We start from the raw sequence: 72,089 nt of genomic DNA, 5'->3' as shown, positions 1-72,089 counted from the left end.
TCTCAATAATCTAGGTATTGATGAAATGTATCTCAAAATAATAAAAACTATTTGTGACAAACCAACAGCCAATATCATACTGAATGGGCAAAAACTGAAAGCATTCCCTTTGAAATATGGCACGAGACAAGAATTCCCTCTCTCACCACTCCTATTCAATTAGTACTGGAAGTTCTAGCCAGAGCAATCAGGCAAGAAAAAGAACAAAATAAGAGAGGACACAAACAGTTGGAGAAACATTCCGTGTTCATGGTTAGAAAAAATCAATATCGTGAAAACGGCCATACTGCCCAAAGTATTTTCAGATTCAATGCTATCCCCATCAAGCTACCAATGACCTTCTTCATAGAACTGGAAAAAACCACCTTAAACTTCATATGGAACCAAAAAAGAGCCCACATAGCCAAGTCAATTCTAAGCAAAAAGAACAAAGCGGGAGGCGTCACACTACCAGACTTCAAACTGTACTACAAGGCTACAGTAATCAAAACAGCATGGTACTGGTACCAAAACAGAGATATAGACTAATGGAACAGAACAGAGGCTTCGGATGCAACACAACATATCTACAACCATCTGATCGTTGACAAACCTGACAAAAACAAGCAATGGGAAAAAGAGTCCCTGTTTAAAAAATGGTGTTGGGAAAACTGGCTAGCCATGTGCAGAAAGCAGAAACTGGACCCCTTCCTGACACCTTACACTAAAATTAACTCCAGATGGATTAAACACTTAAACATAAGACCTGGCACCATAAAAACCCTAGAAGAAAATCTAGGCAAAACCATTCAGGACGTAGGTGTAGGCAAAAACTTCATGACCAAAACACCAAAAGCATTGGCAACAAAAGCCAAACTAGACAAATTGGACCTAATCAAACTCCACAGCTTCTGCACAGCAAAAGAAACAATTACTAGAGTGAATTGGCAACTAACAGAATGGGAAAACATTTTTTCAGTCTACCTATCTGACAAAGGGCTGATATCCAGAATTTACAAGTTAACTCAAACAGATTTACAGGAAAAAAACAAACAAGCCCATTCAAAAGCGGGCTAAGGATATGAACAGACACTTCACAAAAGAAGACATATGTGAGGCCAACAAACATATGAAAAAGGGCTCATCATCCCTGGTCATTAGAGAAATACAAATCAAAACTACATTGAAATACCATCACATGCCAGTCAGAATGGCGACCATTATAAAATCTGTAGACAACCGATGCTGGAGAGGATGTGGAGAAATAGGAACACTTTTACACTGCTGGTGGGAGTGTAAATTAGTTCAACCGTTGTGGAAGACAGTATGGCGATTCCTCAAGGACCTAGAAATAGAAATTCCATTTGACCCAGCAATCCCATTACTGGGTATATATGTAAAGGATAATAAATCGTTCTACTAGGAGGGTATTACAGATGGCGCTGTGAGAACAACCCAGGATTGGAGCTCTCATTGAGTCCGCGGAGAGGTGAGTCGGAGCTGCATTTCCAGACTGATCTTTGTTGCCCACGGAACGGGGAAATTCCCAAGTGAAAAGGAGACGCGGGACGCCAGGCAGTAGCTCTGCCTGGCGAAGCCATCAGCCGTGGTGGTGGCGGCCAGCCATGCCCAGTGCTCCCCACAGGGTGCCCTGTTGAACCGGCAACCTGAGACTTCAGAGGGCTGGACTTGAGACTGAGCGAGACTTGGACAGTGGGCCAGCCCAGGGGATTGCAGGGACAGAGCGTTTGGGGTGGCCCAGTGGGATGAACAAAACCACGATTTCAAAGGATCCCTGTGCAGAAGCGCCAAGACGCTCTGTGAGGGAGGGGCGTCCACCATTACCAAGGCAACCCGCCCCAACTGAGATACACGCCCATTGCTGACGCAGCCAGCCGTTGCTGAGGCAACCCATCCCTACTGAGATACATGCCCACTGCTGACACAGCCTGCCATTGCCAAGGCAACCAGCTACAACAGAGAGACTCCGCCACAGGGCATGGCGGAGAACAGAGCAGAACAGCAGAGCCTGAAGCAACAAGGTGAACCACACAACAGCAGGGCGAAGCCTCGGCAGGCAAACAGTGGCTAGTCTGCCTCCTAGCTGGGCAGGACCTCAACGGACATCCAAAAATAAAGCCCAAACCCCCCAACACAGAGCATTTGAGAAAAAAAGAGTTTTCTTAATGAGCTCTGTTGCAGCAGAATCAAACATAGCAGCCTAACAGCCCTGAATGAACAACAAAGCTCACAGCAATTGAGCTCCTATAAAGTGCAGACTGTCTCCTCAAGCAGCTCCCTGACCCCTCTACATCCAAAAGACTGACATTTGGCAGGCATCATCCTGGGACACAGATAGCAGAAAAAGAAACTGGTAGCAACCCTTGCTGTGCCACAGCTGCTGGAGGTGTAACCCAGACAAGCAGGGTCTGGAGCGGACCTCAGCAGTCGTACAGCGAAGGGGTTAGACTGCTAGAAGGAAAACCAAGTAACAGAAATACTTCATCATCAACAATCTGGGTGTCCACTCAGAGACCCAATCGAAAAATCAGCAACTATGCAGACGACAAGAGGATAAATCCACAAAGATGGGAAGAAACCAGCGCAAAAAGAAGGAAAACACCCAAAACCAAAACACCTCGCCTCCTAGAAAGGACCAAAACTCCTCACCAGCAAGGGAACAAAGCTGGACGGAGAATGACTGTGATGAAATGACAAAATTAGACTTCAGAAGGTGGATAATGAGAAACTTTTGTGAGCTAAAGGAACATGTATTAAACCAATGCAAAGAAACTAAGAAACTGGAAAAAAGATATGAGGAAATGATAACAAAAATGGATAACTTAGAGAGGAATATGAATGAATTCAAGGAGCTGAAAAGCACAATACGAGAACTTTGCGAAGCATACACAAGTTTCAATAGCCGAATTGATCAAGCAGAAGAAAGAATATCTGAAGTCGAAGACCAACTCAATGAAATAAAACGAGAAACCAAGATTAGAGAAAAAAGCGCAAAAAGGAATAAACAAAGTCTCCAAGAAATGTGGGACTATGTGAAGAGACCTAACCTACATTTGATAGGGGTACCAGAAGAGGACGAAAAGAATGAATCCAAGCTGGAAAATACTCTTCAGGACATCATCCAGGAAAATTTCTCCCACCTAGCAAGACAAGCCAACACTCAATTGCAGGAAATACAGAGAACACCACAAAGATATTCCGCAAGAAGAGCAACCCCAAGGCATATAATCGTCAGATTCAACAAGGATGAAATAAAGGAGAAAAAACTAAGGGCAGCCAGAGAGAAAGGTCAGGTCACCCACAAACGAAAGCCCATCAGGCTCACAGCAGATCTCTCGGCAGAAACACTACAAGCCAGAAGAGAGTGGGGGCCAATATTCAACATTCTTAAAGAAAAGAACTTTCAACCCAGAATTTCATATCCAGCCAAACTGAGCTTCAGAAGTGAAGGAAAAATAAAATCATTTGCGAACAAGCAAGTACTCAGAGATTTTGTCACCACCAGGTCTTCTTTACAAGAGCTCCTAAAAGAGGCACTACACATAGAAAGGATCAACCAGTACCAGCCATTACAAATTCACACTAAATGCTAAAGAGCATCAACATAATGAAGAATCTACAACAACTAACGGGCAAAACAGCCACTTAGCATCAAAATGGCAGTATCAAATTCACACATAACAATATTAACCCTGGGGAGGAGGACTCAAGATGGCGCTGTGAGAACAACCCAGGATTGCAGTTTTTGTTGTGTCTGCGGAGAGGTGAGTCTGAGCTGCATTTCCAGACTGATCTTTGTTGCTCACGGAACGGGGAAATTCCCAAGTGAAGAGGAGACACGGGACGCCAGGCAGATATTACGCCTGGCGAAGCCGGCAGCCGGGGTGGCGGCGGCCGGCCCTACCCAGCGCTCCCCACAGGGCGCACTTGTCCGGGTGCCCCGTTGAACAGGCAACTGGAGACGTGAGAGGGCTGGACTTGAGACTGAGCTAGACTTGAACAGTGGGCCAGCCCAGGGGATTGCAGGAACAGAGCGTTAGGATTGGCCCAGTGGGACGAACAAAACCGCGATTTCAAACAAGCCCCGTGCAGACGGCCCGAGACGCTCTGAGGGGGAGGGGTGGCCACCATTACCGAGGTAACCCGCCCCAACTGAGATACACGCCCATTGCTGACGCAGTCAGCCATTGCCGAGGCAACCCGTCCCTACTGAGATACACGCCCACTGCTGACGCAGCCTGCCGTCACCGAGGCAACCCGCTACAACAGAGAGACTCCGCCGCAGGGCGTGGCGGAGAACAGCAGAACAGTGGAGCCAGGGCGAGGCTCACAAAAGCAGGGTGGAGCCTCGGCAGGCAAACAGTGGCTAGTCTGCATCCTAGCTGGGCAGGACCTCAACGGACATCCAAAAATAAAGCCCAAACCCCTCAACACAGCATTTGAGAAAAAAAAGGGTTTTTTTAATGAGCTCTGTTGCAGCAGAATCAAACATAGCAGCCTAACAGCCCTGAATGAACAACACAGCTCACAGCTCAGCAATTAAACCCCTATAAAGTACAAACTGTCTCCTCAAGCAGCTCCCTGACCCCTCTATATCCAAAAGACTGACATTAGGCAGGCACCATCCTGGGACAAAGATAGCAGAAAAAGAAACTGGTAGCATCCCTCGCTGTGCCACAGCTGCTAGAGGTGCACCCCAGACAAGCAGGGTCTGGAGCGGACCTCAGCACTCGTAGAGCAAAGGGGCTAGACTGGTAGAAGGAAAACCAAGCAACAGAAATACTTCATCATCAACATTCAGGGTGTCCACTCAGAGACCCAATCGAAAAGTCAGCAACTACGCAGACGACCAGCGGACAAATCCGCAAAGATGGGAAGAAACCAGCGCAAAAAGGAGGAAAACACCCCCTGAAACCAGAACACCTCGCCTCCTAGAAAGGACCAAAACTCCTCACCAGCAAGGGAACAAAGCTGGACGGAGAATGACTGTGACGAAATGACGGAATTAGACTTCAGAAGATGGATAATGAGAAACTTTGGTGAGCTAAAAGATCATGTATTAAATCAATGCAAAGAAACTAAGAACCTTGAGAAAAGATTTGAGAAAAGATTTGAAAAAAATTTGAGGAAATGATAAAAAGAATGGATAACATAGAGAGGAATATGAATGAATTAAAGGAGCTGAAAAACACAATACGAGAACTTCGCGAAGCATGCACGAGTTTCAATAGCCGAATTGACCAAGCAGAAGAAAGAATATCTGAAGTCGAAGACCAACTCAATGAAATAAAACGAGAAACCAAGATTAGAGAAAAAAACGCAAAAAAGAATGAACAAAGGCTCCAAGAAATGTGGGACTATGTGAAAAGACCTAACCTACGTTTGATAGGTGTACCAGAAGGGGACGAAGAGAATGAATCCAAGCTGGAAAATACTCTTTAGGACATCATCCAGGAAAATTTCCCCCACCTAGCAAGACAGGCCGACACTCAATTGCAGGAAATTCAGAGAACACCACAAAGATATTCCGCAAGAAGAGCAACCCCAAGGCACATAATCGTCAGATTCAATAGGGTTGAAATAAAGGAGAGAATACTAAGGGCAGCCAGAGAGAAAGGTCGGGTCACCCACAAAGAAAAGCCCATCAGACTCACAGCAGATCTCTCGGCAGAAACACTACAAGCCAGAAGAGAGTGGGGGCCAATATTCAACATCATTAAAGAAAAGAACTTTCAACCCAGAATTTCATATCTAGCCAAACTGAGCTTCAGAAGTGAAGGAAAAATAAAATCCTTTGCGAACAAGCAATTACTCAGAGATTTTGTCACCACCAGGCCTGCTTTACAAGAGCTCCTAAAAGAGGCACTACACATAGAAAGGATCAACCAGTACCAGCCATTCCAAAATCACACTGAATGCTAAAGAGCATCAACATAATGAAGAATCTACAAAAACTAACAGGCAAAACAGCCACTTAGCATCAAAATGGCAGTATCAAATTCACACATAACAATATTAACCCTAAAGGTAAATGGACTAAATGCACCAATCAAAAGACACAGACTGGCAAATTCGGTAAAAATCCAAAACCCATCAGTGTGCTGTATACAGGAAACCCATCTCACATGCAAGGATACACAAAGGCTCAAAATAAAGGGATGGAGGAAGATTTACCAAGCTAATGGAAAGCAAAAAAAAGCAGGACTTGCAATTCTCATCTCCGATAAAATAGACTTTAAAGCAACAAAGATAAAAAGAGACAAAGAAGGCCATTACATAATGGTAAAAGGATCGATACAACAAGAAGAGCTAACGATCCTAAACATATATGGACCCAATGCAGGAGCACCCAGATACATAAGGCAAGTTCTTAAGGACTTACAAAAGGACTTGGACTCTCACACAATAATAGTGGGAGACTTTAACACTCCACTGTCAATACTAGACAGATCTACCAGACAAAAAATCAACAAGGATATCCAGGGCTTGAACTCAGACCTGGAGCAAGCAAACCTGATGGACATTTACAGAACTCTCCACCCCAAATCCACAGAATACACATTCTTCTCAGCACCACATCATACCTACTCTAAAATTGACCACATAATTGGAAGTAAAGCACTGCTCAACAAATGCAAAACAACTGAAATCATAACAAACAGCCTCTCAGACCATAGTGCAATCAAGTTAGAACTCAGAATTCAGAAACCGACCCAGAACCGCACAGCTTCATGGAAACTGAACAACTGGCTCTTGAATGTTGACTGGGTAAACAACGAAATGAAGGCAGAAATAAAGAAGTTCTTCGAAACCAGTGAGAACGAAGACACAACATGCCAGAACCTCTGGGACACATTTAAAGCAGTCTCTAGAGGAAAGTATATAGCAATAAGTGCCCATATGAGGAGAATGGAGAGATCCAAAATTGACACACTATCCTCAAAATTGAAAGAGCTAGAGGACCAAGACCAAAAAATCTCAAAACCCAGCAGAAGTCAAGAAATAACTAAGATCAGAGCTGAGCTGAAGGAGATTGAGACACGAAAAACCCTTCAAAAAATCAATAAATCCAAGAGCTGCTTTTTTGAAAAGATCAACAAAATAGACAGACCACTAGCCAGATTGATTAAAAATAAAAGAGAGAGGGGACTCAAGATGGCGCTGTGAGAACAACCCAGGATTGGAGCCCGCGTTGAATTCGCAAACGGTGAGTCAGTGCTGCATTTCCAGCCTGATCTTTATTGCCCACAGAACGGGGAAACTCCCAAGTATAAAAAGACACGGGACGCCAGGCAGTAGGTCTGCCTGGCGAAGCTGGCAGCTGGGGCGGCGGCGGCCGGCCCTACCCAGCAATCCCCACAGGGCGCGCTTGTCCGGGTGCCTTGTTGAACCGGCAACCTGAGACTTGAGAGGGCTGGACTTGAGACTGAACGAGACTTGCACAGTAGCCCAGCCCTGGGGATTGCAGGGACAGATCGTTTGGGATACCCAGTGGGACGAACAAAACCGCGATTTCAAACTATCCCGGGCAGACGGTCCGAGACGCTCTGTGGGGGAGGGGCGTCCACCACTGCGGAGGCAACCTGCCCCAACTGATATACACGCCCACTGCTGAGGCAGCCAGCCATTGCCGAGGCAACCCACCCCAACTGAGATACACGCCCACTGCTGAAGCAGCCAGCTGTTGCCGAGGCAACCCGTCCCTACTGAGATACATGCCCACTGCTGACGCAGCCTGCCGTTGCTGAGGCAACACGCTACAACGAAGAGACTCCGCCGCAGGGCGTGGCGGAGACCACAGCAGAGCCGGCAGGAACAGCGCAAATCACACAACAGCAGGGCGGAGCCTCGGCAGCCAAACAGTGGCTAGTCTGCCTTCGAACTGGGCAGGACACCTGATCGGACATCCAAAAATAAAGCCCAAACCCCTCAATACAGAGCATTTGAGAAAATAAAGGGTTGTTTAATGAGCTGTGTTGCAGCAGAATCAAACATAGCAGCCTAACAGCCCTGAATGAACAACAGAGTGCACAGCTCAGCAATTAAACCCCTATAAAGTACAAACTCTCTCCTCAAGCAGCTCCCTGACTCCTCTATATCCAAAAGACTGTCATTAGGCAGGCATCATCCTGGGACAAAGAGAGCAGAAAAAGAAACTGGTAGCATCCCTCGCTGTGCCACGGCTACTAGAGGTGCACCCCAGACAAGCAGGGTCTGGAGTGGACCTCAACAGTCGTACAGCGAAGGGGCTAGACTGGTAGAAGGAAAACCAACCAACAGAAATACTTCATCATCAACATTCTGGGTGTCCACTCAGAGACCCAAACGAAAAGTCAGCAACTACGCAGACGACCAGCAGACAAATCCAAAAAGATGGGAAGAAACCAGCGCAAAAAGGAGGAAAACACCCGAAACCAGAACACATCGCCTCCTAGAAAGGACCAAAACTCCTCAACAGCAAGGGAACAAAGCTGGACGGAGAATGACTGTGACGAAATGACGGAATTAGACTTCAGAAGATGGATAATGAGAAACTTTGGTGAGCTAAAAGATCATGTATTAAATCAATGCAAAGAAACTAAGAACCTTGAAAAAAGATTTGAAAAAAGATTTGAGGAAATGATAACAAGAATGGATACCTTAGAGAGGAATATGAATGAATTAAAGGAGCTGAAAAACACAATACAAGAACTTCGCAAAGCAAACGCAAGTTTCAATAGCCAAATTGACCAAGCAGAAGAAAGAATATCTGAAGTCGAAGACCAACTCAATGAAATAAAACGAGAAACCAAGATCAGAGAACAAAGCGCAAAAAGGAATGAACAAAGTCTCCAAGAAATGTGGGACTATGTGAAAAGACCTAACCTACGTTTGATAGGTGTACCAGAAGGGGACGAAGACAATGAATCCCAGCTGGAAAATACTCTTCAGGACATCATCCAGGAAAATTTCCCCCACCTAGCAAGACAAGCCAACACTCAATTGCAGGAAATACAGAGAACACCACAAAGATATTCCGCAAGAAGAGCAACCCCAAGGCACATAATCGTCAGATTCAACAGGGTTGAAATAAAGGAGAGAATACTAAGGGCAGCCAGAGAGAAAGGTCGGGTCACCCATAAAGGGAAGCCCATCAGACTCACAGCAGATCTCTCGGCAGAAACACTACAAGCCAGAAGAGAGTGGGGGCCAATATTCAACATTCTTAAAGAAAAGAACTTTCAACCCAGAATTTCATATCCAGCCAAACTGAGCTTCAGAAGTGAAGGAAGAATGAAATCCTTTGCGAACAAGCAAGTACTCAGAGATTTTGTCACCACCAGGCCTGCTTTACAAGAGCTCCTAAAAGAGGCACTACACATAGAAAGGATCAATCAGTACCAGCCATTCCAAAATCACACTGAATGCTAAAGAGCTTCAAGATAATGAAGAATCTACAAAAACTAACAGGCAAAACAGCCACTTAGCATCAAAATGGCAGTATCAAATTCACACATAACAATATTAACCCTAAATGTAAATGGACTAAATGCACCAATCAAAAGACACAGACTGGCAAATTGGATAGAAATCCAAAACCCATCAGTGTGCTGTATCCAGGAAACCCATCTCACATGCAAGGATACACAAAGGCTCAAAATAAAGGGATGGAGGAAGATTTACCAAGCTAATGGAAAGCAAAAAAAAGCAGGAGTTGCAATTCTCATCTCTGATAAAATAGACTTTAAAGCAACAAAGATCAAAAGAGACAAAGAAGGCCATTACATAATGGTAAAAGGATCGATACAACAAGAAGAGCTAACGATCCTAAACATATATGGACCCAACACAGGAGCACCCAGATACATAAGGCAAGTTCTTAATGACTTACAGAAGGACTTAGACTCCCACACAATAATAGTGGGAGACTTTAACACTCCACTGTCAATACTAGACAGATCAACCAGACAGAAAATCAACAAGGATACCCAGGGCTTGAACTCAGACCTGGAGCAAGCAAACCTGGTGGACATTTACAGAACTCTCCACCCCAAATCCACAGAATACACATTCTTCTCAGCACCACATCACACCTACTCTAAAATTGACCACATAATTGGAAGTAAAGCACTGCTCAACAAATGCAAAACAACTGAAATCATAACAAACAGCCTCTCAGACCATAGTGCAATCAAGTTAGAACTCAGAATTCAGAAACCGACCCAGAACCGCACAGCTTCATGGAAACTGAACAACTGGCTCTTGAATGTTGACTGGGTAAACAACGAAATGAAGGCAGAAATAAAGAAGTTCTTCGAAACCAATGAGAACGAAGACACAACATGCCAGAACCTCTGGGACACATTTAAAGCAGTCTCTAGAGGAAAGTATATAGCAATAAGTGCCCATATGAGGAGAATGGAGAGATCCAAAATTGACACCCTATCGTCAAAATTGAAAGAGCTAGAGGAGCAAGATCAAAAAAACTCAAAACCCAGCAGAAGACAAGAAATTACTAAGATCAGAGCTGAGCTGAAGGAGATTGAGACATGAAAAACCCTTCAAAAAATCAATAAATCCAAGAGCTGGTTTTTTGAAAAGATCAACAAAATAGACAGACCACTAGCCAGATTGATTAAAAAGAAAAGAGAGAACAACCAAATAGATGCAATAAAAAATGATAAAGGGGAAATCACCACAGATTCCACAGAAATTCAAACCATCATCAGAGAATATTACAAACAACTCTATGCACATAAACTAGTAAACCTGGAAGAAATGGATAAATTCCTGGACTCCTGTGTCCTCCCAAGCCTAAACCAGGAGGAAGCTGAAACTATGAATAGACCAATAACAAGGTCTGAAGTTGAGGCAGCAATTAAGAGCCTACCTCACAAAAAAAGCCCAGGTCCAGATGGGTTCACAGCCGAATTCTACCAGACACACAAGGAGGAGCTGGTACCATTCCTTCTAAAACTATTTCAAACAATCCAAAAAGAGGGAATCCTTCCCAAATCATTTTATGAGACCAACATCATCCTGATACCAAAACCCGGCAGAGACCCAACGAGAAAAGAAAACTTCAGGCCAATATCCATGATGAACATAGATCCAAAAATCTTCAATAAAATATTGGCAAGCCGATTGCAACAGCAAATCAAAAAACTTATTCATCATGATCAAGTAGGATTCATCCCAGGGATGCAAGGCTGGTTCAACATATGCAAGTCTATCAACGTAATTCACCACATAAACAGAACCAAAAACAAAAACCACATGATTATCTCAATTGACGCAGAGAAGGCATTTGACAAAATTCAACAGCCCTTTATGCTAAAAACCCTCAATAAACTCGGTATCGATGGAACGTATCTCAAAGTAATAAAAGCTATTTATGACAAACCAACAGCCAATATCATACTGAATGGGCAAAAACTGGAAGCATTCCCTTTGAAATCTGGTACTAGACAAGGATGCCCTCTCTCACCACTCCTATTCAATATAGTACTGGAAGTTCTAGCCAGAGCAATCAGGCAAGAAAAAGAAATAAAGGGTATTCAAATAGGAAAGGTGGAAGCCAAATTGTCTCTATTTGCAGACGACATGATAGTATACCTAGAAGACCCCATCGCCTCAGCCCAAAACTCCTGAAACTGATAAACAACTTCAGCAAAGTCTCATGATATAAAATCAATGTGAAAAAATCACAAGCATTCATCTACACCAATAACAGACTTAAAGAAAGCCAAATCAAGAGCGAACTGCCATTCGCAATTGCTACAAAAAGAATAAAATACCTTGGAATACAACTCACAAGGAACGTAAGGGACCTCTTCAAGGAGAACTACAAACCACTGCTCAACGAAATCAGAGAGGACACAAACAGATGGAGAAACATTCCATGTTCATGGTTAGGAAGAATTAATATCGTGAAAATGGCTATACTGCCCAAAGTAATTTACAGAATCAACGCTATCCCCATCAAGCTACCATTGACTTTCTTCACAGAACTGGAAAAAACCACCATGAACTTCATATGGAACCAAAAGTGAGCCCGCATAGCCAAGTCAATTCTAAGCAAAAAGAACACAACGGGGGGCATCACACTACTGGATTTCAAACTATACTACAAGGCTACAGTAATCAAAACAGCATGGTACTGGCACCAAAACAGAGATATAGACCAATGGAACAAAACAGAGGCACCGGAGGCAACACAACATATATACAACCATACAATCTTTGATAAATCTGACAAAAACAAGAAATGGGGAAAGGATTCCTTGTTTAACAAATGGTGTTGGGAAAACTGGCTAGCCATGTGCATAAAGCAGAAACTGGACCCCTTCCTGACACCTTACACTAAAATTAACTCCAGATGGATTAAAGACTTAAACATAAGACCTGGCACCATAAAAACCCTAGAAGGAAATCTAGGCAAAACTATCCAGGACATAGGAGTAGGCAAGGACTTCATGAACAAAACACCAAAAGCATTGGCAACAAAAGCCAAAATAGACCGATGGGACCTAATCAAACTCCACAGCTTCTGCACGGCAAAAGAAACAGTCACTAGAGTGGATCGGCAACCAACAGAAGGGAAAAAAATTTTGTAGTTTACCCATCTGACAAAGGGCTGGTATCCAGAATTTACAAAGAACTCAAACAGATTTACAGGAAGAAAACAAACAAGTCCATTCAATAGTGGGAAAAGGATATGAACAGATACTTTACGAAAGAAGACATATATGAGGCCAACAATCATATGAAAAAATGCTCATCTTCACTGGTCATCAGAGAGATGCAAATCAAAACCACATTGAGATACCATCTCACGCCAGTTAGAATGGCGATCATTAAAAAATCTGGAGACAACAGATGCTGGAGAGGATGTGGAGAAAAAGGAACACTTTTACACTCTTGGTGGGACTGTAAATTAGTTCAACCATTGTGGAAGACGGTGTGGCGATTCCTCAAGGCCTTAGAAATAGAAATTCCATTTGACGCAGCAATCCCATTACTGGGTATATATCCAAAAGACTATAAATCCTTCTACTATAAGGACACATGTACACGAATGTTCATTGCAGCACTGTTTACAATAGCAAAGACCTGGAATCAACCCAAATGCCCATTGATAATAGACTGGATTGGAAAAATGTGGCACATATACACCATGGAATATTATGCAGCAATCAGAAATGATGAGTTCGTGTCGTTTGTAGGGACATGGATGAATCTGGAGAACATCATCCTCAGCAAACTGACACAAGAACAGAAAATGAAACACCGCATATTCTCACTCATAGGTGGGTGATGAAAAATGAGAACACATGGACACAGAAAGGGGAGTACTAAACACTGGGGTCTATTGGGGGGAAAAGGGGAGGGCCAGTGGGAGGGGGAGGTGGGGAGGGATAGCCTGGGGAGAAAAGCCAAATGTGGGTGAAGGGGAGAAGAAAAGAAAGCACACTGCCATGTGTGTACCTACGCAACTGTCTTGCATGCTCTGCTCATGTACCCCAAAACCTATAATCCAATAAAAAATTAAAAAAAAAAAAAAAAAAGGAAATGGAAATTCCATTTGACCCAGCAATCCCATTACTGGGTATATATCCAAAAGACTATAAATCGTCCTACTATACGGACACATGTACACGAATGTTCATTGCAGCACTCTTTACAATAGCAAAGACCTGGAATCAACCCAAATGCCCACTGATAATAGACTGGATTGGAAAAATGTGGCACATATACACCATGGAATATTATGCAGCAATCAGATATGATGAGTTTCTGTCGTTTGTAGGGACATGGATGAATCTGGAGAACATCATCCTCAGCAAACTGACACAAGAACAGAAAATGAAACACCGCATATTCTCACTCATAGGCGGGTGACGAAAAATGAGAACACATGGACACAGAAAGGGGAGTACTAAACACTTGGGTCTATTGGGGGGAAAAGGGGAGGGCCAGTGGGAGGGGGAGGTGGGGAGGGATAGCCTGGGGAGAAATGCCAAATGTGGGTGAAGCGGAGAAGAAAAGCAAAGCACACTGTTATGTGTGTACCTACGCAACTGTCTTGTATGCTCTGCTCATGTACCCCAAAACCTAAAATCCAATAAAAAATTTAAGTAAATAAATAAATCGTTTTACTATAAGGACACATGCACATGATTGTTCATTGCAGCACAGTTTACCATAGCAAAGACCTGGAATCAACCCACATGCCCATCGATGATGCACTGGACTGGGAAAATGTGGCACATATACACCATCGAATATTATGCAGTCATCAGAAATGATGAGTTTTTGTGCTTTGTAGGGACATGGATGAACCTGGAGAACATCATTCTCAGCACACTGACACAAGAACAGAAAATCAAACACTACATGTTCTCACTCATAGGCTAGTGTTCAACAATGAGAACACATGGACACAGGGAGGGGAACATCAGACACTGGGGTCTGTAGGGGGGAAATAGGGAGAGACAGTGGGGGTTGGGAGTTGGGGAGAGATAGCATGGGGAGGAATGCCAGATATAGGTGATGGGGTGGAAGGCAGCAAATCACACTGCCATGTGTGTACCTATGCAACAATCTTGCATGTTCACATGTACTCCAAAACCTAAAATGCAATAAAAAATGAAATTAAAAAAAGGAATATAGTTGTAGTAAATCCCAAGCTCATGAAGGAGAGAGGATCTTCTAAAACATAGAATATGATCATTAAACAATCTGTATTTGAGGATCAACTCTATCTCCTTGAAGATTCAGTTGCTCTCAGGAATATTGCTTGCTTGAATTTGTGTCATGCCTCAGTTTATCCAGCCTCTTAACTGGGAAGACAGAACTCAAGTTTGGGGTGCATAACCTTGTTTGATTCGGTACCATGCTGCATCTTAGTACCATGTGGCATGGTCCTCTCTTCATTTTCCCACCCTTTCACTTTTTCTACTTTATTAAGCCTTGTCTGCAAAGTAGCTCTGCATAGTGGTTCCCTCCAAGAACACTAAATGAGAATCCCAAGAAAGATTCCACCTTACTTCCCTTATCTAAGAAAGCTCTACCATAGCAAGGAAAGGGAAAAATTTGAACAGAAGTATGACATTTCACTCCTGTGATTTCTTTTTTTTTATTTTTTCACAATTGTCTGTGAGTGATTTTTTTTACATTCTCCCTTCAAGCAGCCTCTATCTACAACAAAGCACAAATATCCAGGCTATGATGTTATAGATGAGAGGATGCCTTTCAATAGTAGGAAAAATGCTATGAACTGAGACCTTTTTGACACACTAAATAAAGGAAAATTATTATAGAAAATATTTATCAAAACAACTCGATGATCTTTCACATTTTGTTACTTCAAAACCCTTTGCATGCATTTCAAAAATATTTCCAATCCTCGCCCTTATATAAGCAAGAGCACAATCTCTTTTTTTATATATAAACTAATTTGGCAATGTCATAATCTTCAGCCTCCTCCTGTCTTCTTAATCTGAGAAAGAAAAAACAAACACAGACATCTAGGGCCCACCAGAAAGAATTTCATTATAAGAAAGGCTAGCAAGAAAACTATCTTAAAATTTTTTAAAACACCTTCTCTTACAGAGAACTTACTCCTTAATCATTATGCATACTATTGACAAAGAATATGCTTATAATTTTGCATTAAAAAGCTGAAATAATATGTAATTTGAGAAAAATTTAAGAAAACTAAATATCATTTTTACATGCTGCATTTTTTTGCTGTCTCTTAGGAAAATAAATATTAAGAGAAAAACTCAATTTAGATTAACTTGTAACATCTTTCCATTAGATAATCTAATTTCTCAAAATAATATTTAATGTTCCATAACCATTTTAGCAAAAACAGTGTACTAACAATCCAATGATAGAAACAATTTCAGAGAACCTGCTAATGGGGTAGGTTATGAACATGAATCCTAAAACTACTAGGAAATAGTCAATCTGTTGTAACAAAGGTAATGTTAATCTCTGCACAAATCATAATATGTACTGATTAATCACTGAGCTGCTTGCAAATATGTAAATTATTGGGAATGCAAAGGTTTATGCTAATGGCATAATATCGAGGTAAATAAAACAGAATTATGCTCAGTGAGGGCAGTGACTTTTTCTTGTTCACTATCATTATATTTAGCCCAAAGCTTAAGGAGTCTTAACCAAACACTGAATAAATGCTCTTTTTCCCCTAAAGAGAGAATATAATTTATAGTTTGATAACATTCTCCACCATTGCTACAAGTTACCACAATGTTATTTATTATCTCACAGTTCTGTAAGTTGGAATTCTGATAAAGGTCTCAAAAGGCTAAAATTAAACCATCAGTAGGATTGTGTTTCTTTCCATGCTCTGAAGATAAATCTGCTTCCAAGATTATGTTTTAATAATGGAATGGAGCTAAAAATCTAGAAAATCAGTTGTGTGTATTTAAAATAGCGGTGGCAGTTTAGTGAAATATAGACTGCATAAGGGGGCATAATGCTGACAGACTAGAAAACAATAAGGGAATAATTTAGGTATTTTATGAATAGAACATCCCATGGTAAACTTCGTATGCTAATGTCGTTCAACTCGTTTTTATCTGTGAATGTCACAAATATAAATATAGGTTAAAGCAGAATTCAATTGATTCTTTGGACAGAGATTTTACTTTGGAATCAAAGTGGCTTCTTTATCTTCATGCTGCTTTTTCATTTTCCTTGCTCATGTTGGTTGGGCATATTTACTGCTTTCATATTTTAATTTTTATTCTATGCATTTACTTATGTTAACAGTATCAGATTTTGGAAGATAATTCAATTATGCACAGATATTTTCCCTTATTATTTCAGTATCAAACATTTATTCAAGTATTAAATGACACTGATTCAGTTCATTATTACTGATGAAAGTGAAAAAATTGTCATCAGGTGAATTTGTGTTTATAATTCATGGTCATGGGAAGAAAAAATAATACAGTTCAGGAAAATAGATGCTAGTAAAAAAAGCATACTTTAAATATCTGTATGTTCACAGTTAAAATAGTACTCCAAGGATATTACTTTATATGGATATATGACAATAACCATCTTGCCATAAATTTATTTGGTAATTGCATCATAGTATTGCAAACTCATCACTGCTGACCTCAGACAGCTTTCACAAATGTGCACCACCAAACACATACTGGCCTTGTTCCATATGCTATTGATACAACTGTGTACCACCTCAATAAGAATAAGCAAGGGAATAATTGATTTTTATGAAATATTGAATTTTTAAATACCTACATGACCTTAAATAGATAGTTTCGAGTTATTGTATTTTACATAAATAAAAAAGCCTTTCTCTTTTTCTAGTGTATTTTATGGTACATGAACTATTTTACTGATTTTACTGCATCGTAATAACAGAAACAACAAAAACTAGAGAAAATATACAATAGATTGTTGGGCTTAAGATATATTTTTAAAAATCAATGAAACATCATACGTTTAATGTTTGCTAAAAAACTTTAGTGTGTCAATTTTATTGTTACATATGCATTTCATATTGGTTGGGGCAAGCAATAAAGCAAATAAGAAAAAAGTATAGTAAAACATAGGATGATATATATACATGGAGAGGATGAGTAATGAAGCAAAAAATGGAATATGGATGATCAAAAACATGGGATATGGAGTGTGTGTGTGTGTGTCTGTGTGTTTTTGTGTGTATGTGTGTGTGTGTGTTTGACGGGGTTGGATGCAGATAAACTGTAAAACATTACAATTATAAATGGTGAAAGCTTTCTTGAGTTCCTGACATATGAGTAAGACCTAAACTTTGTATGAGGATGAGCCTTGTAGATTTCTGGGAATGAGCATTCCTAGCAAAGAGAAAGCAAATGCAAAATCCTAATTTTAGAAGACAGTAGTGTGATGGTAAAGAGACTCTAAAAAATTAAAAAGCCATGCTTCTTGGTGATTGATAATTTCTATTGTGTAAATATTCACACCACAAATAATTTTCAAGCTACTGACATAATACTTCAGAATTCGGAGTTGGAATGAGATATATACAGTTGGAATGAGAGCTTGTTCCAGTGGCTTGAACATGCCATTGGAAGAGAGTAATAGGATTTAAATTTGAGGATGTAAGGGCCAGATGGGGATGAGATAGTATAGAGGCTTCTAGTTCATTAAAGGTTCTGAGTTTTTCTCTGGAAATTAGAAAATTATTGGATGGATTAAAGTCTGCTTAACTCACAAATTATATAATATAAAACTATAGGAATAATTAATTCCCCAATTAGAATTTATGAAGTATTCCTTCCTCACTAAATCAAAAGAACTTGTGAAAGTTAAATAAATTTCAAATTTATAGTTTTAAACATCACATGGAGAGCCAGATTAAATGGTGAGTAAATTATAGAAAAATCTACAGAGGGCCCACAAGATGCCATTTACATTGGTTTTTAATTTTGATGAAATATACAAAAACTACTCATTTTCACCTTCCTGGTCATCAGTAAATTTACATTGAATTAATAATTAATGCTATAGAATCAGAGAAGCAACAACTGTTTAGCTTGTTTACCATGGTCGGAAAATGTGTTGTGCTAAACATCATCTACATATTGTTGATAGCTTCTTCTGCTTTTCCAATTGTGTCCATCTGAAAACGTAATATTTCATCAAGCCCACTATTCTTATTACACTCTGCCCAACATTCCTATTTGGCAGTGATAGCAAAGATTACCATGCAATATGACAATATGAATAACATCACATTCATTATCTCCTCAGATTAAAAAAAGGAGCCTATATGAATTAATCAGTCTCACATAACCCCTTCGTATCTCAAGGGAAGGTGGTCACTTTCTCCAAGGCCAAGTCTCCTACTTCTGCTCTACTTTCCTCTCCTTACCATTTGTCCCAATACTGTCTTCCATCACCTAGTTTATCAGTCCACCCATCAACAGGAGCTAATATAAACATGAACAAATCACTGCAATATTGAGAGAGATTCTTATCTATGTTCCACAGAGCTAAAGCTCTTTCCCTTCATGACAAAGCTCCCAGTGTGAACATAGAGGTCGATATGGTTTAGATCTGTGTCCTCACCCAACTCTCATGTCAAATTGTAACCACCAATATCAAAAGTGGAGCCTGGTGGCAGGTGATTGAATCATAGAGGCGATTCCGCTTCAGTTCTGCTCTCCTAATAGTGAGTGAGTGCTCATCAGATCTGGTTGCTTAAAAGCATGTAGCACCTGGCCTCTCTCTCTTTTCCTCCTGCTCTGGCCATGTGAAGATATGCCTGCTTTTACTTTATCTTCCACTATGATTGTAAATTTCCTGAGGCCTTCCTAGGCGTTCTTTCTGTAGTACCTGTGAAGCCATGAGCCAGTTAAACCACTTTTTCTTATAAATGATCCATTCTCAGGTATTTCTGTATAACAGTGCCAAAACAGACTAATCCAGAGGTTTTAATTTTGCTATTACCATTCATAGATTATCATTCCACTGCCATCTGTCTTCCAACGCACTAGCTCCTCAATACACTAACTGGAGTCATCAAGCATTTCCTTTTTGTTTTTTGTTTTTTTTGTTTTTTTGAGACAGAGTTTCGCTCTTGTTACCCAGGCTGGAGTGCAATGGCGCAATCTCAGCCCACCACAACATCCGCCTCCTGGGTTCAAGCAATTCTCTTGCCTCAGCCTCCCAGGTATCTGGGACTACAGGCATGTGCCACCATGCCCGCTAATTTTTGTATTTTTAGTAGAGATGGGGTTTCACCATGTTGACCAGGATGGTCTTGATCTCGACCTCGTGATACACCCACCTTGGCCTCCCAAAGTGCTGGGATTATAGGCGTGAGCCACTTCGCCCAGCCAACATATTTTTAAAAAGGACCATATGACTGGGTGCGGTGGCTCACTCCTGTAATCCCAGAACTTTGGGACGTGAGACAGATGCATCACCTGAGGTCAGGAATTCGAGATGAGCCTGGCCAACATGGCAAAAGCCCGTCTCTACTAAAAATACGGCCGGGCATGGTGGTGTGCACCTGTAATCTCAGCTGCTTGGGAGGCTGAGGCAGTGGAATCACTGGGAGTGACAGCTGGAGAGGGTGCCAGAGTGGGTCCACGAAGGCCGCTGGTATCTGGGCAGGGGCTGGAATGGGAGGCAGCAGAGGTCTGGACATCCTCACAGGGCAAACCTTGGGAAGAGCTCTGGGTGGGCTCAGTAAAAATGGTGGGGTTGCAGGGAGCCGTTGCGTCCGTGGTGGTTGGTGGGGTATGGGCGACTCCACTGACAGGCTTGACCGCAGGATGCTCCGCGGGCGCAGCCAAGGCGAACACATCCTTCAGCCTTCAGTCCCAGCACTGCGAGACGCTCCAGCGGACCAAGCCATCAGGCGCGTTTAACTCCCACGCGCCTCCCGCCCCTTAGCAATCCTCCGGCATGTTGGGCCCTGCAGTAGCCAATGAGACAGGAGCTGCGAGCACAAGGACCAATGGGCGGCAGCGACAGTGCGGAATGAGGTTGCCAGGAGGCGGACGCGGCGGCTTGCCAGCCTTGCCACTCTAATGACGGCAGCGAAGAGTGTGTAGGTCGTGGTGGGCGCTTCTTCGAGGCAGGCATGGAGTCTTCCAGCGACAACAGGTCAGATAGGGCCATGGCAGGTCTCCTCCTGAGTGAGGCAGAGGGGTGAAGCCTGAAGGTGGAGGGGCGAAGCCATAAGGCTGAGGTCCTCTCCGGGAGTCCTGCGGGGAGAGGGCGGGACTCAGGACTTGGCGACCCAGGGAGGGACTGGGTTCAACTGACTCCTCGCCCCACTCGCGTGTGGGGACCCCTTTCTCAAGTGGAGCTGACTCTTCTCTACACCCCGCGCCATGGGCAGACACCTTGGTTCAGGTCCCCACTCAGGAACTTCTGTAGTTTTCGTGTCGGGCTCCCTCGGCCTCTCTGGGCCTTGGGTTTCTCGCCGGGGAGACACGCTGGCCCCACTGTGCTTATACGCCCAATGGTGTCACAGTCGAGAGGGGGACCCAGCCGTTCCCGGGAGGCGGAGCAGGAGATTGGGGGTGACGTTTGGTAATTTGTTCTGACGCCGCTGCTTTGGACCGGTAATGCTGAATTTTATTTTTGGTAGAGACCAGGTTTCACCATGTTGACCAGGATGGTTTTGATCTCTTGACCTAGTGATCCACCCACCTCAGCCTCCCAAAGTGCTGGGATTATAGGCGTGAGCCACCGCGCCCTGCCCCAACCCCCCATTTCCAAAAAAAATAAAAATAAAAAATTGGCTGTGCGCAGTGCTGTAATCCCAGCACTTTGGGAGGCTAAGATGGGCTGATTGCCTGAGCTCAGGAGCTCGAGACCAGCCTGGGCAACACGGTGAAACCCTGTCTCTACTAAAGTACAAAAGAAATTAGCTGGGCATGGTGGTGCATGCCTGTTGTCCCAGCTACTCGGGAGGCTGAGGCAGGAAAATTGCTTGAAACCGGAAAACGGAAGTTTCAGTGAGCTGGGATCGTGCCCTCCAGCCTGGTGATAGAGTGAGACTCTATCTCAAAAAAAAAGAAGTTCCTGTGAGGTGTAGAAACTAAAGCTGTAACAAGAAAACAAGAAATATTTATTATTTATTTTCATAGAGACTGGGTTTCTTCATGTTGGTCAGATTGGGCTCCAACTCCTGATTTCAGGTGATCCGCCTGCCTCAGCCTCCCAAGGGCTAGGAATTACAGGTGTGAACCACAACACCTGGCCTGAAATATTTTTGAAATCTGCTTTTGGAAAACTAAAGTTATTACTATTTAGCTTTGCAGGAAGAAACTTCAATAAATCTACAAGGTAGGTATTATAATCTCATTTTACAGAGAGATATGAAACTCATGTGAAAGGAGTTCACCTCCTTTCTCCCCAAATTCATTTAGAGCATCTGTGAGTTTCATATCTCTCTGTAAAATGAGACTATAGTGCCTACTTTGTAAAGGTTATTGTGAGAATTAAATAGTAGATACTTAACGTAATTCCTGGCATGCAGTAATATGTATTCACTAAGTGGAACTGTACTTAAGTGCAACTAGCAGAGGAACAACATATTTTAACAGTGTTTCAGTAACAATACAACTTTTGAATTCCAAAGATTTTTTTGTTTTTTGAAACGGAGTCTTGCTCTGTTGCCAGGCTGGAGTGCAGTGGCACATTTTCACCTCAAGGCAACCTCCACTTCCTGGGTTCAAGCAATTCTCCCTGCCTCAGCCTCCCGAGTAGCTGGGATTACAGGTGCCTGCCACCATGCCTGGCTAATTTTTGTATCTTTAGTAGAGAGGGGTTTTTGCCATGTTGGCCAGAGTGGTCTCAAACTCCTGATCTAAGGTGATGCACCTGCCTTGGCCTCCCGAAGTGCTGGGGTTACAGGCATGAGCCACCACACCCAGCCTAAAGATTTTTTTAATACAGGGGGAGTTCTTAGAAATGTCTGGGTTTCCACCATTCGAAAGATTATGCAGAAGTTTTTGAAAGGTGATAAAGTATTATGATGAAATCATTAGTCTTCTCACTGAAGTAAAGCTTAAGGTAATACATTCATTTGTAGTATTAAAAAGTATTGAAGGCCAGGCATAGTGGCTCACGCCTGTAATCCCAGCACTTTGGGAGGCTGAGGTGGGCAGATCATGAGGTCAAGAGATCGAGACCATCCTGGCCAACATGGTAAAACCCATCTCTACTAAAAATACAAAACTTAGCTGGGTTTGGTGGCATGTGCCTGTAGTCTCAGATACTTGGGAGGCTGAGGCAGGAGAATAGCTTGAACCCAGGAGGCAGAGATTGCAGTGAGCTGAGATTGTGCCACTATACTCCAGCCTGGCAACAGAGCGAGACTCTGCCTCAAAAACAAAAATAATCTTTCCAAGCTTGGTGATTTATGCCTGTAATCCTAGCACTTAGGGAGGCTGAGGCAGGAGGAAGAAGATGGCTTGAGGCCAGTAGCTCAAGACCAGTCTGGGAAACATAGTGAGACCTGGTGTCTGTCTGTTGGTCCATCGTGATCGTTTGTGTTTTCTCTCTCTCAAGAAATAGGATCTTGCTATAATGCCCAGGCTAGTCTTGAACTCGGGCCTCAAAGGATTCTCCCACCTCAGCCTCCCAAAATGCTGGACAGGCATGAGCCACTGCCTGGCCCGAGACCCTGTCGCTTAAAAAAAAAAAGTCTAGGCTGCCATGGTGGCTCATGCCTATAATCCCAACACTTTGGAAGACCAAGGCTGGTAGATCACCTGAGGTTAGGGGTTCAAGACCAACTTGGCCAACATGGTAAAACCCCATCTCTACGAAAAATACAAAATTAGCTGGGTACAGTGGCACATGCCTGTGATCCCAGCTGTTTGGGAGGCAGAGGCACTAGAATAGCTTGAATCTGGAGGCGAAGGTTGTAGTGAGCCAAGATGGCACCATTGCACTCCAGTCTGGGCAACAAGGGTGGAAACTCCATCTCAAAAAAAAAAAAATGATAGCAGTTGTAGTTTGAATGCTTACCATGAGCCAAGTTTCATTTAATATTCACAATTACCTTGTGAGTTAAGTGTCAGTGTCCTCACTTTGTAAATTAGGAAACTTGAGGCTTTACTAGGTTAAGTTGCACTGGGAACTGTGCTGTAACCACACAGCACACATCTCTAAATGGGGACTTATGCCAGGCGTGGTAGCTCATGCCTGTAATCCCAGCACTTTAGGAGGCCAAAGTGGGTGTATCACGAGGTCAAAAGATCAAGACCATCCTGGCCAACATGGTGAAACCCCATCTCTACTAAAAATCCAAAAATTAGCCAGGCTTGGCGGCATGCACCTGTAGTCCCAGCTACTCGGGAGGCTGAGGCAGAAGAATTGCTTGAACGCAGGAGGCAGAGGTTACAGTGAGCCGAGATTGCACCACTGCACTTCAGCCTGACTAACTCATCTCAAAAAAGAAAAAAAAAAAGCGGGGGGGACTTACAATTAGTTTGAACTAATATAGGCCAAGCCAGGGGTCAGCTAACCTATTCTTTTTAATTTTTTTTCAGACAGGGGTCTTGCTTTGTTGCCCAAGCTGGTCTTGAATTCCTAGACTTAAGCCATCTTCTCACCTCAGCCTCCCTAGCAGCAGGGACTATAGTTATGCACCATGCACCACCACCCCTGGCCAATATTCCTTTTCTGTAAAGATCTGGACCAAATATTTTTGGTTTTGTGGGCCATACCGTCTCTGTCCCAGTTACTCATTACTCAGTTTGGCTGTTGAAACACAAAAGCAGCCATAGATAATAGGTAAGTGAATGAATGTGTCTGTTTCAATAAGAATTTATAGACACTGGAATTTGAAGATTTTTTTCTTTTTTTATTCATTACTTCCTACACAGTGATAAATTTTTTTTGAGACAGAGTTTCACTGTGTTGCCCAAGCTGAGTGCAGTAGTGCAATCATAGCCCACAACAACCTCGAACTCCTCGGTTGAAGCAATCCTCCTGCCTCAGCCTCCTGAGTAGCTGGGACTACAGGTGTGCACCACTACACCCAGCTAATTCTTAAACTTTTTGTAGAGACAGGGTCTCACTATGTTGCTCAGGCTGGACTCAAACTCCTGGCCTCAAGCATTCAGCCCACTTAGGCCTCCCAAAGTGCTAGGATGACAGACATGAATCACTGCACCTGGTTAGAATTTGAATTTAATGTAATTTTTACATGTCTCAAAATATTTTTCTTCAGATATTTTTATTCTTTTAAAAATGTGAAATTCATAGGCTGGTCTTGATAGCTTATACCTGCAATCCCAGCCCTTTGGGAGGTTGAGGTGGGGCAGATCACCTGAGGTCAGGAGTTCGAGACAAGCCTGACCAACATGACAAAACCCAGTCTCTACTAAAAACACAAAATTAGCTGGTGTGGTGGTGCATGCCTGTAATTCCAGCTACTCAGGAGGCTGAGGCAGGAGGATTGCTTTAACCTGGGTGACAGAGGTTTTGGTGATTCGAGATCACGCCATTGCACTCCAGCTTGGGCGACAAGAGCAAAACTCCATCTCAAAACATAACAAAAAAATGTGGAATTAATTCTTAGCTCACAGACAGTATAAAAACTGACAGCAGGCCAGATTTGGCCCACAGGCTATAGTTTGCCACCCCTGTGCTAAATCATAAAAGTATTTTTTTCCTGGAAGGTCATAGTTACTCAAACTATGAATATTACTTAAGAGAGCAGTGAGGGTTATTTTTATATTAAAATGGAACCCATTCCATTATGGAATAAAACCCAGAATTTAATTTTCAAGATAAAATTAGATGGGCACAGTGGCTCACACCTATAATTGCAGCATGATTGGAAGGTTGAGGCAGGCGAATCACCTGAGGTCAGGAGTTTGAGACTAGCGTGACAAACATGGTGAAACCCTGTCTCTACTAAAAATACCAAAAAAAAATAGGAGGGCATGGTGGCGCATGCCTGTGGTCCAGCTACTGGGGAGGCTAAGGCAGGAGAATTGCTTGAACCTGGGAGGAGCAGGTTGTAGTGAGCCAAGATGGTGCCATTGCATTCCATCCTGGGTAACTGAGCGAGACTCCACCTCAAAAAAAAAAAAAAAAACTTGGACTCTAAAGATATATTGTTCTGTAGATGGTCTCCGGACTATACTTTCCTCCTTTCTCCCCAATTTTATTTAGAGCATAAAAGCACTTTCTTAGGCTGTTAGAAGCACTTGGATTGGAAATGTTTCCTGTATAATGGTAACCTGTATAAACATCAATATGTCAATAACAGATTATTAGTGCGAAATTTAAATGTCCATAAACTGAAAGGGAATAATGATTGGTGACTGGCTCTATGAAATTACAAAAGTAAAGCCTAAAGGGAGTGGTTAGCTTTCCTCCTCTGCTACCCTTGTCAGCTGATGTCCTGATATAATTAATAAAATACTCTTTTTTTAATTAAAAAACATCTGTTTTGAATAATACTTTTGTTTTTTAACACCCTACCTTTGAGGTAACTATTGTGGATAGTTTGTACATATCCTTCTGGAATTCTTCTATTCCTGTAGACATCACAGATAACTTTTTTTTTCCACTTACAGTTATTTTATTTTTATTTATTTCTTTTTCAAGAGTGTCTTACTCTCTAACCCAGGCTGGAGTTTGGTGGTATGTTGATAGCTCAACCTCTTGGGCTCAAACAATCCTCCCAACTCAGCCTTCCAAGTAGCTGGAACTAAAGGTATGCGCCACCAAGTCCAGATAATTTTTATTTTATTTTGTTTTTTCTAGAGACGGTTTCACCATGTTGCCCAGGCTGGTGGTGAGCTCCTGGGCTCAAGTGATCCTCCCACCTCCTAAAGTGCTTGAATTACAGGTGTGAATCACTGTGCCTGGCCATATTGTGGTTTCAATATACATTTACCTAAAGACTAATCATATTGATTATTTTTTAATATGCTTATTGCCCATTCATAAAAGTTATTTTGTGATTCTTTTGCCTTGCCCTTCCACTTTTTTTTGAGACAGGATCTCACTCTGTTCCCCAGGCTGGAGTGCAGTGGCACAATCATGACTTACAGGAGCCTTGACCTTCCTAGCTCAGACAATCCTTCTGCCTCATTTTCCCAAGTAGCTGGGATTACAGGAGCATTCTACCACACACCTGGCTTTTTTTTTTTTTTTTTTGGTAGAGACAATGCCTCCCTATGTGGCCTAGGCTTTTGCCCAATTTTTATTTTATTTTATTTTATTTTTTGAGACAGTCTCACTCTGTTGCCCAGGCTGGAAGTACAGTCATGTAATCTCAGCTCACTGCAGCCTCCTGAGTTCAATTGATTCTCCTGCCTCAGCCTCCAGAGTAGCTGGGAAAACAGGCATGCCCAACCATGCCCAGCTAATTTTTTGTATTTTCAGTAGAGATGGGATTTCACCATGTTGGCCAGGCTGATCTCCAAATCCAGGCCTCCCAAAGTGCTGAGATTACAGGTGTGAGCTACCATGCCTAGCTCTAAGTTTTAGTTAGGTTGTTTGTCTTAATTAATCTGTAAGACTCCTTTAGATTATAAAATTTTTGTTGGAGATATGTTTTGCAAATATTTTCCCTAGTTTGTGGCTTGCCTTCTAATTTTCATAACAGTGTCTTTGCAGAACAAAAGTTTTTCATTTTGATGAAGTCCACCTTGCTGATTTTTAAGTATGAGAATTTAATTAAAAGTTATAATTATACCTACAATTTTGCTCCTAAAGGATATTAGCCAATCTTCAATTAAGCATGCATAACTAGATTTAAGAACAAAAAATTGTTTTTGTAGCTGTTTTCTTGAGGTAAACTTTTTATTTCCTTCATCTTTCCTGTGTAATATCTTTGCAATAATTCCTAGTCACACATACTACATTTATTTCTGATAGGTTAAGTTGAACTAAATTTTTGTAAATTATATTTATTTTAACTTCATGCAGCAGCTAATTACTAAATATTTACAATTATGAATTTCTCTAAAATAAATTGCAAAGTTGTCTTCCTTATTAATGTGCACTGGCACTTACTGCATTAATCTAATGAAAGAAGATAAGTATATCTAATTTCTAAGTCTAAAGGAAGCCTTCACTCAAGTTACTATCAGGAAAAGCAACTGGTTGCTCAAGCCTTTATATTTGCAAATCGTATCCTGCTGCTTTTCTGGCAAGGATGGTGTTTACTTTCTCCAGCACCACAGAAAGAGTCTGTTTAGCCTCCTGCATCACTGGTCAAATTGCAGTTGAGTGCTGATTACAGCATCCTTATCTAGCACAATGTAGGAAGCAGCAAGAAACACTGATTGTTTAGTGGTGATGGATTTTGTGTTACTGACCGCTCAAAAATTTACTCTTAACAGGCTGAGAGAAGTTGACAGGAATATTGAGAGCATTGCATAATCATAGATTCTCATGGGTCATTAATAACATTATTCAGTGCTTCAAAGTACTTGGCAGCATGGTCTGTTGAGTATAGCACTAGACTAGCAGTGGAATGAGTAATGTTTTAAAGTAGGCTCCAAGTTTCTCTGTTACTTACCTTGAGCAAATTTATTCATTATTCATACTGTCTTCATTCCCTAGAAATACTGTGTGAGCATAATTTAGGTGTTAGGTTAAAGGGCAATGAGATTTTTTTTTTTTGTTTTTTTGAGATGGAGTCTTGCTTTGTCACCCAGGCTGGAGTATAATGGTGTGATCTTAGCTCTCTACAATCTTCGCCTCTTGGGTTCAAGCGATTCTCCTGCCTCAGCCTCTCGAGTAGCTGGGACTACAGGTGTGGGCCACCATGCCTGGCTAATTTTTGTATTTTTAGTAGAGATGGGGTTTCATCATGTTGGTCAGGCTGGTCTTGAATTCCTGACCTCAAGTGATCTGCCCATACAGCCTCCCAGAGTGCTGAAATTACAGGTGTGAGGCACTGCACTCAGTGGCAGTGGTATTTTTAAGGATAGTCAGTCCACAACTATGAAAACAATTTACCGAAATGCATATATTCTTTTTCTTTTTTTATTTTCAAAAAAATTAAATTTGCTGAAAAGTTGCAAGAAAGCACAGTTGCTAAACCTATGCCCTTCACCTAGATTTATCACTAATGTTTTTTATAGCTGACTTTAAAAAATCTATTTAGACTTACAGAAAAGTTGTGAAAATATTACAGAATCCCTCTATGCCTTTGACCAAGTTTCCCCTAATGTTAACATCTTATATAGTCCTAGTTCCATGATCAAAATCAGGAAATTAATATAGAATCAGTATTGTTAACTAATTCATGTGCCTTATTCGAATTTTGTCAGTTTTCCACTAATGTCTCTTTTCTAGTCTAGGATTTTTTGGTGTTCATAGAGGTGGGTAAGATGGGACACATTCTCAGAAAATTATCTTTGTGTATACTGTGCATTGGTAAGGCCTTGTAGATATCATCAGTTAATTTTTATGTATTTATCTTATGTATATCTATTTGAGATGGAGTCTCACTCTGTCACTCAGGCTGCCCTGCAGGGGTGCAATCACAGCTCACTGCACCCTCAAACTCTTGGGCTCAAGCCCTCCTCCTACCTCAAACTTTTGAGTAGCTGGGACCACAGGCTCATGGTACCACGCCCAGCAGGTATCTTCAGTTTAGCCTTTACTGGTTGGCAACTGGAGAATAGTTCAAGAGAGTGGTGTTCTGTGGGCTTTCTCTGCCATGCTTGAGTGTTTCTGTGTTTCTTCAAGATGGATGTTTAGGGTTTCCCATTTATCCCAAGCAAATAGGAAATTTTCATTGAGAAAATAAGAGGAAAAATTGTTATTCCACTTTTCTTTTCCAAAACAGGAATTCTTTCTGTTTTGTGTTGATTTATTAACCAGGCTTGGTTAGAGTTAGGCTTGCTATTCAATAACTAAGTTAAAATGAAGGAAAAGAGAACATTAACTGAGGCTGGGCTGGTGGCTCATACCTGTAATCCCAGCACTCTGGGAGGCGGAGGTGGCCGGATAGCCCGAGGTCAAGAGTTTGAGACCAACCTGGCCACCATGGCAAAACCCCATCTCCACAGCTGGTGCCTGTAATCTCAGCTACTCGGGAGGCTGACGCAGGAGAATTGCTTGAACCCGAGAGGCGGAGGTTGCAATGAGCTAAGATCATGCCTCTGCACTCCAGCCTGGGTGACAAAGACTGTCTCAAAAATAAAAAAGAATATTAACTCAGAAAAATGTAATTTTAGTAAGATGACATTCCATGTTAGACTAGAAGTTTTAATTGACTATACGTCTATAATATATATATATATTTTTTTTTTTGGAGATGGAGTCTCACTCTGTCACCAGGCTGGAGTTCAGTGGCATGATCTCAGCTCACTGCAATCCCCACCTCCTAGGTTCAAGAGATTCTCCTGCCTCAGCCTCCCGAGTAGCTGGGACTATAGGCACGTGCCACCACACCCAACTAATTTTTGTATTTTTAACAGAGATGGGGTTTCACCATGTTGGCCAGGATGATCTCAATCTCTTGACCTCGTGATCCACCCACCTCAGCTTCCCAAAGTGCTGGGATTGCAGGCATGGGCCACCACTCCCAGCCTTATAAAATATCCTTATAGGTTATAATTTAACAAAAGGTATAGCTTTTTAAGTTATAATTTATTTAAACTTAGAACTCAGGGAAAATGTGACTTTTGATATATAGGAGACATGTCAATGTTGCAGTTATTGTCTGCTCAGCATGCCCAGGCTTGATGAAAGGAATCAAGTGGTGTCTAGCTGTACTGTCCAAGACACACCTGTTTTTTTTCTCTAGTTGAGGCCTTAACAGAAACGTTTGAAAAATTTTGTTGTATGTCACAACTTAGCATTTTTCAAGAGATTTTAGCATGGATGAGTGGGGAATAATTTGTTTGCCCCCAAGCCAGAGGTCATCACACCTTTGGCTTAGTGTTGAGAACAGAGTACACATTCATAGCAGCAGCTGTTTGAAAATACTAGTTCATGATGGAGAAAAAAAAATATTTTTTTAAGACAAAGTCTGGCTCTGTCACCTGGGCTGGAGTGCAAGTGGCATGATCTCAGCTCACTGCAACCTCTGCTCCTGAGTTCACTTGATTCTCCTGCCTCAGCCTCTCGAGTAGCTGGGATTACAGGCACACACCACCACATCCAGCTAATTTTGTGTATTTTTAGTAGAGATGGGGTTTCACCCTGTTGGCCAGGCTGGTCTCGAACTCCTGAGCTCAGGCAATCCACCTGCCTCAGCCTCCCAAAGTACTGGGATTACAGGTGTGAGCCACCATACCCAGCCAAAAAAATTTTTTAATAAAAAAAAATACTAGTCTATAACAATGTACTTTTTTTCAAGTTCTCCTTTTGCTGTATAATATTCATAGATGTTTGTCTTGGTCATTTTATGCAGAACTTTAAAAAATTTATACTGATACATGGCCAGGCCTGGTGGCTCATGCTGTAATCCCAGCACTTTGGGAGGTTGAGATGGGTGAATCACTTGAGGTCAGGAGTTCGAGATGAGCCTGGCCAACATGGCAAAACCCCATCTCTACTAAAAATACAAACATTAGCTTGGCATGATGGTGAGAACCTGTAGTTCTAGATACTTGGGAGTCTGAGGCATAAGAATGGCTTGAATCTGGGAGGTAGAAGTTGCAGTGAGCTGAGTTCATGGCACTGCACTCTACCTGGGTGGCAGGGCAAGACTCTTGTCTCAAAAAAACCAAAAATTTATATTTATAGACACTGAATACCTGTAATAGTCTAGTACTCTATTTTTGTTTTATCTTGTTTTCTTTTGGTACTATATTAACGATGGATTTTTTAATTGGGCATTTAAAAGTACATGACTGTAGATAAAAAAAAAATTAAAGGAAATAGGAATATCTAGGTGAAACATGGAGGCTACAAAGTCAAGGCCAGAGGCTGTTGTATCTAACATTTTTGTTTATTTGTTCCTCTTTGGATGGAACCAGGAGAAAAGAGATTATTTACTGCCTACCCAGTGTTTTGTTTGTTTGTTTTTGAGATGGAGTCTCACTCTGTCACCAGGCTGAAGTTCGTGATCTCGGCTCACTGCAACTTCTGCCTCCTGGGTTCAAGCGATTCTCCTGCCTTAGCCTCCTGAGCAGCTGGGACTACAGGCACATGCCACCACGCCCAACTACTTTTTATATTTTTAGTAGAGATGGGGTTTCACCATGTTGGCCAGGATGGTCTCAATCTCTTGACCTTGTGATCTGTGCACCTTGGCCTCTCCAAGTACTGGGATTACAGGTGTGAGCCACCACACCCAGCCATTTGTTTGTTTTGTAAACGTAAAGGTCATGAGTAATTAGTAGAGGGGCATGTCAGAAAATCAGAAAGCACCTCCACGTCTGTGTCTGAGGGTTGTTAAATCTGCCTCACAAGTGATGAAGAAGAATCTTTGAGACAGCATGCAAATTCCAAGTTGTTATGCATTAGTAAGATGCATAGAACCTTCTAAAATGTAGGACTATAGTGGCACACCATTAAGCCATGGAAAAATGCTTTGGTATAAATGGCACCTTGTAATTCCAGTTTTTCTGGCACTAAGTTCCCAGTAAACATTTATCATGCAAATAATTGAGAACCATTTCTGCTTTATTTCATACTTTACACTTTCTAAGAATGATGAATCACAAAATAAAGTCTTAAATTAGGAAATTCTCAAAAATAGAAAAGCCTTCAGAGAGAATTTTTTTTGAGATGGAGTCTCTCCCTGTTGCCCAGGCTGGAGTGCAATGGCACAAGCTCAGCTCACTGCAACCTCTGCCTCCCAGGTTCAAGTGATTCTCCTGCTTCAGCCTCCTGAATAACTGGGATTACGGGTGTGCACTAGCACACCCAGGTAATTTTTGGTATTTTCAGTAGAGACAAGATTTTTCCATCTTGGCCAGGCTGTTCTTGAACTCCTGGCTTTGTCATGATCCTCCCACCTTGGCCTCCAAAATTGCTGGAATTATAGGAGTAAGCCACCATGCCCAGCCCAAAGATAGTTTTTAAATGTTCAGAAGGGTTTGGTTTATCAGCTGAAGACTGGTTTTATTCCATTTTTATTGTTTTTTTTTTCTTTCTTCAAGCAGATCTGTCTCTCAGTGGCAATAGATGTCATCTGTTCATCCACAATTAAAGTCCTCTTCTTTGGTGACTGGCATAATAAGTGTTATTAATGACAGACTTGAGTGAGTTAAATGAAATGCCTAGATCGTAAGGTTCTAGTAAGATGCTATACACAGTGTAATTTTCTTAGTCTTAGAACTAACTCTAAAAAAAGAAATAAGTATATTTGATTTTTCAGATGTAATTTACATGTCAGAAAGAGACCAGAATTGGGGTCTGTTTCTGCTGTTAACCTTACACATGGCTCTTCATGTCTGTTTCTTCATCTTCAAAGTGTGAAAAATAATGATAAATGGTTCATAGGGCTGTTTTAATGAATAAACAAAATACCACGAAAAATGCTTACCACTGTGTTCAGAGCATTAATGCTTAAGACAGTGTTTAAAACAAAACAAAAAAAATCCCTGCATTTATTGGGTCTGTGTTTTCATCTTTCTCTTATCCTTGGGATATTGCAGCCTCCTCATGTCCTCTGGAATAAGTGTGGTGTTAAGGGTGGCAAGTCCTCCTGCATTCAGTGTGGGCAGCCTCTAGAAGCTGATGCCTTCTATAAGGCAGAATTGATTGGTTCCAAATAGCCTAAAAGAGTACATACAGGCTGAGCATGACCTGTAATCCCAGTACTTTGGGAGGCTAAGGTGGGTGGATCACCTGAGCTCAGGAGTTCCAGACTAGCCTGGCCAACATGTTGAATCCCTGTCTCTACTACAAATACAAAAACATAGGCAAGGTGCTGGGGGCCTGTAATACCAGCTACTCGGGAGGTTGAAGCAAAAGACTCACTTGAACCTGGGAGGCAGAGGTTGCATTGAGCAGAGATCACACCACTGCACTCTAATCTGAGCAGTGAGACTCGGTCTCAAAAAAAAAAAAGAGTATGTATGTAAGATGAAATTGACAATGATTTTCCTCTTTATATACTGCTTTATTTTTTTTATTTTTTATTGCATTTTAGGTTTGGGGGTACATGTGCAGAACATGCAAGACAGTTGCATAGGTACACACATGGCAATGTGTTTTGCTTCCTTCTCCCCTTCACCCACATATGGCATTTCTCCCCAGGCTATCCCTCCCACCCTCCCTCTCCCGCTGGCCCTCCCCTTTTCCCCCAATATACCCCAGTGTTTAGTACTCCCCTCCCTGTGTCCATGTGTTCTCATTTTTCATCACCCGCCTATGAGTGAGAATATGTGGTGTTTCATTTTCTGTTCTTGTGTCAGTTTGCTGAGAATGATGTTCTCCAGATTCATCCATGTCCCTACAAATGACACAAACTCATCATTTCTGATTGCTGCATAATATTCCATAGTGTATATCTGCCACATTTTCCCAATCCAGTCTATCATCAATGGGCATTTGGGTTGATTCCAGGTCTTTCCTATTGTAAACAGTGCTGCAATGAACATTCGTGTGCATGTGTCCTTATACTAGAACGATTTATAGTCCTTTGGATACATACCCAATAATGGGATTACTGGGTCAAATGGAATTTCTATTGCTAAGGCCTTGAGGAATCGCCACACTGTCTTCCACAATGGTTGAACTAATTTACACTCCCACCAACAGTGTAAAAGTGTTCCTTTTTGTCCACATCCTCTCCAGCATCGGTTGTCTCCAGATTTTTTAATGATCGCCATTCTAACTGGCATGAGATGGTATCTCAACGTGGTTTTGATTTGCATCTCTCTGATGACCAGTGACGATGAGCATTTTTTCATGATTGTTGGCCTCATATATGTCTTCTTTTGTAAAGTGTCTGTTGATATATCCTTTAACCAATTTTGAATGTGCTTGTTTGTTTTTTTCCTGTAAAAGTGTTTGAGTTCTTTGTAAATTCTGGATATCAGCCCTTTATCAGATGGGTAAACTGCAAAAACTTTTTCCCATTCTGTTGGTTGCCGATTCACTCTAGTGACTGTTTCTTTTGCCGTGCAGAAGCTGTGGAGTTTGATTAGGTCCCATTTGTCTATTTTGGCCTTTGTTGCCAATGCTTTTGGTGTTTTGTTCATGAAGTCCTTGCCTACTCCTATGTCTTGGATAGTTTTGCCTACATTTTCCTCTAGGGTTTTTATGGTGCCAGGTCCTATGTTTAAGTCTTTAATTCAGATGGAGTTAATTTTAGTGTAAGGTGTAAGGAAGGGGTCCAGTTTCTGCTTTCTGCACATGGCTAGCCAGTTTTCCCAACACCATTTGTTACATAGGGAATCCTTTCCCCATTTCTTGTTTTTGTCAGGTTTATCAAAGATTGTATAGTTGTAGATATGTTGTGTTGCCTCCGGTGCCTCTGTTTTGTTCCATTGGTCTATATGTCTGTTTTGGTACCAGTACCATGCTGTTTTGATTACTGTAGCCTTGTAGTATCATTTGAAATCCGGTAGTGTGATGCCCCCTGCTGTGTTCTTTTTGCTTAGAATTGATTTGGCTATGCGGGCACTCTTTTGGTTCCATATGAAGTTCATGGTGGTTTTATCCAGTTCTGTGAAGAAAGTCAATGGTAGCTTGATGGGGATAGCATTGATTCTGTAAATTACTATGGGCAGTATAGCCATTTTCACGATATTAATTCTTCCTAACCATGAACATGGAATGTTTCTCCATCTGTTTGTGTCCTCTCTGATTTCGTTGAGCAGTGGCTTGTAGTTCTCCTTGAAGAGGTCCCTTACGTTCCTTGTGAGTTGTATTCCAAGGTATTTTATTCTTTTTGTAGCAATTGTGCATGGCAGTTCGTTCTTGATTTGGCTTTCTTTAAGTCTGTTATTGGTGTAGACGAATGCTTGTGATTTTTGCACATTGATTTTATATCCTGAGACTTTGCTGAAGTTGCTTATCAGTTTCAGGAGTTTTTGGGCTGAGGCGATGGGGTCTTCTAGGTATACTATCATGTCGTCTGCACATAGAGACAATTTGGCTTCCACCTTTCCTATTTGAATACCCTTTATTTCTTTTTCTTGCCTGATTGCTCTGGCTAGAACTTCCAGTACTATATTGAATAGGAGTGGTGAGAGAGGGCATCCTTGTCTATTGCCAGATTTCAAAGGGAATGCTTCCAGTTTTTGCCCATTCAGTATGATATTGGCTGTTGGTTTGTCATAAATATCTTTTATTACTTTGAGATACGTTCCATCGATACCGAGTTTATTGAGGGTTTTTAGCATAAAGGGCTGCTGTATTTCGTCAAATGCCTTCTCTGCGTCAATTGAGATAATCATGTGGTTTTTGTTTTTGTTTCTGTTTATGTGGTGAATTACGTTGATAGACTTGCGTATGTTGAACCAGCCTTGCATCCCTGGGATGAATCCTACTTGATCATGATGAATAAGTTTTTTGATTTGCTGTTGCAATCGGTTTGCCAATATTTTATTGAAGATTTTTGCATCTATGTTCATCATGGATATTGGCCTGAAGTTTTCTTTTCTTGTTGGGTTTCTGCCGGGTTTTGGTATCAGAATGATGTTGGTCTCGTAAAATGATTTGGGAAGGCTTCCCTCTTTTTGGATTGTTTGAAATAGTTTTAGAAGGAATGGTACCAGCTCCTCTTTATGTGTCTGGTAGAATTCGGCTGTGAACCCTTCTGGACCTGGGCTTTTTTTGAGTGGTAGGCTCTTAATTGCTGCCTTGACTTCTGACCTTGTTATTGGTCTATTCATAGTTTCAGCTTCCTCCTGGCTTAGGCTTGGGAGGACACAGGAGTCCAGGAATTTATCCATTTCTTCAGGTTTACTAGTTTATGAGCATAGAGTTGTTTGTAATATTCTCTGATGATGGTTTGAATTTCTATGGAATCTGTGGTGATTTCCCCATTATCATTTTTTATTGCATCTATTTGGTTGTTCTCTCTTTTCTTTTTAATCAATCTGGCTAGTGGTCTGTCTATTTTGTTGATCTTTTCAAAAAACCAGCTCTTGGATTTATTGATTTTTTTTTTTTTTTGAGACGGAGTTTCGCTCTTGTTACCCAGGCTGGAGTGCAATGGCGTGATCTCGGCTCACTGCAACCTCCGCCTCCTGGGTTCAGGGAATTCTCCTGCCTCAGCCTCCTGAGTAGCTGGGACTACAGGCACGCGCCACCATGCCCAGCTAGATTTTTGTACTTTTAGTGGAGACGGGGTTTCACCATGCCGACCAGGATGGTCTCGATCTCCTGACCTCGTGATCGACCCGCCTCGGCCTCCCAAAGTGCTGGGATTACAGGCTTGAGCCACAGCGCCCAGCCGGATTTATTGATTTTTTGAAGGGTTTTTCGTGTCTCAATCTCCTTCAGCTCAGCTCTGATCTTAGTTATTTCTTGTCTTCTGCTGGGTTTTGAGTTTTGTTGATCTTGCTCCTCTAGCTCGTTCAATTTTGACGATAGGGTGTCAATTTTGGATCTCTCCATTCTCCTCATATGGGCACTTATTGCTATATACTTTCCTCTAGAGACTGCTTTAAATGTGTCCCAGAGGTTCTGGCATGTTGTGTCTTCGTTCTCATTGGTTTCGAGCAACTTCTTTATTTCTGTCTTCATTTTATTGTTTACCCAGTCAACATTCAAGAGCCAGTTGTTAAGTTTCCATGAAGCTGTGCGGTTCTGGGTTGGTTTCTGTATTCTGAGTTCTAACTTGATTGCACGATGGTCTGAGAGGCTGTTTGTTATGATTTCAGTTGTTTTGCATTTGTTGAGCAGTGCTTTACTTCCAATTATGTGGTCAATTTTAGAGTAGGTGTGATGTGGTGCTGAGAAGAATGTGTATTCTGTGGATTTGGGGTGGAGAGTTCTGTAAATGTCTATCAGGTTTGCTTGCTCCAGGTCTGAGTTCAAGCCCTGGATATCCTTGTTGATTTTCTGTCTGGTTGATCGGTCTAGTATTGACAGTGGAGTGTTATAGTCTCCCACTATTATTGTGTGGGAGTCTAAGTCTCTTTGTAAGTCATTAAGAACTTGCCTTATGTATCTGGGTGCTCCTGCATTGGGTCCATATATGTTCAGGATCGTTAGCTCTTCTTGTTGTATCGATCCTTTTACCATTATGTAATGGCCTTTTTTGTCTCTTTGATCTTTGTTGCTCTAAAGTCTATTTTATTAGAGATGAGAATTGCAACTCCTGCTTTTTTTTCCTCTCCATTTGCTTGGTAAATCTTCCTCTGTCCCTTTATTTTGAGCCTTTGTGCATCCTTGCATGTGAGATGGGTTTCCTGGATACAGCACACTGATGGGTTTTGGATTTTTATGCAATTTGCCAGTCTGTGTCTTCTGATTCGTGCATTTAGTCCATTTACATTTAGGGTTAATATTGTTATGTGTGAATTTGATACTGCCATTTTGATGCTAAGTGGCTGTTTTGCACATTAGTTGTTGTAGATTCTTCATTATGTTGATGCTCTTTAGCATTCAGTGTGATTTTGGAATGGCTGGTACTGGTTGTTCCTTTCTATGTGTAGTGCCTCTTTTAGGAGCTCTTGTAAAGCAGGCGTGGTGGTGACAAAATCTCTGAGTACTTGCTTGTTCGCAAAGGATTTTATTTTTTTTTCACTTCTGAAGCTCAGTTTGGCTGGATATGAAATTCTGGGTTGAAAGTTCTTTCCTTTGTGAAGGGGAGAAAGCAAACAAAACACACTGCCCTGTGTGTACCTATGCAACTGTATTGCATGCTCTGCACATGTACCCCAAAACCTAAAATGCAATAAAAAAAAAAGAATGTTGAATATTGGCCCCCACTCTCTTCTGGCTTGTAGTGTTTCTGCTGAGAGATCTGCTGTGAGTCTGACGGGCTTCCCTTTTTGGGTGACCCGACCTTTCTCTCTGGCTGCCTTTAGTATGTTCTTCTTTATTTCAACCTTGGTGAATCTGACGATTATGTGCCTTGGGGTTGCTCTTCTTGCGGAATATCTTTGTGGTGTTCTCTGTATTTCCTGCATTTGAGTGTTGGCCTGTCTTGCTATGTGGGGGAGATTTTCCTGGATGATGTCCTGAAGAGTATTTTCCAGCTTGGATTCATTCTCTTAGTCCCCTTCTGGTACACCTATCAAACGTAGGTTAGGTCTTTTCATATAGTCCCACATTTCTTGGAGACTTTGTTCATTCCTTTTTGCGCTTTTTTCTCTGATCTTGGTTTCTCGTTTTATTTCATTGAGTTGGTCTTCGACTTCAGATATTCTTTCTTCTGCTTGGTCAATTCGGCTATTGAAACTTGTGCATGCTTTGCGAAGTTCTCGTATTGTGTTTTTCAGCTCCTTTAATTCATTCATATTCCTCTCTAAGTTATCCATTCTTGTTATCATTTCTTCGAATCTTTTTTTATATCTTTTTTCAAGGTTCTTAGTTTCTTTGCATTGATTTAAAACATTTTCTTTTAGCTCACAAAAGTTTCTCATTTTCCACCTTCTGAAGTCTAATTCTGTCATTTCGTCACAGTCATTCTCTATCCAGCTTTGTTCCCTTGCTGGTGAGGAGTGTTGGTCCTTTCTAGGAGGCGAGTTGTTTTGGTTTTGGGTGTTTTCCTCTTTTTTGTGCTGGTTTCTTCCCATCTTTGTGGATTTATCCACCTGTCGTCTGTGTAGTTGCTGACTTTTCGATTGGGTCTCTGAGTGGACACCCAGATTGTTGATGATGAAGTATTTCTGTTACTTGGTTTTCCTTCTACCAGTCTAGCCCCTTCACTGTATGACTGCTGAGGTCCACTCCAGGCCCTGCTTGTCTGGGGTGCACCTATAGCAGCTGCAGAACACTAAGGGATGCTACCAGTTTCTTTTTCTGCTATCCTTGTCCCAGAATGATGCCTGCCAAATGTCAGTCTTTTGGATATAGAGGGGTCAGAGAACTGCTTGAGGAGACAGTCTGTACTTTATAGGAGCTCAAGTGCTGAGCTGTGAGCTCTGTTGTTCATTCAGGGCCGTTAGGCTGCTATGTTTAATTCTGCTGCAACAGAACTCACAAAAAAAACCCTCTTTTTCTCAGATGCTCTGTCTGGGGGGTGTTGGGGCTTTCCTTGTGAGTGTCCGCCGCACTGTCCTGCCCAGCTAGGAGGCAGCCTAGTCACTATTTGCCTGCCGAGGTTGCGCCCTGCTCGTGTGAGGTTCGCCCTGTTGCTGCAGGCTCTGCCCTTCTGCTGCAGTCTCCGCCCTGCTGCCATGGGCTACGCCCTGCAGCGAGTCCCTCTGTTGTAGCGGGTTGCTTTGGCAATGGCAGGCTGCATCAGCAATGGGCGTGTACCTCAATAAGGGCAGTTTGCCTCCGTAATGACGGACGCCCCTCCTTCACGGAGCTGTGGCCTCAGTGAATCCCTCCACAGGGAGCATTTGGAATCACCATTTTGTTCGTCCCACTGTGCTACCCCAAAGCTGTGACCCTGGAATCTCCTGGGCTGGCTCACTGTCCAAGTCTAGTTCAGTCTCAAGTTCAGCCCTTCCAAGTCTCAGGTTGCCGGCCCAACAGGGCACCCAGATGAGCGCGCTTTGTGCGGAGTGCTGTGTAGCGCCGCCACAGCACGGGCCGCCGCCGAACCGGCCGCCGGCTGCACCAGCCAAAACCTCTGCCTGGCGTCCCGCATCTCCTCTATACCTAGGAATTTCCCTGTTCTGTGGGCAACAAAGATCCGTCTGGAAATGCAGAACTGACTCACCCCCTCCGCACATTGACCGCGAGCTTCAATCCTGGGTTGTTCTCACAGTGCCATCTTGAGTCCTCTCCTACTGTTTTATTTTTTTAACAGTGTCTCCCATGAGGAAATAATGAAGATGCGACAGGCTAAGCTGGATTATCAGGTGAGCAGAGTCTCCTCTTTTAAAATAGGTGACCAATTATGCTAACCGTGTTGCTCTGAAGCCTTGGTAGGGCCATGGAAAAAATACTGGAAAGGAGACAGTTCGGGTGGTTACCTCTGAAATAGTGTCTGGATTTAGTGGTTACTGAACCAAGGCTCTGGGCTTTGGCAAAACCAAAGGGCTTTCAAGATGTCAGCAACAAGATTGGCCTTGGATTTACAATCACCAAAAATTCCTCAGGTTTCTTTGCCTGTAATCCCAGCTATTTGGGAGGCTGAGGCAGGAAAATTGCTTGAACCCAGGAGGCAGAGGTTGCAGTGAGCCAAGATCAGGCCACTCACTGCACTCCAGCCTGTGCAATAGAGTGAGACTCCATCTCAAAAAAAAAAAGATATTTTTCTTTCTTGGACAAACCAGAGAAACCCTATCAAATTCTAGCTCTTTGGCCTCTCTTTTCTAGACCACAAGCAGAAAACTCCTTTTCTATAGAAAATATTTTCCTTACATGTGAACTTTATCTCTACTAAAAACATAAAAAACCCAAGTTTCTTACCAGCTCTATCACTTATACTATGTGACTTGGACAAGTCACTGAATTCTCTGGGACTCTGATTCTTCATCTGTGGAGCATCATACCCACCCCATGGATAGTAATGAAAAAAATGTATATAAAGACAAGGACAATCTGGGCACAGTGGCTAATGCCTGTAAGCCCTTATTTGTCAAGTGGTACTTGTACTATGCGCTAGTACCTTCCTTTCCATTTCATTTGTTTTTTTTTCTATCATGGTCTCTCATGCTTTTTCCTGACTTTTCTTGTTACTATAGTCTTTATCTTGCTGTTATTCATAGAGTTGACTGCTTTCTATTTGATATCTTCCAACTGCCATTTTCTTCTTTTCATCCTTGACTCAAATTTGATTTCTAATTATGCAAGATAAATGAGAATGCCAAACTCACTGCTCTTTGACTGCTTAAAACATGGAAATAATTGGAGTTTTAGAGAATATTTTTTTCTTCCAGTTATAAAAGAAAACTTTGAAAAAAATAAAAGCAGAAAACAGAAATAATCATGCCTTAGTCTACCACCTCAAGAAATCACCCTTGCTGTGTTCCTCTATCATTCCCCATGCATGTATGTTTATATGTTTTGAGCTGGGATAATGCTATGAAGATACCACACATCTTCAATAGACTTGGATCACCACCTCAGCTTGGTTAGAAATGCATTGTATGGGGAGGTGTGGTGGCCCATGCCTGTAATCCCAATACATTGGGAGGCCAAAGTGGTCATACTGCTTGAGCTCAGGAGTTTGAGAACAGCCTGGGCAATATGGGGAAACTGGTCTCTACAAAAAATACTAAAATTAGTTGGGCATGGTAGCACACACCTGTAGTCCTAGCTGTTCATATTCAGGAGGTTGAGGCGGAAGGATCAGGTACACCTTGGAGGTTAAGGCTGCAGTGAGCGCTGATGGTGCCACTGCACTCCAGCCTGGACAAAAGTCTGTCTTTAAAAAAAGAGAAAAAGAGAAAACTATTTGGAAGATGGTGCTGTGAGAACAACCCAGGATTGGAGCTCGCGTTGAATCTACAAACGGTGAGTCAGAGCTGCATTTACAGACTGATCTTTGTTGCCCACAGAACGGGGAAACTCCCAAGTATAAAAAGACATGGGATGCTAGGCAGTAGGTTCGCCTGGCGAAGCCGGCAGCCGGGGCGGCGGCGGCCGGCCCTACCCAGCAATCCCCACAGGGCTCGCTTGTCCGGGTGCCCTGTTGAACTGGCAACCTGAGACTTAAGAGGGCTGGACTTGAGACTCAATGAGACTTGGACAGTAGCCCAGCCCAGGGGATTGCAGGGACAGATCGTTTGGGATACCCAGTGGGACGAACAAAACCGCGATTTCAAACTATCCCGGGCAGACGGTCCGAGACGCTCTGTGGGGGAGGGGAGTCCACCACTACCGAGGCAACCCACCCCAACTGAGATACACGCCCACTGCTGACACAGCCAGCCGTTGCTGAGGCAACCCGCCCCAACTGAGATACATGCCCACTGCTGACGCAGCCAGCCGTTGCCGAGGCAACACGCCCCAACTGAGATACACGCCAACTGCTGACTCAGCCAGCCGTTGCCAAGGCAACCCATCCCTACTGAGATACACGCCCACTGCTGACACAGCCTGCCATAGCTGAGGCAACACGCTACAACGAAGAGACTCCGCCGCAGGGCGTGGCAGAGACCACAGCAGAGCCTGCAGGAACAGGGCGAATCACACAACAGCAGGGCGGAGCCTCAGCAGCCAAACAGTGGCTAGTCTGCCTTCTAGCTGGGCAGGACACCTCATTGAACATCCAAAAATAAAACCCAAACCCCTCAACACAGAGCATTTGAGGAAAAAAAAGGGTTTTTTAATGAGCTATGTTGCAGCAGAATCAAACATAGCAGCCTAACAGCCCTGAATGAACAACAGAGCGCACAGCTCAGCAATTAAGCCCCTATAAAGTACAAACTGTCTCCTCAAGCAGCTCCCTGACCCCTCTATATCCAAAAGACTGACATTAGGCAGCCATCATCCTGGGACAAAGATAGCAGAAAAAGAAACTGGTAGCATCCCTCGCTGTGCCACAGCTGCTAGAGGTGCACCCCAGACAAGCAGGGTCTAGAGCGAACCTCAGCAGTCATACAGCGAAGGGGCTAGACTGGTAGAAGGAAAACCAAGCAACAGAAATACTTCATCATCAACATTCCAGGTGTCCACTCAGAGACCCAATCGAAAAGTCAGCAACTACGCAAACGACCAGCGGACAAATCCACAAAGATGGGAAGAAACCAGCGCAAAAAGGAGGAAAACACCTGAAACCAGAACACCTCACCTCCTAGAAAGGACCAAAACTCCTCACCAGGAAGGGAACAAAGCTGGACGGGGAATGACTGTGACGAAATGACAGAATTAGACTTCAGAAGATGGATAATGAGAAACTTTTGTGAGCTAAAAGATCATGTATTAAATCAATGCAAAGAAACTAAGAACTTTAAAAAAAGATTCGAGGAATTGATAACAAGAATGGATACTTTAGAGAGGAATATGAATGAATTAAAGGAGCTGAAAAACACAATACGAGAACTTCGCGAAGCAAACACAAGTTTCAATAGCCGAATTGACCAAGCAGAAGAAAGAATATCTGAAGTCGAAGACCAACTCAATGAAATAAAATGAGAAACCAAGATCAGAGAAAAAAAACGCAAAAAGGAATGAACAAAGTCTCCAAGAAATGTGGGACTATGTGAAAAGACCTAACCTAAGTTTGATAGGTGTACCCGAAGGGGACGAAGACAATGAATCCCAGCTGGAAAATACTCTTCAGGACATCATCCAGGAAAATCTCGCCCACCTAGCAAGACAGGCCAACACTCAATTGCAGGAAATACAGAGAACACCACAAAGATATTCCGCAAGAAGAGCAACCCCAAGGCACATAATCGTCAGATTCAACAGGGTTGAAATAAAGGAGAGATTACTAAGGGCAGCCAGAGAGAAAGGTCGGGTCACCCAAAAAGGGAAGCCCATCAGACTCACAGCAGATCTCTCGGCAGAAACACTACAAGCCAGAAGAGAGTGGGGGCCAATATTCAACATTCTTAAAGAAAAGAACTTTCAACCCAGAATTTCATATCCAGCCAAACTGAGCTTCAGAAGTGAAGGAAAAATAAAATCCTTTGCGAACAAGCAAGTACTCTGAGATTTTGTCACCACCAGGCCTGCTTTACAAGAGCATCTAAAAGAGGCACTACACATAGAAAGGATCAACCAGTACCTGCCATTCCAAAATCACACTGAATGCTAAAGAGCTTCAACATAATGAAGAATCTACAAAAACTAACAGGCAAAACAGCTACTTAGCATCAAAATGGCAGTATCAAATTCACACATAACAATATTAACCCTAAATGTAAATGGGTAGATGTAAATGTAAACTGGTAGAAGGAAAACCAAGCAACAGAAATACTTCATCATCAACATTCCGGGTGTCCACTCAGAGACCCAATCGAAAAGTCAGTAACTACGCAAACGACCAGCGGCAAATTGGATAAAAATCCAAAACCCATCAGTGTGCTGTACCCAGGAAACCCATCTCACATGCAAGGATACACAAAGGCTCAAAATAAAGGGATGGAGGAAGATTTACTAAGCAAATGCAAAGCAAAAAGCAGGAGTTGCAATTCTCATCTCTGATAAAATAGACATTAAAGCAACGAAGATCAAAAGAGACAAAGAGGCCATTATATAATGGTAAAAGGATCAATACAACAAGAAGAGCTAACGATCCTTAACATATATGGACCCAACACAGGAGCACCCAGATACATAAGGCAAGTTCTTAATGACTTACGAAAGGACTTAGACTCCCACACAATAATAGTGGGAGACTTTAACACTCCACTGTCAATACTAGACAGATCAACCAGACAGAAAATCAACAAGGATATCCGGGGCTTGAACTCACACCTGGAGCAAGAAAACCTGATAGACATTTACAGAACTCTCCACCCCAAATCCACAGAATACACATTCTTCTCAGCACCACATCACACCTACTCTAAAATTGACCACATAATTGGAAGTAAAGCACTTCTCAACAAATGCAAAACAATGGAAATCATAACAAACAGCCTCTCAGACCATAGTGCAATCAAGTTAGAACTCAGAATTCAGAAACAGACCCAGAACCGCACAGCTTCATGGAAACTGAACAACTGGCTCTTGAATGTTGACTGGGTAAACAACGAAATGAAGGCAGAAATAAAGAAGTTCTTCGAAACCAATGAGAACGAAGACACAACATGCCAGAACCTCTGGGACACATTTAAAGCAGTCTCTAGAGGAAAGTATATAGCAATAAGTGCCCATATGAGGAGAATGGAGAGATCCAAAATTGACACCCTATCATCAAAATTGAAAGAGCTAGAGGAGCAAGATCAAAAAAACTCAAAAGTCAGCAGAAGACAAGAAATAACTAAGATCAGAGCTGAGCTGAAGGAGATTGAGACACGAAAAACCCTTCAAAAAATCAATAAATCCTTTTTCTCCACATCCTCTCCAGCATCTGTTGTCTCCAGATTTTTTAATGATCGCCATTCTAACTGGCGTGAGATGGTATCTCAATGTGGTTTTGATTTGCATCTCTCTGATGATCAGTGACGATGAGCATTTTTTCATATGATTGTTGGCCTCATATATGTCTTCTTTCGTAAAGTATCTGTTCATATCCTTTGCCCACTTTTGAATGGGCTTGTTTGTTTTTTTCCTGTAAATCTGTTTGAGTTCTTTGTAAATTCTGGATATCAGCCCTTTGTCAGATGGGTAAACTGCAAAAATTTTTTCCCATTCTGTTGGTTGCCGATCCACTCTAGTGACTGTTTCTTTTGCCGTGCAGAAGCTGTGGAGTTTGATTAGGTCCCATTTGTCTATTTTGGCTTTTGTTGCCAATGCTTTTGGTGTTTTGTTCATGAAGTCCTTGCCTACTCCTATGTGCTGGATTTTTTGCCTAGATTTTCTTCTAGGGTTTTTATGGTGCCAGGTCTTATGTTTAAGTCTTTAATCCATCCGGAGTTAATTTTAGTGTAAGGTGTCAGGAAGGGGTCCAGTTTCTGCTTTCTGCACATGGCTAGCCAGTTTTCCCAACACCATTTGTTAAACATGGAATCCTTTCCCCATTGCTTGTTTTTGTCAGGTTTATCAAAGATTGTATAGTTGATGTTCATTGCAGCACTGTTTACAATAGCAAAGACCTGGAATCAACCTAAATGCCCATTGATAATAGACTGGATTGGAAAAATGTGGCACAAATACACCATGGAATATTATGCAGCAATCAGAAATGATGAGTTTGTGTCGTTTGTAGGGACATGGATGAATCTGGAGAACATCATCCTCAGCAAACTAACACAAGAACAGAAAATGAAACACCGCATATTCTCACTCATAGGCGGGTGATGAAAAATGAGAACACATGGACACAGAAAGGGGAGTACTAAACACTGGGGTCTATTGGGAGGAAAAGGGGAGGGCCAGTGGGAGGGAGAGGTGGGGAGGGATAGCCTGGGGAGAAAAGCCAAATGTGGGTGAAGGGGAGAAGAAAAGAAAGCACACTGCCATGTGTGTACCTACGCAACTGTCTTGCATGCTCTGCTCATGTACCCCAAAACCTATAATCCAATAAAAAAAAAATCAATAAATCCAAGAGCTGGTTTTTTCAAAGATCAACAAAATAGACAGAGCACTAGCCAGATTGATTAAAAAGAAAAGAGAGAACAACCAAATAGATGCAATAAAAAATGATAAAGGGGAAATCACCACAGATTCCACAGAAATTCAAACCATCATCAGAGAATATTACAAACAACTCTATGCGCATGAACTAGTAAACCTGGAAGAAATGGATAAATTCCTGGACTCCTGTGTCCTCCCAAGCCTAAACCAGGAGGAAGCTGAAACTATGAATAGACCAATAACAAGGTCAGAAGTCAAGGCAGCAATTAAGAGCCTACCACACAAAAAAAGCCCAGGTCCAGACGGGTTCACAGCCGAATTCTACCAGACACACAAGGAGGAGCTGGTACCATGCCTTCTAAAACTATTTCAAACAATCCAAAAAGAGGGAATCTTTCCCAAATCATTTTATGAGACCAACATCATCCTGATACCAAAACCTGGCAGAGACCCAACGAGAAAAGAAAACTTCAGGCCAATATCCATGATGAACATAGATGCAAAAATCTTCAATAAAATATTGGCAAGCCGATTGCAACAGCAAATCAAAAAACTTATTCATCATGATCAAGTAGGATTCATCCCAGGGATGCAAGGCTGGTTCAACATACGCAAGTCTATCAACGTAATTCACCACATAAACAGAACCAAAAACAAAAACCACATGATTATCTCAATTGATGCAGAGAAGGCATTTGACAAAATTCAACAGCCCTTTATGCTAAAAACCCTCAATAAACTCGGTATCGATGGAACGTATCTCAAAGTAATAAAAGCTATTTATGACAAACCAACAGCCAATATCATACTGAATGGGCAAAAACTGGAAGCATTCCCTTTAAAATCTGGCACTAGACAAGGATGCCCTCTCTCACCACTCCTATTCAATATAGTACTGGCAGTTCTAGCCAGAGCAATCAGGCAAGAAAAAGAAATAAAGCGTATTCAAATAGGAAAGGTGGAAGCCAAATTGTCTCTATTTGCAGACGACATGATAGTATACCTAGAAGACCCCATTGCCTCAGCCCAAAAACTCCTGAAACTGATAAGCAACTTCAGCAAAGTCTCAGGATATAAAATCAATGTGCAAAAACCACAAGCATTCGTCTACACCAATAACAGACTTACAGAAAGCCAAATCAAGAGCGAACTGCCATTCACAATTGCTACAAAAAGAATAAAATACCTTGGAATACAACTCACAAGGAACGTAAGAGACCTCTTCAAGGAGAACTACAAACCACTGCTCAACGAAATCAGAGAGGACACAAACAATGGAGAAACATTCCATGTTCATGGTTAGGAAGAATTAACATCGTCAAAATGGCTATACTGCCCAAAGTAATTTACAGAATCAACGCTATCCCCATCAAGCTACCATTGACTTTCTTCACAGAACTGGAAAAAACCACCATGAACTTCATATGGAACCAAAAGAGAGCCCGCATAGCCAAATCAATTCTAAGCAAAAAGAACACAGCGGGGGGCATCACACTACCGGATTTCAAACTATACTACAAGGCTACAGTAATCAAAACAGCATGGTACGGGTACCAAAACAGAGATATAGACCAATGGAACAAAACAGAGGCACCGGAGGCAACACAACATACATACAACTATACAATCTTTGATAAGCCCGACAAAAACAAGCAATGGGGAAAGGATTTCATGTTTAAGAAATGGTGTTGGGAAAACTGGCTAGCCATGTGCAGAAAGCAGAACCTGGACCCCTTCCTCACACCTTACACTAAAATTAACTCCAGATGGATTAAAGACTTAAACATAAGACCTGGCACCATAAAAACCCTAGAAGGAAATCTAGGCAAAACCATCCAGGACATAGGAGTAGGCAAGGACTTCATGAACAAAACACCAAAAGCATTGGCAACAAAAGCCAAAATAGACAAATGGGACCTAATCAAACTCCACAGCTTCTGCACGGCAAAAGAAACAGTCACTAGAGTGGATCGGCAACCAACAGAATGGGAAAAAATTTTTGCATTCTACCCATCTGACAAAGGGCTGATATCCAGAATTTACAAAGAACTCAAACAGATTTACAGGAAAAAAACAAACAAGCCCATTCAAAAGTGGGAAAATGATATGAACAGATACTTTACAAAAGAAGACATATATGAGGCCAACAATCATATGAAAAAATGCTCATCGTCACTGGTCATCAGAGAGATGCAAATCAAAACCACATTGAGATACCATCTCACGCCAGTTAGAATGGCGATCATTAAAAAATCTGGAGACAGCAGATGCTGGAGAGGATGTGGAGAAAAAGGAACACTTTTACACTGTTGGTGGGAGTGTAAATTAGTTCAACCATTGTGGAAGACAGTGTGGCGATTCCTCAAGGCCTTAGAAATAGAAATTCCATTTGACCCAGCAATTTCATTACTGGGTATATATCCAAAAGACTATAAATCGTTCTACTATAAGGACACATGTACACGAATGTTCATTGCAGCACTGTTTACAATAGCAAAGACCTGGAATCAACCCAAATGCCCATTGATAATAGACTGGATTGGAAAAGTGTGGCACATATACACCATGGAATATTATGCAGCAATCAGAAATGATGAGTTTGTGTCGTTTGTAGGGACATGGATGAATCTGGAGAACATCATCCTCAGCAAACTGACACAAGAACAGAAAATGAAACACCGCATATTCTCACTCATAGGTGGGTGATGAAAAATGAGAACACATGGACACAGAAAGGGGAGTACTAAACAGTGGGGTCTATTGGGGGGAAAAGGGGAGGGCCAGTGGGAGGGGGAGGTGGGGAGGGATAGCCTGGGGAGAAATGCCAAATGTGGGTGAAGGGGAGAAGAAAAGCAAAGCACACTGCCATGTGTGTACCTACGCAACTGTCTTGCATGCTCTGCTCATGTACCCCAAAACCTATAATCCAATAAAAAATTTTAAAAAAAAGAGGAAAAGAAAAAAATGCATTGTACAATTTTAAATAGATCTTTATAGGTGTTAGGTATTCAAAAGTGTTTATTAAATGAAAGTATTGAATCCTTACTCCTCTCTGTTTCTCAGTTTTCCCATTTCTTAAGTGAGGAAAAAATAATTTACAAGATACTTTATGAGGGTCAGTGAAAAACAAACTGTAAATGTTGGAAGTGGCTAAGTCTTGTCAAAAGTTTCCTGGCTGTCTGTCATATTACTTTCTTCCCAGAGGCTACTACTTGAAAAGAGGCAAAGGAAAAAGCACCTTGAGCCGTTTATGATTCAACCCAATCCAGACTGGCAACCCAATATGCTATGTCTGGCAAAGCCAATGGCCAAAAAAAAGCAGATTGCCTTGCTGAAACATCATGACAGCAATGTCATCTCACATGGTGTGTATTTAGGCAGCATCACTTTCTGCTGGGGTACGATTTTCACAAACCTAAGGGATAATATTAGTACCAATACTGGGTACTTTCTTAAATCTTTATAATCACATTTGGGGTCTTTGAAGAGAATAAAATAAATGATGTAAGAAGTGGAAGATGCCTTATCAGTGTGTCCATTATAGAACTGTTTTCTTTTTTCTTTTATTTGAGACAGAGTTTTGCTTCTGTCACATGCTGGAGTACAGTGGCATGATCTTGGCCCACTGTAGCCTACTTCTCCCAGTTTCAAGTGATTTTCCTGCCTCAAACTCCTGAATAGCTGGGATTACAGGTGCGCGCCACCACACCTGGCTAATTTTTTTATATTCTTAGTAGAGATGGGGTCTCACCAGGTTGGCGAGGCTGGTCTTGAACTCCTGACTTCAGATGATCCACCCATCTTGGGCTTCCAAAGTGCTGGGATTACAGGCGTGAGACACTGCGCCCAACCAGAATTGTTTTCTAGATGCCAGATGAATGAGTTTAGAATGACCTATTTGAGGAACTTTTGATTGTTAAATCATGGCAGAGGTGAATCATGAAACCAGGAATAGGTAGAGAGACTTCGTTTTTCCAATAGATGGTTCAAAGGACCATCTGAGATGGTGAAGAGGCAGAGGAAGAATAAGATTATAAGAGCCTTTAAATCAAGCCACCTGAGCTATTGCCTTGGACAGGATCTGTACTATGGAATACTACTTTGTTTTCTTGGTCTTATTCTTAAGTTTCTGAAGTATAGCCTCAGGTACATATTACCTTAGTAACAGAGCATGTTAATGGAATGGACACCAGGCTAGGCGTGGTGGCTTATGCGTGTGATCCCAGCACTTTGGGAGGCCAAGGCAGGCAGATCACTTGAGGCCAGGTGCTTGAGACCAGGCTGTGCAACATAACAGGACTCCATTTCTACAGAAAACTTAACAATTAGCCAGGTGTAGTAGCACACACCTGTAGTCCCAGCTACTTAGGGGGCTGAAGTGGGAGGATTGCTTGAGCCCAGGAAGTCAAGGCTACAGTGAGCTGTGATTACACCACTGCTTTCCAGCCTAGGTGACAGAGTAAGATCCTGTCTCAGAAAAAAAGAACACCAGTTCTGACCTACTCTCTTATGAAATGTTCTTATGGATGTTAAGAAAGGAGGGGAAATAAAATGATTTAGTACTTCTCAATTCTGATCACATATGCCAAATCTACCCAACTAAATAGTGAATAATACTTTGCTCCTTTTTTAAAATTTATTTTTGTAATCCCAGAACTTTGGGAGGCTGAGGTGGGTGAATCACGAGGTCAACAGATCGAGACCATCCTGGTTAACATGGTGAAACCCCGTCTCTACTAAAAATACAAAACTTAGCTGGGCATGGTGGCGCATGCCTGTAATCCCAGCTACCTGGGAGGCTGAGGCAGGAGAATTGACTGAACCCAGGAGGCGGAGGTTGCAGTGAGCCGAGAATGCGCCATTGCACTCCAGCCTGGGTAACAAGAGTGAAACTCCGTCTCAAAAAAAAAAATTTATTTTATTTTGACCCCTAGGTATTGATGGTCCAGCTGCTGTCCTGAAACCACATGGAGTTTCTGATCCATCTGTAAGCTCCCCTGTTTTGGAAGAGGATACAGAAAACACCATGGCTTCCAAGCCAGAACTTAAGGAGAGTCTCCAAAAGCATGGTGAGGACTGGTAATGATTTTAAGGCAATTTTTCTTTTTACTCATTTGTAACCTTTTCTTTCACTGTAGCTAACAATCTACATGAATCAAAATTTCTCATGGTTTAGGGCCTCACAGAGGTGACAGTATTAAGCATCTTTTTTTTTTTAATTTTTTATTGGATTTTAGGTTTTGGGGTACATGAGCAGAGCATGCAAGACAGTTGCGTAGGAACACACATGGCAGTGTGCTTTTCTTTCCTTTTACATCTGAATATTAGTCATTTTCAGCAACGGTAGTATTTATACTATTGCCTGAGAAAAATAAGGTAATTGAATATAAAATATTAGCTACCATAGATGACTGTTTCTCTCCTTTTAACTACTTTTATTTCCCACCCTCTTCTGACAGAGTTGTCATTCAACCCCCTCTACTCTGCCTCCATTTCGTAGTTTGTGATGATTTTTTTTTTTTGAGATGGAGTTTCGCTCTTGTTACCCAGGCTGGAGTGCAATGGCACAATCTCGGCTCACCGCAACCTCTGTCTCCTGGGCTCAGGCAATTCTCCTGCCTCAGCCTCCTGAGTAGCTGGGATTACAGGCACATGCCACCATGCCCAGCTAATTTTTTGTATTTTTAGTAGAGATGGGGTTTCACCATGTTGACCTGGATGGTCTCAATCTCTTGACCTCGTGATCCACCTGCCTCGGCCTCCCAAAGTGCTGGGATTACAGGCATGAGCCACCGCGCCCGGCCCCAGTTTGTGATGATTGACAGCCTTTCTGCTAGTTGGAGCTCTCATTTCCGTAAATATTCCCATACATTTCAAAGATTCCCTTGTAGTCTTCTTTCCTTTTTAGAAAAATAATTTTTCTTTTTTAGAAAAATAATTTTATAATGAGAAAACTGAAGCCCAATAATGAATAAACACCCATTTGGTACCTACTTTGCATTAGGCAAACATTGCTAGGTCATGGGATATATAAATCAGGAGAGCTTACCATGGAATGGTAGAATAGATGAATGTTTAAACAAATTCATATGTTCACTTATTTTGAAATTATTTTTTGGCCGGGTGTAGTGGTTCATGCCTGTAATCCCAACACTTTGAGAGGCCGAGGTGAGTGGATCACCTGAAGGTCAGGAGTTCAAGACCAATCTGGCCAACATGATGAAACCCCATCTCTCCTAAAAATAGAAAAAGATTAGTCACTTGTGGTGGGGAGTACCTGTAATCCCAGCTACTTGGGAGGCTGAGGCAGGAGAATCACTTGAACCCAGGAGGTGGAGGCGGCAGTGAGCCAAGATTGCACCATTGCACTCCAGGCCGGGCAACAAGAGTGAAACTTCTCAAAAAAAAAAAAAAAAAAAGGCGTATGTTTTGAGGCCAGGCATGATGGCTTATTCCTGTAATCCTAACACTTTGGGAGGCTGAAGCAGGCAGATCACTTGAGTGCAGGGGCTCAAGACCAGCCTGGGAAACATGGAGAAACATCTCTACAGAAAATGCAGGAAGAAACAAAAACTTGGCCAGGTGCAGTGGTGCACACCTGCTTGAGGGGCTGAGGCAGAAGGATCGATTAAGCCTGGGAAGCAGAGGTTGCAGTAAGCTTGAGATGACACCAATGCACTCCAGCCTGGGTGACAGATCCTGTCTCAACCAAAAAAAAAAAGTAAAGAAAGAAAATATGTTTTGAGTACATACCATATCTCAGGCATTATTCTAGGTACTTAGGATACAAGAGTAAACATGGTTCCTGCCTTCATGAAGCTTCATGCACTTAAATAGGCTAGAGCTAGAAAATCTAGGTGCTGAGAGAGCCTGAAAACCTCACTTGGAGGTTTGGGAACTTTTCCAGAGAAAGTGATATCTGAGCTAGTGCCTGACATGGGAAGAGGTGCTGGCCAGTTCAGAATGGCAGCAGCTCAGGGTATGTGGTCATAGGGAAAGAAGGGGGATGTAGAGAGATTAGCTAGGAGAGGGAAGTGGGCTCTAATTATATGGGACCTGATAGACCACAAAAGGAATTGGGACTTTAAGGAATAATAGAAGGCTGGGCACAGTGGCTTACACCTGTAATCCCAGCACTTAAGAGGCCAAGTTGGGAGGCCTGCTTGAAGTTAGGTGTTGACCAGCCAGGGCAACATAGCAAGACCCAGTGTCTACCAAAAAAGAAATTTTGTAAATAGCTGGGCATGGTAGTACATGCTGCTAGTCCCAGCTACTTGAGAGGTTGTGGTAGGAGGATTGCTTGAGCCCGGGTTATTGAGGATGCAGTGAGCTATGACCATGCCACATCACTCCCACCTGGGTGACAGAATTAAACCATATCTCTAAAAATTAAAAGAAAAAATTGGGTCAGACAGAGTGGCCCATGCCTGTAACAACAGCACTTTGGGAGGCTGAGGTGGGAGTATTCCTTGAGCCTGGGAGTTTGAGGCTGCAGTGAGCCAAGATTGTGCTGCTGCACTCTAGGCAATGTGTAGAGTAAGATCCTTTTTAAAATAAATAAATAAATAATAATTTTAAAAAATAAAGAGTAAGAACCTGTGAGGGACTTTCTGTTTTTTGAGATGGAGTCCCACACTGCCACCTGGGCTGGAGTATAGTGGCACAAACTCAGCTCATTGCAATCTCTGCCTCCTGGGTTCAAGTAGTTCTCCTGCCTCAGCCTTGAGAGTAGCTGGGATTACAGGTACCCACCACCACACCTGGCTAATTTTTTTACATTCTTAATAGAGATGGTGTCTCACCATGTTGGCAAGGCTGGTCTTCAACTCCTGACCTCAGGTGATCCACCCGCCTTGGTCTTCCCAAGTGCTGGGATTACAGGTGTGAGCCACCACACCTGGCCACAGCTGGGATCTTATAGGTGTGCACCACGATGCTTGTGTGATTTTTCTATTTTTAGTAGAGACAGGGTTTCACCATGTTAGCAAGGATGGTCTCGATCTCTTGACTTCATGATCTGCCCACCTCAGCCTCCCAAAGCTCTGGAATTACAGGAGTGAGCCACCGTGCCTGGTTGACACATTCTATTTTTTAAAGAGACTTTACATTTAAATGAAATATAGAGAACAGGTAAATCCACAGAGACAGAGTATAATCTGGTGGTTGCCAGGGGCTGGGAAGAGGGGGTATGTGGAGAAATTGTTTAATGAACACAGGGTTTCCTTTGGAAGTGATGAAAACTGGGAACTAGATAAAGGTGATTATATAACATTGTGAATGTACTGAATGACTCTGAATTGTACACTTTAAAATGGTTAATTTGATATTGCCTTAAATTTTTCCTAGATAAAATAGTTACAAATAGAAAAAGCAATGATTGTTTACAAAGATACCAGAGTCAAAAAAAAACAAAAGACTGAAGAACCATTCCAGAGTAAAGGAGACTAAAGAACGTGAAAACTGCATGCCATATGTTTATATGACATCAGTCTAGAGGGGAAAAAACTGCTACAAAGGGCATCATTGGTTAATTGACAAAACTAGAATTTAACAGATTTTTAAAGGTATCCTATCAATGTCAAACTGACTGAAGCTGGTATCTTTAATGTGGTTAATGAAAGATAATATCATTATTCTTACACCATACACTCTGAAGGGGTATAAGGCCATGATGCCTTCAACTTATTCACACATGGTTAAAAAATTCTATGTGTGTGTATACACATGTATGAATGGTGTATGTGTGCCTGTGTGTAAGTGTGAGAACACAAATGATAAAACTAGTGGGGTTAAAACATTAACAGGTCAATCAAAATAATGGGTATGTAGACTTTTTATTTTTTTGAGACGGAGTTTTGCTCTTGTTACCCAGGCTGGAGTGCAATGGCGCAAATCTTGGCTCACTGCAACCTCTGCCTCCTGGGTTCAGGCAATTCTCCTGCCTCAGCCTCCCAAGTAGCTGGGACTGCAGGCACACGCCACCATGCCCAGCTAATTTTTTGTATTTTTAGTAGAGACGGGGTTTCACCTTGTCGACCAGGATGGTCTTGATCTCTTGACCTCGTGATCCACCCGCCTCAGCCTCCCGGGTACGTAGACTTTAATCCACTATTTGGGCACTTTCAGATTCACAATTTCCAAATAAAGTTTTAAGAAAGTACCCACTATCCCCAAATGTCCCATATTACCTAAAATCACCCTGAAACTCCCATATATTAGGTTTTTTAAAATGCAGCCTTCTTTTTACATGTTCAGTCAGCAGTACTCACATCAATAAGTTCCAAATCACATTGACCACATTCATAAGCAATACAGGCCAGATGTGGATCTCTCTTCTCACAATACTTTCCAACAATGTGACTGTCATAGTAGAGATTTCACGAAGAAATCTCTCTGGGCTGCTATTACTGTCTACATAGATTTTTGCTAAGGCATTGTGAGTAGCAGGCTCTTCAGAGCCCTCATGTATTCTGGCCTCTAGCCAAGGAAGAAGTAGTTTCAATCTTGGAAAAAGGGAAAAAACCTTCCACACACATACTGTATTATGTACTCTTGACATGCAGACTATGTAAATACATTATGGTCTATAATGTGCTTTCACATACATTTTTTTCTTCCCCTTGATTATCACTACATTTCCTAGGCTGAAGTGCAGTGGCTGTTCACAGTCACAGTCATTGTGCACTACAGCCTTGGGCTCAAGTAATCTTAGTACCGCAGCCTCCTGAGTAGCTGGCACTACAGGTGCACACCACTGTGCCTGGCTTTACATTAATTTTAATACTCAATGATCCTATTACAAATTGGGAAATTCAGACTCAAAAGATAATTGAATTGCCCAAGAATAAAAATAAGGCATATAAGACTATTTTCACTCTCCCAGATTTATCTGCTATATGATATAACTACCTGCTTATATCTGAATAAAGGTTTAGAGATTCACAGTGTCCTTTCTTTCTAACACACAAAATATCTAGACTTTAGAACATTTTGTTTATGGATAGGATGGGGATGTGATATCACATAGGCCAGATTATCTGAGAGTTCTTTCAGCTCTTAACACAATTAACATACAGCATTACCTACAGCCAAACTCTAAATACATACTGGCAATAAAATTTGGTAGCTTTAGAAGCTCTGGATTTAATAGTTGTAGCTGTCATATATACACTCCATCAAGGAGCAGTTTTGCTATAGTATAGCTTGTTTTGATAGTCCTGATGACCATGCCTTCTATTTTTAATTTTATTTTTATTTTAAAGAGAGGTTCTTATGCTGCCCAAGCTGTAGTGCAGTGGTAGGAACATGGCTTACTGCAGCCCTGACCTCCTGGGCTCAAGAGATCCTCTTGCCTCACCCTCCCGAGAAGTTGGGACTACAGTCACATGCCACCATGTGTGGCCCAAGTGTCTTTTACCAATGATTTAAACATTAACAGCAGCCAGAGAAAAAGCATTATTCTGTTATTTTGGCTATCAAATACATATAGTTATTATGAACACTCCCCTTAGGGAGAAGATACTTAATTTTAATAAATAGAGGCAAAAATCTGGCTCCTCTAAACATGTGCAATCCAGTATGTGCCATGTCAACTTAAAGAATAAAAATTAGCTAAAGCATGTGTAGACTAGTGACTTAGATATGAATCTAGCTTTTCACCATATAATTTGTCACTTAAAGACTAAATTATCTAATCATAACTGCCATGTGCTTGGATATGCAAGAAGAATATTTTCAGGTAATAGATTTAAGACTCAACTGAACCTCTTTTTAAATATTAAATTGTTATGACATAAAATCACTTGAAACTAGGCTCAAACCTTTAAGTCAGTATTAACTGTATATCTCTATTACCCTTAAATGCAAAATTTTTCCATGTTTGAAACATTCTATTTTGAAGCATTGATTGTGGGGAAAAAAAAGAAAAACATTCTAATAGAAATTGTAAGAATATAATTAGTAGGTCACCTATACCAACTCAGGTTAAAATTAAATCCCACAGGCTTTCTTAATTTCTTCTCTATAAATAGTGGAACTTTCCACTAGCATACCACCTCACCTCACCAACCTCATTTATGACATCAGTACTTCCTAAACACTAGTTCCTCAGAATGTTCAAGCTAAAAAAAGACTTTACAGTCTGTGAGTTTTACAAGCACTGACACTATATTCTATTGGAAATCCATATTGTCATATTAAGGCACTATAAATTAAACATCAGTTTAACTCAAGAGTTGCACAGGGAACCTTTGTCTCATTCTCGAGCAAACACCACACTATTTTTTTTTAAATCAGCTTTCTCAGGTTGAAAACACCACACTATTTAATCAGTAAAGCATTAGTTGTTAAATATATTGTTATCACACCTAACTAAGCAGGAGACTTACTACATAGTTTATATTAAAAACATATAAAGTCAAACCACATAGCTGTTATTATAAACATGCTGCCAAAAAATAACCAGGTTAACAGATTTCCTATGACAGCTATAATGTTTCTGACATTTTTCTGGTGCTATCAGCTAGTTTACCACCTCTACATTTGTTGTCTTCAGGAAATTAGTCTCCATGTTATTGAGTAGCTTTGGAACAACTGGCTACCTATATCTTTATCTAGTACCATACTAAGAGAGACTAACTTATCCCTGTTAAAATGGCACTACACCTGTTTCTTCATTTTAATTTATTTATTTTGCTTTAGGTGCATACTATATGTGGCATTTCTCCCCATATTATCCCTCCCCATCCCCCATTGTATCTCCTCTGTTCCCCCCAATAGACCCCAGTGTGTAGTGCTCCCCTCCCTGTGTCCATGTGTTCTCATTGTTCATCACCCACCTATGAGTGAGAATATGTGGCATTTCATTTTCTGTTCTTGTGTCAGTTTGCTAAGAATGATGTTCTCCAGATTCATCCATGTCCCTACAAAGGACACGAACTCATCATTTTTTAGGGCTGTGTAGTATTCCATGGTGTACATGTACCACGTTTTCTTTGTCTAGTCTATCATTGATGGGCATCTGGGTTGGTTCCAGGTCTTTGCTATTGTAGACAGGGCTGCAATGAACATTCGTGTGCATGTGTCCTTATAGTAGAATGATTTATAGTCCTTTGGATATATACCCAATAATGGGATTGCTGGGTCAAATGGAATTTCTATTTCTAGGTCCTCACAGCAGATCTCTTGGCAGAAGCCCTACAAGCCAGAAGAGAGTGGGAGCCAATATTCAACATCCTTAAAGAAAAGAACTTACACCTGTTTCTTTTTTCAGCCTCAGCAACAAGTTCATCAGTGGAGAATTGACCTCTTAAAACCAGAATTAAAATTTTTATGACATCTTCAGAACAGTCAACATCAAGTAATCCTCCAGTAACCATGGGAAGTTGACTTGGATTCATCTGTGGTTAGAAAAAAAGAGCAGAAGAATGTTATTATGTTAATAAGAAAAGCAAAGAATAATTTTAAAAATTATCTCTAATTTATCTCTTTTAAGCTCAGTTTTTTCTTTAAGTTCAGTTTTTAAATTCAGTAATAAAGTGAGAGTTTAAATTTGCAACTAGATAAAGGAAGTAAGCAGGAGGTCCAGCTAAAAACAAGGCTTTATGGTTTAATAAGTATCAAAAGCACATATACTGTATTCTCTCTCTACTGGATTGGTTAATTAGTTACCCAAGCATTGTTCCATATGATAAATAAATTCAAAGAAATTAGTCAAAGATGACTATGCAAGACTACCTAATAAAAAGGCTCACATTATAGCAATACTGCCTGTTTTTACAGTTAGAAGGTGAAGTATTTTATATCTGTATTTACGATGGTTTGAAAACTCTGCTTTGGAGTCTAGGGCTTCTATACGGATACCTCAGGGCCTATCAAGTTAGTAGGACCCTAGGCCACCCAACTTTTTCAACAATACTAGTTCTACTCTATTTTACACACTTGGCATGCATGTTTTTTTTCCCCTTCCCTCAATTAGCTTCCTAGGAAAGCATGTAGAATTTTAATCCAAGAAAGGATTCTGCTTGGGAAAAAGTATTAAAAGCAGCTGGGCATGGTAGTATTCACCTGCAGTCCCAAATAGTTGGGGGGCTAAGGCAGGAGAATTACTTGAGCCCAGGAGTTTAAGGTTAGAATGGGCCGATTGTGCCACTGCATTCCAGGGTGGGTGACAGAGCAAGACCCTGTCTCAAAACAAACAAACAAAACTTATGTTAAAAGCTTCAGACCACTCTTATTGAGCACAGTCAAAATGATTTCCAGAATATGAGAAACAAAATCTATAGTAAGATTATACCTTTAGATTACCTACATATTACTTACTTTCTGTACATATATCTCTATATACTTTTGAAGATTATTTCTATATAAATAGAGCACCAAATCATGGAGGAAATCAAATCTATCATACACAATGATAAGTGGTAGCTGATATGTTAATTTCACTTCCTGAAAAAAGGCAAACAAAAGGAAGTTTTAATTTTCTCCTCCTTTGAGGTATCAAATCTATGTTAAATATGAGCATCTGTTCTACACTGACAAGAGGCTCACACAAACATGGCTCTCTGTTAAAGAAGGAAATGTTCCGACAGTTGAGTATGTACATTTCAGCTTCAGTGAAACTTTACTAAGCAATCCGTAGATTCACACAGCAAGATACCAGGTCTTTCTGGTCTTTCCCATATGCACCCTTTACCAAAAAACAAGAGTAACAAATTAAGATATTTGAGCCAGCAATGGCTCTCAGATGATAAATTTACCACACTGGGACGTTCATCAGTAATAATACTTCAACTGTATTGGAAATCAATTTAATAACTACAGTCACGTTGTCAAAATACATGGCATAAGTTGCTCACATTTGTTTCAAACTAATGATATTCTATCCCTCCCCAAATCCAATCTATACAACCAGCCTCTAATATTCTATTATAACAAAGCCTACAAGGAGCAGCATAATAGTGACCACATGTGACCATAAGAAAAATGCCAAAAAAACCCCAGCATTTAAAGACAAGACATCTTTAGATTGCCAACTGCTTTTACCATTACAGATACCAAGCTACAATCTTACTTATAGATTGAAACAGAAGATGTTATAGACAAGGTAAGTAAAACCTGTACTGGGCATTTACCTGATACATGTCCTGTTACATTCCACAGACATAAGGTAAAGCACAAAAACCAACAGTTTCCATCCATCAGGAATTCATTTATACACAGTGAAACATTCCTCAATAAATGAGTCCTCTAACAGTCTACTAGGGAAGTAGAATGAAGTGCGGTAGAACTCACTAAGAACATTATTTTCAAGGGTAGAATAAAATGGCTCCTGAGACTAGAGGATATTAGTTGTTCAATTATAAATAACACAAAGACTATTCTATGAAGTGTTCCAAAGAACACCAAGGTAAATCTTTAATTTAGCCACCATGGGTTAGAAACTAATGTCTGTAAAGGTGCAGATTTTCTACAATAAGAAAGGTCTGAAGCAAGTATTGTTTAACAACATGAAAACTCTGTAGTAATAGCTGTTTCTAGAATTTCTGGAATCTGTATCTATGTAAACATTTTAGTATGTCATGTTTTGCCTACTAAATGAACATCAAAAAAGTATGGATCAACACACTAGTCATCTTATCTACACACATATAAAATATTGTGTACTTTATCACTTACAAATAATCTAGTATTCTGTTATCATGCATAGGTGCTTAAACTTCCGTGGCAAATAAATCCACTTGTGTGGAACACTAACTGTATTCCAAAAGAAAATTTCAGATTTAAAAAGTAGACAAAATCTAGGTTATTTTGTTAATTGCTAGTTTGCACGTGGTTTTATACATGGTAGAAATGTTATTAACACTTTAATAATATTAAATTACTTACTAAATGTTTAATTTACCCCCAGTTATAATGGTTAAAGATTTTAAGATCAAACTTGAAATTATATTAACATAGAGGTTTTCTTCAAAATATATTTGTTCATCTAACAAATATTTATGAGTACCTAAGTATCAGGCTCTGTTCTTAGGTACTGGAGATATAGCAGGGAACAAGGGAAGCAGAGTCCATTCTCTCCAGGAACTTACATTCTAGTTGGAAAAGATGTCTCATAGTGGTGTTATAAAGAAAAAGAAGCAAATTGGGGTAGGCATGGGTTCTATTTTACACAGGGCAACCTGAGACCTCCTCTCTTACAACATTCAACCAGAAACCCAAAGAAGGTAAAGGAGGTCATGAGAAAATAGTAGTGCAAGGCACAAGCAAAGGCTCTTGGGTAGGACAGTTTTGGGGGAGATCCAGGAATAGCAAGCAGGCCAGTGTGGCTGAAGCTAAACCAGGAAGGAAAGAAAGAAAGGTAGAAAATAAGATCAAAGGTAGCAAGGAGCAGATCATGGGTCTGATGAACAGTTACATGCTTTCTACAGAAAGCTTACAGTTTACAAACTTAGGGCGGGAGCCAAATGATACTAATGATACAATTTTATCCTGCTTACAGGGAACCTTAAAGGAGAAGTTATGTTCTACCAGTCTCTTTATTCCCGGTGGTTAGCACACAATTGGCACTCAAATAGTCAAGATTAAAGTCAGAGGATTTTTCTTATGACATAGGGTTTACACACAACATCAGTAAATTATCATGTAGCTAGTACCTCTAAAATTAAGCTTAAGAACAGTGATAAGAGGCATTGTAACCATGTACTACAGGTTAACAGTCTAATATATTCATTCTCAACACTGGCATCAGAGGATGAATATGATAGTTGCATCTCAGTATTGAGCTCCCATCTCAAATTATGTAAATATAAGACACTAAAATCTACCTTTAATCCTGGCTGGAAGTAAATTTCTTCAAAGAGTCAGGTATGACTTAAAATCAGAGAAATAAATACTTGCCTAACAGAAATCCCATTTAGGCTCACTCCACCTTTTTCCCAAGGCCTATCACTTATCAGTAATAGTTACTGTCTAAACATTTATAGCACACAGGCACTTGGTAAACAAACATAGCCTATGGTTGAAGAAACTGAGGCTGAAGCACATTCATTAACTTGCCTGAGGTAACAGCCAGACACATACTGAATGAACAAGCAATAGCTAAGTAGACTTTGAAACAGGTTTGACTGACTCAAAAGCTCATAATCCACATCCACACCCCTACTATATCAGGCTTGCACCTAATTCACAAGTGTGGAGGGGAAATCTTCATCTGATCAGATCCCGTGGGCTATACAAACCTAAGGCAGTGCCATCCTAGTACCCAGAGGATTGTTTTTTCTTTACTAGAGGATTTTTTTAAAAAACTCAAGAATGTTACAATTAAGTAATAGTTAATTTCATTTGCCTTCCATATATATAACTCAAATATTAAAATCCAAAGCTAACGAAGTTACATTTAAGCATAAAATCTGAGGGCTCAATAAAAAGAAATCATGTAAGAATCTGGTAGTACTAACAGCAGAACAGAAAACTAAATGCTGTACGTTCCTACTAGTAAGTGGGAGCTAAATGATGAGAACACATGGACACAAAGAGGAACAATACACACTGGGGCCTACCGAAGAGTGGAGGTGGGAGGAGGGAAATAATCAGGAAAAATAACTAATGGGTGGTAGGTTTAATACCTGGGTGACAGAACAATCTGTACAGCAAATCCCCATGACACAAGTTTACCTATATAACAAACCTGCTCATGCACCCCTGAACTTAAAAGCTTAAAAAGAAAAACAACAAAAATAACAGCCCCTGCCCCCCGAAAGAATCTAGTAGTATTTGTTTTTTAAAAATGGAAATGGTAATGATTCTCAAGGAAGTGAATCAGTAGTATGGGTACACTAGACAAGCATAGAGTATCAAATCTTTCTCATTCAGAGGGGTTTTCTGACACCAGAAAATTTTGGTCTAAAAGTCTCATACTAACTAGGTTACCCAGAATATTCTTGATGGCCAAGACTTTATAAAGCTATGCTTTTTTGAAAAGTGTATCTTTTAACCTAACATGTACAGCAATTTCAACATTTTGACTACTCCATTACACTAAAACCCCTAAGGGTTTTGCTATTTAGTCTAGAGCCTAGGTAGCAAATTCTTCAAAAGGACTATCTCCCAATGCATACACAGGCACAAATGATGAGTTTGGGAGCAGAAAAAGCCTACTCTTTGTACTGTATTATACAATAAACATTTTGGTTTCACTTGTAATTTAAAATTCTTCTAAAACAGAAAATGCTTCAGAACTTTATAAAGTGTATGTATATTATATATATTACACACACACACATACTAGGCAGTGAGAGAGCAGTAATCTAAGTGTTCTACAGTTTTCCTGGTCTTTTACAGATAGCTGTCAACTTTGACAATTTATTTCCCTCACAAAGTAACTGGCAGTTACAAGAATAAAGCTAAAGCTAAGTTAAACATTAAACAAAATTAACTGCCCTTAGGGATCTTCCAGAGTTCAGAATCTCTCAACCATTACTCATCCCTGCAACACAGGTGGTTCTTACTTCTCTGTAACTGATTTCATGTGTCACAAAGCTGAGCTTTTTTTGTTTGATCTTATCTTTAATTTATGAATTACATACAAATAATATTTCAGTTTCTAGAGTTGGGCAAACTTGAAAGAGGTAAATGTATATATTTCTTAGACAACAGATCCCTTTGTCTACAATAGAGACAACAATCCCTTTGTCCTCAAAATGATGTGAAGGGCAACCTGATGTTAATATTCAAAAGCCTACGTGATTCTAAAATGACATTGAAAGTATACAATCACTTTTCAAAATTTTGCCGTCCAAAATTAAAACAAAGGAAATTCCTTTGAAATAGTGCTATTTTTTTTCTTTTAAACAGATGGACATTCTTATTCACCAATTTCCTTCTGTATTTCAAAGCAAACCTCAGAGCATTATGTTTGGAAGAAATAATCCAGTACATAACTTAAAGAGTGCTAAGAATTTCACATTTAGGAAAAAATATTTTTGAACTACAACCACACCCCTGTAGAACTGCTGATCTGGAATCCAACCGGAAAACACATTACTCAAAACCACTTACCTTAAGGAAATTCTTGACTCTCTCAGGATCATAGCAGTTACTTTCTCTACAGATTCTTTCTACTTCTTTGATTTTCCCAGTCTTGCAAGCTGCCTGAATATATTTTAAGTACATATCTGGGTCCTGACTAAAGTTAACAATGGATCCCAGAAAATAAAAGAGACCTTAAAAGAAGCAAGTAATTACAATTAAGCATAGGAACACTTTTGAGAATGACTGAAAAATATTTATGCAATTAAAAAACTGTTCCATTGAATACTCCCAAATATAAACTGGTTGCTTAAAAAGTTCAATAAAAATACTAATTATTCCATTGATCAGATCAGTAAAATGGATTTGCACTTTAATCCTAAAGAATGGACAATTCAAGCCAATGTTTCCTTTTTTTCCTTTTTACTGAGACAGGTCTCTGTTACCCAGGCTCCGGTACAGTGGCATGATCATAGTTCACTGCAGCCATGAAGTACTGGGCTCAAGCAGTCCTCCCACCTCAACCTCCCGAGTAGCTCGGCAGGTGCACGCCATGATGCGAGGCTAATTTTTAAGAAACTTTGGTAAAGATGGGGTCTTGCTATGTCTTGAGTTTGTGGCCTCAAGCAATCCTCCTGCCTCTGCCTCCCAAAGCACTGGCATTTAAAGGTACAAACCACTGTGCCCTTACATGGAAAATTTTAAATGAAGACCCCAATACCTAGTGTTTTTCAATATGTAGTTGACAGGAAACATACAAAATAATTTGGGAAGAATTTAGTGTAGTATTGTTCAGAAGCACTTTCTGAAATGATAAAAATCTTATCTTTGCCCTCCGATGTAAAACCACTAACCACATGTGGCTATTAAGCACTTGAAATGTGGCTAGATTGACAGAGTAACTACACATTAAATTTTATATTTTAATAACTTTCAATGGCAATAGGTACTACATGTGGATAGTGTCTACTGTACTAAACAAGTGTAAATTTAGTGCATAGTTAACATTTTTGAAACTGGGAAACTTTAAAAACTAGTTAGTAGAATCTCCTACCCCTTCTCAATAGAGCACTACTACTAAAAGGAGGAGAGAAAGTTAATTAGGGACCAGAGCTTAGTCACCCAACAGTGATTATGTTAGTACCCTGTAAAGCCGTAGTTCTCAATTGAGGTGATTTTCCTCACAGGTGACATTTGACAATGTCTGAAGACATTTTTGGTTGTCACAACTGGGGCTGATGGGCATCTAGCGGGCAGAAACCAGGAATGTGGCTAAATATTCTATTAAATATTCTACATGTATGGGAATACCTTCTTATGATGATTGTTTAGCCGTAAATGTCTATTTAGTTCTAAGGTTGAGAAATCCTGCTAAACAGTGACAAACCACAAAATGTCCTTGGCTAGAATCACCTGCCATTATAAGAGTCAGACATATAAGCATAAAATGTTATTATACCTGATTGAGTATCCCTTATACAGATTGAGTATCCCTTATTTAAATGCTTGGGACCAGACATGTTTCAGATTTTGAACTTTAGAATATTCACATTATGTTTACGTGATCAACATCCCTAATCTGAAAATCCAATTTCTGAAATGCTCCAATGAGCATTTCCTTTGAACTCAAAAGGTTTTGAACTTTGACACATTTTGGATTTTCAGATTAGGAACACTCAACCTGCATTTTCATTTTATACCATTTAAACATCACTACATATTTTTCTATAAAAATTCTACCTTAACTCATCTATAAAATATCCAAAAAGATGGTATTCTTCACTGCATATCCTTAGGATTCAATATAAAAGGGCCTTGACAATATTATTTTATATTTTTTTATTTGTTTTGAGATGGAGTCTCATTCTGTCACTAGGCTGGAATGCAGTGGCGCAATTTCAGCTCACTGCAACCTCTGACTCCCGGGTTCAAGCAATTCTCCTGCCTCAACCTTCAGTAGCTGGTATTACAGGCACACACCACCGTGCCCAGCTAATTTTTGTATTTTTAGTAGAGACAGGATTTCACCATGTTGGCCAGGGTGGTTTTGATCTCCTGACCTTGTGATCTGCCCGCCTCAGTCTCCCAAAGTGCTGGGATTACAGGTGTGAGCCACCATGCCTGACCAACAGCATTTATTGAATAATAAAACTGAAAAAATTAAAATGTTCCATAGAACCAAATTTTTAGAAAGAAAAAATTTCCAATAGCCTGATTATAAGCATACTATATATATGCTTATCTCGGCTATCTTAAGTACTCTTTACAAACTCAAAAACTCCTTATTACCTTCAACACTTAAAAGATTCAAAAAGTTCAATCAGAGACTGAGTTAACAGTTGTTTATGATATTTAGAAGCCACCTGAACACAGATCTTCAGATTCTGATGAATATTGGCAGATAGCATGGCTCTGAGACATTCTAGGGAATCTTCTACTGATAAGGACCCAAAGTAATTCACTAACCACTACAAGACAAAATGAATGAATGAATGAATAAATGAAACCGTGCTGAAACTTATGGAGGTATGAAATTATTAATATTTAGTACCACAAACACATTTTCAGTGTGCGTATTAATCACAATTAACACCATTTATTAGGTAAGAAACTAAAATACCTCGGGGTTAAGAAGATGGGTGCAAACCACTGCACATTTTATATCATATAAATCAGTGAAGGGTTCTAACGCACGATGCAGTAGGCCAGGCTTTTCACACAGCTGAGCAATATGAGCCCAGTCATAATGCATGAACATCTGATTGCCTAGAATAGCATCTGCAACCTGTAAAGCCACAAACAAGGTAGGTTGATTGTTCATCCCATTTATGTGAGTAATTCAATATTCATATTACATATTAATGCTTAATAGTGAACTGGTAAAAGGAAGGACAAAAGAATATATAATAGCTAAATGTTCTTATATAAGGAGCAGGCATCTCAGTAGCTTTGAATAACAATCTGAGATGCTCTGCACGATTATTAAAGCAATGTTGGAAACATGCCTAAAAAGCATTAGAACACATACTTGAGGTGCATGCATAAGGTTCATCTCAAGTAATCGCATCTGTAAGGGACCTTCAGAAGGGCAAATTTTCTTCAGCATATCGATAATGCAGAACATTACTGAATTAGATTGTATTCCATGAAGACATCTACAATCTACAAAAAAAAGATAAAAGAAATTGTTTTAAGATTCTATGGAAAGTATGTAGACAAAATTAGGCACAAACTCTTTCTTTACCTGAGAATTTTATTTGGACAATATAAACACTTTAAGAACAAATTTTGTCTTCTAGAGAACATAGTTACTTTGAGTTCTGATAAAAACAACTACAAAATATTTCAAGAATTATGTAATAGCAGAATAAAATCAAATGGATAGACCTTTATTTTTATGGACTTTTGGAAAATAATAGCATAAACAATATGAAGAACTCTGACTCACACTTCCAATATGCATATCTACCCTCCCTCCACACCCAGGAAGCAACCACTATCCTGTTTTATCACCTCCATGTATTTTTCACATTTTAATACATATGCATCTGTAAACAAGTTGTTTTGCATGTTTTAAAAATGTATGCAGGTTCTGACTCAAGATGGCACTGTGAGAACAACCCAGGATCGGAGTTCTCATTGTGTCTGCGGAGAGGTGAGTCTGAGCTGCATTTCCAGACTAATCTTTGTTGCCCACGGAACGGGGAAATTCCCAAGTGAAGAGGAGATGTGGGAGGCCAGGCAGATATTCCGCCTGGCAAAGCCGGCAGCCAGGGTGGCGGCCGCCGGCCCTACCCAGCACTCCCCACAGGGCGCACTTGTCCGGGTGCCCCATTGAACTGGCAACTGGAGACGTGAGAGGGCTGGACTTGAGACTGAGCTAGACTTGGACAGTGGGCCAGCCCAGGGGATTGGAGGAACAGAGCATTAGGATTGGCCCAGTGGGACGAACAAAACTGCGATTTCAAACAAGCCCCGTGCAGACGGCACGAGACGCACTGAGGGGGAGGGGCGGCCACCATTACCGAGGCAACCCGCCCCAACTAAGATACACGCCCATTGCTGACGCAGCCAGCCGTTGCCGAGGCAACCCGTCCCTACTGAGATACACGCCCACTGCTGACGCAGCCAGCCATTGCCGAGGCAACATGCTACAACAGAGAGACTCCGCCACAGGGCGTGGCGGAGAACAGCAGAACAGCGGAGCCAGGGTGAGCCTCACAACAGCAGGGCGGAGCCTCGGCAGGCAAACAGTGGCGAGTCTGCATTCTAGCTGGGCAGGACCTCAACGGAAATCCAAAAATAAAGCCCAAACCCCTCAACACAGAGCATTTGAGAAAAAAAGGGTTTTTTTAATGAGCTCTGTTGCAGCAGAATCAAACATAGAAGCCTAACAGCCATGAATGAACAACACAGCTCACAGCTCAGCAATTAAACCCCTATAAAGTACAAACTGTCTCCTCAAGCAGCTCCCTGACCCCTCTATATCCAAAAGACTGACATTAGGACGGCACCATCCTGGGACAAGGATAGCAGAAAAAGTAACTGGTAGCATCCCTTGCTGTGCCACAGCTGCTAGAGGTGCACCCCAGACAAGCAGGGTCTGGAGCGGACCTCAGCAGTCATACAGCGAAGGGGCTAGACAGGTAGAAGGAAAACCAAGCAACAGAAATACTTCATCATCAACATTCAGGGTGTCCACTCAGAGACCCAATCGAAAAGTCAGCAACTACGCAGACGACCAGCGGACAAATCCACAAAGATGGGAAGAAACCAGCGCAAAAAGGAGGAAAACACCCGAAACCAGAACACCTCACCTCCTAGAAAGGACCAAAACTCCTCACCAGCAAGGGAACAAAGCTGGACGGAGAATGACTGTGACGAAATGACGGAATTAGACTTCAGAAGATGGATAATGAGAAACTTCTGTGAGCTAAAAGATCATGTATTAAATCAATGCAAAGAAACTAAGAACCTTGAGAAAAGATTTGAAAAAAGATTTGAGGAAATGATAACAAGAATGGATAACTTAGAGAGGAATATGAATGAATTAAAGGAGCTGAGAAACACAATACAAGAACTTCGCAAAGCATGCACAAGTTTCAATAGCCGAATTGACCAAGCAGAAGAAAGAATATCTGAAGTCGAAGACCAACTCAATGAAATAAAACGAGAAACCAAGATTAGAGAAAAAAACGCAAAAAGGAATGAACAAAGTCTCCAAGAAATGTGGGACTATGTGAAAAGACCTAACCTATGTTTGATAGGTATACCAGAAGGGGACGGAGAGAATGAATCCAAGCTGGAAAATACTCTTCAGGATATCATCCAGGAAAATTTCCCCCACCTAGCAAGACAGGCCAACACTCAATTGCAGGAAATACAGAGAACACCACAAAGATATTCCGCAAGAAGAGCAACCCCAAGGCACATAATCGTCAGATTCAATAGGGTTGAAATAAAGGAGAGAATACTAGGGGCAGCCAGAGAGAAAGGTCGGGTCACCCAAAAAGGGAAGCCCATCAGACTCACAGCAGATCTCTCGGCAGAAACACTACAAGCCAGAAGAGAGTGGGGGCCAATATTCAACATTCTTAAAGAAAAGAACTTTCAACCCAGAATTTCATATCCAGCCAAACTGAGCTTCAGAAGTGAAGGAAAAATAAAATCCTTTGCGAACAAGCAAGTACTCAGAGATTTTGTCACCACCAGGCCTGCTTTACAAGAGCTCCTAAAAGAGGCACTACACATAGAAAGGATCAACCAGTACCAGCCATTCCAAAATCACACTAAATGCTAAAGAGCATCAACATAATGAAGAATCTACAACAACTAACAGGCAAAACAGCCACTTAGCATCAAAATGGCAGTATCAAATTCACACATAACAATATTAACCCTAAATGTAAATGGACTAAATGCACCAATCAAAAGACACAGACTGGCAAATTGGATAAAAATCCAAAACCCATCAGTGTGCTGTATCCAGGAAACCCATCTCACATGCAAGGATACACAAAGGCTCAAAATAAAGAAATGGAGGAAGATTTACCAAGCAAATGGAAAGCAAAAAAAAGCAGGAGTTGCAATTCTCATCTCTGATAGAATAGACTTTAAAGCAACAAAGATCAAAAGAGACAAAGAAGGCCATTACATAATGGTAAAAGGATCGATACAACAAGAAGAGCTAACGATCCTAAACATATATGGACCCAATGCAGGAGCACCCAGATACATAAGGCAAGTTCTTAACGACTTAAAAAAAAACTTAGACTCCTACACAATAATGGTGGGAGACTTCAACACCCCACTGTCAATACTAGACAGATCTACCAGACAAAAAATCAACAAGGATATCCAGGGCTTGAACTCAGACTTGGAACAAGCAAACCTGATTGACATTTACAGAACTCTCCACCCCAAATCCACAGAATACACATTCTTCTCAGCACCACATCACACATACTCTAAAATTGACCACATAATTGGAAGTAAAGCACTGCTCAACAAATGCAAAACAACTGAAATCATAACAAACAGCCTCTCAGACCATAGTGCAATCAAGTTAGAACTCAGAATTCAGAAACAGACCCAGAACCGCACAGCTTCATGGAAACTGAACAACTGGCTCTTGAATGTTGACTGGGTAAACAACGAAATGAAGGCAGAAATAAAGAAGTTCTTCGAAACCAATGAGAACGAAGACACAACATGCCAGAACCTTTATGCTAAAAACCCTCAATAAACTCGGTATCGATGGAACGTATCTCAAAGTAATAAAAGCTATTTATGACAAACCAACAGCCAATATCATACTGAATGGGCTAAAACTGGAAGCATTCCCTTTGAAATCTGGCACTAGACAAGGATGCCCTTTCACCACTCCTATTCAATATAGTACTGGAAGTTCTAGCCAGAGGAATCAGGCAAGAGAAAGAAATAAAGGGTATTCAAATAGGAAAGGTGGAAGCCAAATTGTCTCTATTTGCAGAAGACATGATAGTATACCTAGAAGACCCCATTGACTCAGCCCAAAAACTACTGAAACTGATAAGCAACTTCAGCAAAGTCTCAGGATATAAAATCAATGTGCAAAAATCACAAGCATACCTATACACCAATAACAGACTTAAAGAAAGCCAAATCAAGAACGAACTGCCATTCGCAATTGATACAAAAAGAATAAAATACCTTGGAATACAACTCACAAGGAACGTAAGGGACCTCTTCAAGGAGAGCTACAAACCACTGCTCAACGAAATCAGAGAGGAAACAAACAGATGGAGAAACATTCCATGTTCATGGTTAGGAAGAATTAACATCGTGAAAATGGCTATACTGCCCAAAGTAATTTACAGAATCAACGCTATCCCCATCAAGCTACCATTGACTTTCTTCACAGAACTGGAAAAAACCCCCAT

At 41.1% G+C, this 72,089-nt stretch overlaps 1 protein-coding gene across 1 annotated transcript; it reads left to right on the top strand.

The window, feature by feature from the left end:
- The first annotated feature begins 20,541 nt into the window (after positions 1-20,541).
- LOC144578859 (tubby-related protein 3-like) lies at positions 20,542-59,774 on the top strand. The gene is made up of 5 exons (XM_078346904.1): positions 20,542-20,640; positions 40,313-40,364; positions 49,844-50,006; positions 51,576-51,710; positions 58,807-59,774. The coding sequence occupies exons 1-5, from the start codon at positions 20,618-20,620 to the stop codon at positions 58,878-58,880; spliced, it is 447 nt and encodes a 148-aa protein (XP_078203030.1). The 5' UTR covers positions 20,542-20,617; the 3' UTR covers positions 58,881-59,774.
- Positions 59,775-72,089: the final 12,315 nt, after the last annotated feature.

This window comes from Callithrix jacchus, chromosome 13, assembly GCF_049354715.1.
Source record: "Callithrix jacchus isolate 240 chromosome 13, calJac240_pri, whole genome shotgun sequence".
Lineage (NCBI taxonomy): Eukaryota > Metazoa > Chordata > Mammalia > Primates > Cebidae > Callithrix > Callithrix jacchus.
Note: the sequence above shows the minus strand (reverse complement) of the source record. Positions and strands in the feature narration are given on the sequence as shown.

Excerpts from the sequence above, each read along its gene's own strand:
- LOC144578859 (XM_078346904.1), top strand. The coding sequence starts at position 20,618 with ATGGAGTCTTCCAGCGACAACAG. Across the intron at positions 20,641-40,312 it reads GAGTCTTCCAGCGACAACAG|TGTCTCCCATGAGGAAATAA; the intron begins GTCAGATAGGGC and ends TTTTTTTAACAG. Across the intron at positions 40,365-49,843 it reads AGGCTAAGCTGGATTATCAG|AGGCTACTACTTGAAAAGAG; the intron begins GTGAGCAGAGTC and ends CTTTCTTCCCAG.